The sequence below is a fragment of the Bubalus kerabau genome, chromosome 7, assembly GCF_029407905.1.
Source record: "Bubalus kerabau isolate K-KA32 ecotype Philippines breed swamp buffalo chromosome 7, PCC_UOA_SB_1v2, whole genome shotgun sequence".
Lineage (NCBI taxonomy): Eukaryota > Metazoa > Chordata > Mammalia > Artiodactyla > Bovidae > Bubalus > Bubalus kerabau.
In genome coordinates, this window is record NC_073630.1 from 48,981,599 (window position 1) to 49,053,687 (window position 72,089).

Consider the following 72,089-nt stretch of genomic DNA (forward strand, 5'->3'; position numbering starts at 1 on the left):
TTTATTTTTGCTTTTATTTCCATTACTCTGGGAGATGGGTCATAGAGGATCTTGCTGTGATTTACATCAGAGAGTGTTTTGCCTAGGTTTTCCTCTAGGAGTTCTATAGTTTCTGGTCTTATATTTAGATCTTTAATCCATTTTGAGTTTATTTTTGTGTATGGTGTTAGAAAGTGCTCTAGTTTCATTCTTTTACAGGTGGTTGACCAGTTTTCCCAGCACCACTTGTTAAAGAGATTGTCTTTTCTCCATTGTATATTTTTGCCTCCTTTGTCAAAGATAAGGTGACCATGCTGCTGCTGCTGCTAAGTCGCTTCAGTCGCGTCCAACTCTGTGCGACCCCATAGACGGCAGCCCACCAGGCTCTGCCATCCCTGGGATTCTCCAGGAAAGAACACTGGAGTGGGTTGCCATTTCCTTCTCCAAGGTGATCATAGGTGCATGGATTTATCTCTGGGCTTTCTACTTTGTTCCATTGATCATTATTTCTGTCTTTGTGCCAGTACCATACTGTCTTGATGACTGTAGCTTTGTAGTATAGTCTGAAGTCAAGCAGGTTGATTCCTCCAGTTCCATTTTTCTTTCTCAAGATTGCTTTGGCTATTCGAGGTTTTTTGTATTTCCATACAAATTGTGAAATTATTTGTTCTAGTTCTGTGGAAAATACTGTTGGTAACTTGATAGGGATTGCATTGAATCTATAGATTGCTTTGGGTAGTATACTCATTTTCACTATATTGATTCTGCTGATCCATGAACATGGTATATTTCTCCAACTATTTTTATCAACAAATTCATCATGGTAGGGAGAAAATCCCAAAAAAGCCAGAGAGCCATGGCAGCAAGAACTCTTTTCACAAATCAAAATATATTCTTGTCTATGGAGCATGGCTAGATCTCCTTCCACTCCCATTTATTTGAAAACTTAATTCTTGTCCCATCTTTTTTTTTTTATCAATGAGATTTACTTATTTAGCTCTCTTTTTTGATGATAATGATGATGAGTTGATTTCCATCAAACAAATGTTCTAATCTGTCATGATATCAAAAGTATTTTCATGAATGGTAGTAATTAAGCATAAAATCTCAGGAACAAAATACATAACTTGGAACAAAGTCGTGTTTAACTTTTGCTTCATTTATCCATTGCTGGGAGCTATTTTGCTTTTCTCAGTGCTTCTTATATGAAGATCCCTAAATGTTAAGTGTGCTCATGGATTGAACTGTGAAAGTATATAACACAAATAAATGTATCTAAGCAAAAGTGAAAGTGAAGTCGCTTAGTCGTGTCCGACTCTTTGTGACCCTGTGGACTGTAGCCCGCTAGGCTCCTCTGTCCATGGGATTCTCCAGGCAAGAATACTGGAGTGGGGTGCCATTTCCTTCTCCAGGGGATCTTCCCAACTCAGGAATCGAACCCAGGTCTCCTGCATTGCAGGCAGATGTTTTATCCTCTGAGCCACCAGTGCATTATTCATCAGCATCACTTTGTTTTCAGTAAGTTTTGACCTGCTTCAGCTGAAGCTGAAGCTCCAATATTTTGGTCACCTGATGCAAAGAGCCGACTTATTAGAAAATACCCTGATGCTGGGTAAGATTGTAGTCAGGAGGAGAAGGCGATGACAAAGGATGAGATAGTTGGATGGCATCACCGACTTGATGGACATGAGTTTGAGCAAGCTCTGGAAGATGATGGACAGGGAAGCCTGGCCTGCTGCAGTCCATGTGGTCACAAAGAGTTGGATACAACTGAGTGACTGAACAACAAAACTGCTTCAGAACACATGTAAAAAGTTTTTTGATGAGAAATAAATCCTTAGGCTTGAAGTTTTTATTCTAATACTAACTAATACAACAGATGTAACTTTTGTCATTTTGAAATACACTAAACTTATGTTCTAATATTGCTTATCTTCAATAATTAAAAGGCAGGCCACAGTTCTCTTTGGACTGAGAGTCTTGAGATTGAGAAAGACCTGTATTTAAGTCCCGGTTCCATCTTTCATTAGCTCTGTGCCCCTGGACAGATCGGGCAATCTCTCAGAACAACTTTCTCTCCACATGTAAATTACAAGAGCTAATGCTAACTTCAGAGTTTGCAACGAGGATGAAACATAACATATATGTATTTTGTGAAAAGTGCAGCACAAATTCTGTTATAGATTTGGTTTCTATCCGAGCAGCTGTCTGTGTGTATTAATGGCACTTTTGGATTTTAGGTTTCAGATGATAAAGCACACATCTGTGTTTATGGATTTGGATTATCGCATACATTTCTGGATTGAATATCATGTTTCCTGGAGCATGGTGACAGATTGGGAATCGAAGCCTATTTTAAAGTTTTCTGTCGTGTGACACCTGGGGTTGATCTGGGGTTGAGAGGAAAAGGCACCTGAGGTCACTGGGTAACACTGAGAGCTTTATGCAAACCTGACTCCCTAGAAATTAAATGGCATTTCAAAAGGTATTTGCTCAGAATCCTGATACTCCTTTCCAGCCAGTGAAATGCTAACCTGGCAGTTGGTGGCTGGTACTTCTGCAGGTCACCTTGTGGGGTTTTTTAAGATCTGAAAATTGAAAGCACATGATATCAAAAAGGAGCCGCAAATCTACTCTTATGCAAAAAGATGTGTTTATTTTTCCTTTGACTTCAGGAACCCTGGCTGCTCCTCAGCTCTGGACACACAACCCCCACCCAACTGTTAAGGCTTCTGAAACTACTGAAGCTTTCAGAAACAGTAGAAAAACCAGGTAGCTTTGCCTTCTGCAAGAGTCAGAAAGTTGTGTAAACATTTAGGGCTGATCCCCTGGCAGCTGGAACTGGTTTAACCAGATTCAGTGAGGCTTGTGCAGAAATGCCTGTCTGGAGTGGGGTGCCATTGCCTTCTCCGCTGGGTGAAGAAGCCTGCCTTTAATTTCAGTGGGGCTTTGGGAACTATCCAGAAAGCTGCTCTACCCTTCGAGTGTTTGTTTTAAGTTGTGGCACTTACAGGTAATCAGGAACTGCCTTTCAACCAAGGCACTGGTTTAAACCAAGGTCGCCACCACCCTGGCACAGTGTTTAAGCAGTTTAACATTCAGCTACACTGGCTCTCCTGCTGCAGGTGAGGAATTGCAAACGCACAATTTCATCAATCTCTAGCCTAAACGCTGCTCATTTACTGGGACAACATCCACCCTATGTTTTGAGGGCAAATATTACTATTTATTATTTTAAAAGTTCAAAAGTCTGTGGTTCAAAGAGGGCAAGTTGTCATTGCTGGTGTGGAAATTTGATATATAGAGGAATGCAGTAGGAAAAAGTCTTTGACTCTGAATAAATAGATGGAAAGGTAACAGAATATGCCACTTTGGCTTAAGCATGATTTGGAGCTTAAGGCAATTGAGAATCAGCAGATATAAGAAAAGCTCACTGTCCTCTTATTTACCTAAAAGGGGGACATACTCTGTACAGATAACTTGTAAAGATGCCCCCTTCACTCCCTCGTTCCCCACCACCTCCCTTCTCTATAAAGAACAGAAATAAACCACTAGAGATAATTCTAGATCCTTGTTTACCATTAGTTTCACCGTCTCCTTGCCTTCCTGAAATTTGCCATCCACAGGAGCTCAAAGTACTTCTCATATCTTATGTCTCTAAACATATACTGTTCTTTTGTCAAGAGATTGAATATAAGCCTAGGTTCTAACTACCTCTGTGAAAGACTCACTTCTAATGTTCCCATGTGTATGGTTGACAAAAAATGTTCATAAATGTCTGCTTGTTTTATCTTATTAACCTAGTTTTTTTTTGTTTGTTTGTTTGTTTTTTTAGTTTAATTTGTAGGGCCTCAGCCAGAGAACACAAGGTGAGTAGAGGAAAAGATTTTTTTCTTTTTCTTTCCCTACAAGATGAACTAGATTCTAGTGGAGTTTCTATTCATACTTTGGGGAGGTTGAGTTTCTCATGTATGTAATATGTATATAATATATATACACTATACGTGGATATGTGTGTGTGTTTGTTCACTTATTTAGTTAATGTGCTACCACTTAGGAAATTTCTTACTCAGCCGTGTACTATGTTGCATGTATTTTGTGCTGTGTAAACATCTGTTTGCTCCTCTGTATCTACTCTCCACCTTCCCCCCTCTGCTCTATGTTCTGGGAGGCTGACCTTCATGGATACCATCAGCATGCATCTCCACATCTCACTTCTGTGTTTTTTGTTTGTTATCTTTCTTTTTTTTTTTTTTTTTTGCCCATAGGGGATGAAAAGATGAAAGATCTGAGAGCCAAAGGAAGAAAGTGAGGTTGGATATTTATTCCCCCAGCTTCTTCCCTGTGGGCCTGTCATGGCTGGCTGAGGCCCTCTGCTGAAGGCCATCACTCTGCAGGGCTGTTCCTTCCACATAATTATTCTCTTTGGGTTTCCAGTAACTTCCTTGGCCCTGTAGACCTGGGGTGGAAATAACTTCCAGCTATTAATAGACCTAAGGGAACACACTTTCCCTGGGTAGTTCACCTTAACTCTGCCCGCAACCTGGTAAACAGTCCCCTTACAAGACGTCCTTCAGTTACCCCACATGATTGTGCTATCTGTTTCCAGCCAGGATCCGAATGTTGCACATGTGCTTTCATTTCATTCTTGCCACGATTCAGAAGCCACATGTATTATTACATATAGTAAACCTGAAGAAGACTCAAGATGCTGAGCACCTTGCCTGAAGTGGGTGGCGTAATTAATTTGTGAACGGTGGAGCAGGATTCGAAGGGGGCTCTGTGTGGTTCAGTGACCCACCCTCACCAGGCTGAGCTGTATGCGTTGGATTACCTCTATGGTCCCAACCTTTCCCCTTTGTCCTCTTTTCATAAAAAATACTTTTCCGACCCCCTTGACTCCCTCAAAATGAAATTTATAGATGAGGCAATCTAACTAAACACCTAATTTTTAATAAAATAAAGTGTACAAAATATTTTAAAAGGACAGTTACTTACAATAGAGTCTATATTTCACATGTACGTACTTGGCATGACCACACTGTTACATGATAATGTAGCTGTCAGGTGTACATGCTTGCTTTATTTTTTTATAAAATAATTTTATTTCTTTCTTTATTTTTGCTTGTGCTAGGTCTTCATTGCTGCTCATGCTTTCTCCAGTTGCAGTTGAGTGGGGGCTATTCTGTAGTTATGGAGCTTAGGTTTTTCACTGTGGCGGCTTCTCTTGTTGTGGAGCGCCAGCCACTAGCGCCACCTGGGAGTGGTTGCAAACAGTACCACCAGACACTTGGTTGCCCCAGCGAAGCGTGCTTTTGTGGTAGACTGTGTCGCTGCCTCCAGTTCTTCAGCCCTTTGTGACCTATTCCCTTTGCCTTGTAACTTATTAATGTTTGACCACATGACCTGCTTGAGCCGAAAGAATGAGGTAAAGTGACAGTGCAGCTGGAAGCCTAGGCCTTGAGAAGCTTGTCTGTTTCTCCTAGCTCTACTGTGTTTCTGTCATTCTCACGAGAAAAATGTGCCCGAGCTGGCCACTTGGTTACAGCAGGAGGCTGAGGCACACGTGGAGAAGAGCTGAGTCATTCTTGTCAAGGTGGATGCAGATCACCTAGACAATGACTTAGCTTAGGTAAGATTAGAGAGCTGAACCCCTCCGCTATAAGAAATCTCTGAGATGACCAAATGGACCTGTAACAGCTTCTTTTGCAGGCATTCCAAGTCATCTGCCCAAACCCAAGCCAGTCTATATGGTTCTTTGTACTCTCAAACTACAATGGACTAAGGACTTCCCTGGTAAAAGTGGTTAAGAATCTGCCTTCCAATGCAGGGGATGCAGGTTTGGTCCCTGGTTGGGGAACTAAGCTCCCACATGCTACGGGGCAACTAAGCCCAGACGCTTCAACTAGAGAAACCTGCATGCTGCAACAAAGAACCTGAACACTGCTTCGAAGACTTAGCACAACCAAAAAAAAAAAAAAAACCCAAAACTACAATGGGCCAAAACTGAGGATGGTTGTTTTCCCAAAGGAAAACTGGAAATCTGTTAGAGAAGGTAGAGAAGACAGTCAGAGAACCACTACCAAATGCTTCACCCATGTTCTATGCAGGAAATTTAGGGACTGAGGGCTTTTTATCATGGCTTCATCCATGTTCTCTGCAGGAAATTTGGGGACTGAGGGCTTTTATCCAGAAAGTCAAGGAGTAAGACTTCCTCATCTCCATAGGAAGATCACCAGTTTGTCCTCTGTTCAGGGTGGAGTACCAAAATCGAGTGTCTCTTAGCAGCATTAAAGATCATGCTCTGAGATGGAAATGTGACAAGGGTCTGTCTCAGAGTCCTGCTAAGACTCGAGCTTTTCTCTGCTCAAGGATTTTTGTGTACAAACTAAAAATATTATGAAACAATACAATGAAACATTAAATTAATGCTCATATGCATGGCCTCTCTAGCAAAGAACCAACATATGCTATTTAACATTTTGTTGTTCAGTTGCTCAGTCATGTCCGACTCTTTGTGACCCCATGGGCTGCAGCATGCGAGGCTTCCCTGTCTTTCAACCACCTCCTGGAGCTTGCTCAAACTTATGTTCATTGAGTCTGTATGTCACTCAACCACCTCGTCCTCTGTCAGCCCCTTCTCCTCAGGGAGCAGGTTCAACCCCTGGCTGGGGAACTAAGATCCCATGTGCTACAGCTAAGACCTGGTGCAGACAAAGGTGTAGTCTCCAAAGGAGAGTAGAAGCAAACCTGGAAGACATTTAAAGAGGCAGAGGCCGGCATTTGAGAACATAGTTATTAACCTCCCCCCAAAAAATTGGTAATTATTTCTAGTGATATGAATTCAATTGCAAATTTTGCAAACAAGCCTTTAAAACATTACAGATATGTTCCTATAAGCCAAAACTTAAAAAAATAGAGATGTTACTGCTAATGTGAATGAATAATTAGGACTTGAGATATACTCAAAAGTACCATCAACAGCAGGTCCTGAAAGTTTCCTAACTGGAGATGTAGAAGTGCAGATAATGCACTCCAGAAATCCATGCTAGAGAACTTGAAAAGGGGCATTGTTATGTCAAAGACCAGATGCTACAGGTGCAGGTGAAGATCTGAGTGAAACTATTGCATAAAAAGTGCAGGAAAAGAGCAGTATTTCTAAATTAATATATGTTAGTATTAAATGAGTGAGTCTAAATATGTATGAGTAGCATCATTTTTTTTTTTACATACTATCAGTTTAGTTCAGTCGCTCAGTTGTGTCCGACTCTCTGTGACTCCATGGACTGCAGCACACCGGGCCTCACTTTCCATCACAAACTCCTGGAGTTTACTCAAACTCATGTCCATTGAGTCGGTGATGCCATCCAACAATCTCATCCTCTGTTGTCCCCTTCTCCTCCCGCCTTCAGTCTTTCCCAGCATCAGGGTCTTTTCCAATGAGTCAGTTCTTCCCATCAGGTGGCCAAAGGATTGGAGTATCAGCTTCAACATCAGTCCTTCCAATGAATATTCAGGACAGATTTCCTTTAGGATGGACTGGTTGGATCTCCTTGCAGTCCAAGGACTCAAGAGTCTTCTCCAACACCACAGTTCAAAAGCATCAATTCTTTGGCACGTAGCTTTCTTTATAGTCCAACTCTCACATACATACATGACTGCTGGAAAAAACATAGCTTTGACTAGATGGACATTTTTTGGCAAAGTAATGTCTCTGCTTTTTAATATGCTGTCTACGTTGGTCATAACTTTTCTTCCAAGGAGTAAGCATCTTTTAACTTCATGGCTGCAGTCACTATCTGCAGTGATTTTGGAGCCCCCCCAAATAAAGTCTGTCACTGTTTCCACTGTTTCCCCATCTACTTGCCATGAAGTGAAGGGACTGGATGCCATGATCTTTGTTTTCTGAATATTGAGCTTTAAGCCAACTTTTTCACTCTCCTCTTTCACTTTCATCAAGAGGCTCTTTAGTTCTTCGCTTTCTACCATAAGGGTGGTGTCATCTGCATATCTGAGGTTATTGATATTTCTCCCGGCAATCTTGATTCCAGCTTGTGCTTCTTCCAGCCCAGCGTTTCTCATGATGTACTCTGCATATAAGATAAATAAGCAGGGTGACAATATATAGCCTTGATGTACTCCTTTTCCTATTTGGAACCAGTCTGTTGTTCCATGTCCAGTTCTATCTGTTGCTTCCTGACCTGCATACAGATTTCTCAAGAGGCAGATCAGGTGGTCTGGTATTCCCATCTCTTGAAGAACTTTCCACAGTTTGTTGTGATCCACACAGTCAAAGGCTTTGGCATAGTCAATAAAGGAGAAAGCAGAAATAGATGTATTTCTGGACCTCTCTTGCTTTTCTGATGATCCAATGGATGTTGGCAATTTTATCTCTGGTTCCTCTGCCTTCTCTAAAACCAGCTGGAACATCCGGAAGTTCACCGTTCATGTATTGTTGATGCCTGGCTTGGAGAATTTTGAGCATTTCTTTACTAGCATGTGAGATGACTGCAACTGTGCAGTAGTTTGAGCATTCTTTGGCATTGCCTTTCTTTGGGATTGGAATGAAAACTGACCTTTTCCAATCCTGTGACCACTGCTGAGTTTTCCACATTTGCTGGCATATTGAGTGCAGCACTCACAGCATCATCTTTTAGGATTTAAAATAGCTCCATTGGAATTCCATCACCTCCATTAGCTTTGTTCATAGTGATGCTTTCTAAGGCCCACTTGACTTCACATTCCAGGATGTTTGGCTCTAGGTGAGTGATCACACCATCGTGATTATCTGGGTCATGAAGATCTTTTTTGTATAGTTCTTCTGTGTATTCTTGCCACCTCTTCTTAATATCTTCTTCTTCTGTTAGGTCCATACCATTCCTGTCCTTTATTGAGCCCATCTTTGAATGAAATGTTCCCTTGGTATCTTGAATTTTCTTGAAGAGATCTCTAGTCTTTCGCATTTTATTGTTTTCTATTTCTTTGCACTGATCACTGAGGAAGGCTTTCTTATCTTTCCTTGCTATTCTTTGGAACTCTGCATTCAAATGGGTATATCTTTCCTTCTCTCCTTTGCTTTTTGCTTCTCGTCTTTTCACAGATATTTGTAAAGCCTCCTCAGACAGCCATTTTGCTTTTTTGCATTTCTTTTTTTTGGAGGGATGGTCTTGGTCCCTGTCTCCTGTACAATGTCATGAATCTCCATCCATAGTTCATCAGGCACTCTGTCTATCAGATCTAGTCCCTTAAATCTATTTCTCACTCCCCTGTATAATCATAAGGGATTTGATTTAGGTCATACCTGAATGGCCTAGTGGTTTTCCCTACTCTCTTCAACTTAAGTCTGAATTTGGCAATACGGAGTTCATGATCTGAGTCACAGTCAGCTCCCTGTCTTGTTTTTGCTGACTGGATAGAGCTTCTCCATCTTTGGCTGCAAAGAATATAATCAATCTGATTTCAGCATTGACCATCTGGTGATGTCCATGTTTAGAGTCTTCTCTTGTGTTGTTGGAAGAGGGTATTTGCTATGACAAGTGCGTTTTCTTGGCAAAACTCTACTAGTCTTTGCCCTGCTTTATTCTGTACTCCAAGGCCAAATTTGCCTGTTACTCTAGGTGATTCTTGACTTCCTACTTTTGCATTCCAGTCCCTTATAATGAAAAGAACATCTTTTTTGGGTGTTAGTTCTAGAAGGTTTTGTAGGTCTTCATAGAACTGTTCAACTTCAGCTTCTTCAGCATTACTGGTTGGGGCATAGACTTGGATTACTGTGATATTGATTGGTTTGCCTTGGAAATGAATAGAGATCATTCTGTCATTTTTGAGATTGCATCCAACTACTGAATTACAGACTCTTTTGTTGACTATGATGGTAACTCCATTTCTTCTAAGGGATTCTTGCCCACAGTAGTAGACATAATGGTCATCTGAGTGAAATTCACCCATTCCAGCCCACTTCAGTTCACTGATTTCTAAAATATCAATGTTCATTCTTGCCATCTCCTGTTTGACCACTTCCAGTTTTCCTTGATTCATGGACCTAACATTCCAGGTTCCTATGCAATATTCTCTTTACAGCATTGGGCCTTACTTCCATTACCAGTCACCTCCACAACTGGGTGTTGTTTTTGCTTTGCCTCTGTCTCTTCATTCTTTCTGGAGTTATTTCTCCACTCTTCTCCAGTAGCATATTGGGCACCTACTGACCTGGGGCATTCATCTTTCAGTGTCCTATCTTTCTGCCTTTTCATACTGTTCATGGGGTTCTCAAGGCAAGAATACTGAAGTGGTTTGCCTTTCCCTTCTCCAGTGGACCACATTTTTTCAGAACTCTCTACCATGATCCATCCATCTTGGTTGGCCCTACATGGCAAGAATCATAGTTTCATTGAGTTATACAAGGCTGTGGTGAATGTGATCAATTTGATTAGTTTTCTGTGATTGTGGTTTTCAGTCTGTCTGCCCTTTGATAGAGAAGGATAAGAGGCTTATGGAAGCTTCCTGATGGGATAGACTGACTGAGGGGGAAACTGGGTTTTGTTCTGATGGGTGGGCCATGCTCAGTAAATCTTTAATTCAATTTTCTGTTGATGGGTGGAGCTCTGTATATATATAGTATATATTACATACTATAGATATTAACTATTTCATCACAACCATTCATGTGTTTACTGCAGTTACATAATAAGTCTTGAAAGTGGGTAAACTAATTTCTCCTACTTTATTTAATTTTTCAAAACTGTTTAGGCTATTGTAGTTTTCTCACCTATCCTTATGAATTTCAGAATAATATTGTCCAAATCTACAAACATCTGACAAAGATATGCTGTAAATATGGGTATAACTGGCATCTTTACTAAGTTGAGCCTTCAGCTATTTTTATCAGTGCTGGCTGGTGGTGGTAGTTATGTTGCCTTTTGGATTTTTAACCAGACCAAATCTTTGCTGCACTGCTAAGAGTCATCTGTGGTCATAACCTTCACAGAGTGTAAGAGGGAAAGTCATTCAGTCGTGTCTGACTCTTTGTGACCCCATGGACTATACAGTCTGTGGAATTCTCTAGGCCAGAATACTGGAGTGGGTAGCCTTTCCCTTCTCCAGGGGTTTTTTGCAATCCAGGGATAGAACCCAAGTCTCCCCCATTTCAGGCGATTCTTTACAAGCTGAGCCTCAAGGGAAGCCCAAGAGTCATTTCATCTCCTGGCTATATTCTTACGCAAGGAGGGTACTCACGGATCCTAAGGTACTAAGGCTGAGGCAGAAAATAGGTGAGCTTACTGCACAGGTCCAACAAGTTGCCTGTCAACCCATCCCGTCTCCCACTCACTCCCAGGAGAGGGACCTCTTAGCCTCCAGCTAGCAAGGGACAGGGTTTAGGGGCATGACCTCCGCTCCAGTGGCCGAAGTTCCTCCTAGGCGCGTGGGGGCGCTCTAAAGTGGCTGCAGGTCCAAGCGGCGCTCTTTCTCAGCCTCTTTGGTCCGGACTGAGGCTTTCGGGACGGCGGTGGGAAGATGGCGACCTCCAGGGACCAGCTTGGAACCTTGGAGGCAGAGGGGAGCTCGGGTCGCCAGGGATACTCCGGAGTCGAGGTGGTGCTTTCTTCTGATCCCGCCACCCCAGCCCCGCTGTGCCCTCACGGTGGGTCCGCGTCTGGGCTCTGCCTGGCTGTTGAGCGCCAAGGGGCGTGGTTAGCCTGAGGGCGCCTGGGGCATTTAGGGCTCCCGAATTTTTATCTGTCTCTCTCTCCCACTGAGTATGGTTCTAGAAGACGCTCCTTCCTCGGGAAGTTGAGCTTTTCCACTTACTTAAGAAACCTTCAAAGAAGCCTTCCTGTTGTGATTTTGGCTCCATCGCGGTGACATCTTTTTTAAAGGGACGAGGCACAGGCTAGGCACAAAGGATGTATGTTATTGAGTAATTCCCAGTGCCAAGTACTTGGATATTTCATTTGTTGATTTGCTTTTAGTTAAAAAAAAGTTAGGGAGGCGCGAAATCATGAATTCTTGCTTAGAAACCAGACCCAGGTTTTCTCTAACTCGCGGAGAGAGAGTGTGTCCAAATCTAAAACCTCAGAGTTTCACTGAAAAAATAACTGAGCGGAGGTAACAAAGTTGCTCAGTTGTTCGAACTCTGTTGTGTCAGAACCTAGACGGTTCACCATGTGGACTGCAACTGTACTGACACTAGCATTTTCTTTCTGGAGAGACTGGTTTTCAAAATATATTTCCTAAATAGTCGGTGCCTGAATGTTGTGACTTTCGGTAAAAAAAAAAAAAATTATCGAAGTATTGCATTTAAGCTCAGACGGTAAAGCGTCTGCCTGCAATGCGGGAGACCCGGGTTCGTTTCCTGGGTCTGGAAGATCCCTTGGAGAAGGAAATGGCAATCCACTCCAGCACTCTTGCCTGGAAAATCCCATGGACGAAGGAGCCTGATAGGCTACAGTCCATGGGATCGCAAAGAGTCGAACACGACTTCACTTTCACTTTCATGCATAAAACTAAAACATTTTATTTAAGGTCGGTGAAAACTAGAAATTTGATTGATATCGACTGTTTGACATGTTTTTTCTTATGGAACTAGGACCTACTCTTCTGTTTGTAAAGGTGAACCAAGGGAAAGAAGAAACACGGAGGTTTTATGCCTGCTCAGCTTGTAGAGATAGAAAAGATTGTAATTTTTTTCAATGGGAAGATGAAAAGGTATATCAGCTTTTTGGATATATTTATTTATTTTTGATGTGTGTGACATTTTGTTGAGAATGTATGAGATAAACCTCTTAAGAGATGAAGATACCATGTTTTTTGGTCCACAGATTGGAATTTATATTTACTTTGAACTTACTCTGACTATTGATGTCTTAAACTACCGTCTCAAAGAATGAATTTCCTTTAAAACTTTCTGAGTATTAATATTGAGTTTGCAAATACAGATTTCTTCGTGAAGAATGCAAGTCATGATCATTCCAGGAAATGTTTTAGAAAAACCCTTTTTGGGAAGTGTTTGCATCAAAGATCCTTTTTTCAGCTACTGGCTGGCTGAGGAAGGCACTCAGAGATATATTTATGAGCTTGGTATCCTCTTGGCTCGGTGCCAATTCAAGTTTCTGAAAGTTTTGACTAGAAAACTTTCAGCTTTGTTAGGTTTATTGGCAAACAGTCTGTGTGCCACTCTTTTGTAGACTTGTTAAGATCACCATGTGTGAATTAATCTCTCAGTTGTTTACTGTTGTTTACTGTTTGAAATTGCTCTAGAGTTTCCCCAGGTTAATGTCTTTTGTTTTCCCCTGAAATGAATGCTTGTTTACCGCTTTGAGCTGCCTGAGTTTCTGGCTTCTTGGTGTTTGAATATGATACCACTTTTTCTAGGATATTAGCCAGTTTGATGATTTACTGAGTGGGTTTTGTACTTTCTTTCAGTTGTCAGGAGCCAGACTTGCTGCCCGGGAAGCCCATAACCGAAGCTGTCAGCCTCCTTTATCCAGATCTCAGTGTGTGGAAAGGTACTGATGGGGTGTCACTTTTAATTTTTTATCCCATTGTTGATTTTTTTCTCTGTGCCTTTAAGTTTACTTTAAGTAATTAGTGTATTTTTGTTGTGGTAAAATGTATATTTAACATTTGCCAGTTCAGTCGCTCAGTCATGTCAGACTTTGCGACCCCATGAACCGCAGCACCCCAGCCCTCCCTGTCCATCACCAACTCCCAGAGTCCACCCAAACCCATGTCTATTGAGTTGGTGATGCCATCCAACCATCTCATCCTCTGTCGTCCCCTTCTCCTCCGGCCCTCAATCTTTCCCAGCATCAGGGTCTTTTCAAATGAGTCAACCCTACGCATGAGGTGGCCAAAGTATTGGACTTTAAGCTTCAACATGGGTCCTTCCAATGAACAACCAGAACTGATCTCTTTTAGGGTCTTCTCCATCACCACAGTTCAAAAGCATCAATTCTTTGGCACTCAGCTTTCTTTATAGTCCAACTCTCACATCCATACATGACCACTGGAAAAACCATAGCCTTGACTAGACAGACCTTTGTTGGCAAAGTAATGTCTCTGCTTTTTAATATGCTGTCTAGGTTGGTCATAACTTTTCTTCCAAGGAGTCAGCCTCTTTTAATTTCATGGCTGCAGTCACCATCTGCAGTGATTTTGGAGCCCAGAAAAATAAAGTCAGCCACTGTTTCCCCATCTATTTCCCATGAAGTGACGGGACCAGATGCCCTGATCTTAGTTTTCTGAATGTTGAGCTTTAAGCCAGCTTTTTCACTCTCACTTTCACTTTCATCAAGAGGCTCTTTAGTTCCTCTTCACTTTCTGCCATAAGGGTGGTGTCGTCTGCATATCTGAGGTTACTGATATTTCTTCTAGCAGTCTTGATTCCAGCCTGTGCTTCCTCTAGCCCAGCGTTTCTCATGATGTACTCTGCATATAAATTAAATAAGCAGGGTGACTATACAGACTTGATGTACTACTTTTCCTATTTGGAACCAGTCTATTGTTCCATGTCCAGTTCTAACTGTTGCTTCCTGACCTGCATACAGGTTTCTCAAGAGACAGGTCAGGTGGTCTCGTAGTCCCATCTCTTTCAGAATTTTCCACAGTTTATTGTGATCCACACAGTTAAAGGCTTTGATGTAGTCAATAAAGCAGAAATAGATGTATTTCTGGAACTCTCTTGCTTTTTCGATGATCCAGTGGATGTTGACAATTTGATCTCTGGTTCCTCTGCCTTTTCTAAAACCAGCTTGAACATCTGAAATTTCACGGTTCACGTATTGCTGAAGCCTGGCTTGGAGAATTTTGAGCATTACTTTCCTAGCATGTGAGATGAGTGCAATTGTGTGGTAGTTTGAGCATTCTTTGGCATTGCCTTTCTGATCACATGGACCACAGCCTTGTCTAACTCAATGAAACTGAGCCATGCTGTGTGGGGCCGGGTCATGGTGGAGAGGTCTGAATGTGGTCCACTGGAGAAGGGAAATGCAAACCACTTCAGTATTCTTGCCTCAAGAACCCCATGAACAGTGTGGAAAGGCAAAAAGATAGGACACTGAAAGATGAACTCCCCAGGTTGGTAGGTGCCCAATATGCTACTGGAGATCAGTGGAGAAATAACTCCAGAAAGAAAGAAGGGATGAAGCCAAAGCAAAAACAACACCCAGTTGTGAATGGTACTGGTGATGGAAGCAGGGTTTGATACTGTAAAGAGCAACATTGCATAGGAACCTGGAATATTAGGTCCATGAATCAAGGCAAATTGGAAGTGGTCAAACAGGAGATGACAAGAGTGAACATAGACATTCTAGGAATCAATGAACTAAGATGGGCTGGAATGGGTGAATTTAACTCAGATGACCATTATATCTACTACTGTGGGCAGGAATCCTTTAGAAGAAATGGAGTAGCCATCATGGTCAACAAGAGTCCAAAATGCAGTACTTGGATGCAATCTCAAAAACGACAGAATGAAGTGGCGATAATGATATTAACAGTGTTGTGCAACCATCACACCACTATGTTCATCACCCCAAACAGAAATTCTGTCACTGTTAAGTAATAACTCTCCATTGCACCTTCCTCCAGTCTGTGATAACCTCTGATCTACTTTTTGTCTCTATGAATTTGACCATTCTAGGTACTTCAGATAAGTGGAATCATCCGTATTTGTCCTGTTGTGTCTGGCTTATTTCACTTAGAGTAGTGTTTTCAAGGCTCATCCATGTTGTAGCATGTATCAAAACTTCATCCTTTTTGTGGCTGAATGATATTCCTTTGTATATGTGTACCACATCTTGTCTATCCATCAGTGGACACCCAGATGTTTCCACCTTTTGGCCGTTGTATGTAATAGTCAACACATGTTGGTGTATAAATAGTTTGAGTCCCTGTTTTCATTTCTTTATATATATCTCTAGGAGTAGAATTACTGAATCATATGATAATACTGTTTAGTTTTTTGAGAAATTACCAACCTGTTTTCTACAGTAGCTGCACCGTTTTACATCCCCCCAGCAGTGTAGGCAATGGCACCCCACTCCAGTACTCCTGCCTGGAAAATCCCATGGACAGGGGAGCCTGGTAGGCTGCAGTCCATGGGGTCACTATGAGTCGGATACAGCTGAGCTACTTCACTTTCACTTTTCACTTTCATGCCTTGGAGAAGGAAATGGCAACCCACTCCAGTTTTCTTGCCTGGAGAATCCCAGAGACAGAGGAGCTGGGTGGGCTGCCGTCTATGGGGTCACACAGAGTTGGACACGATTGAAGTGACTTAGCAGCAGCAGCAGCAGCAGCAGTGTAGCAGGGTTCCAGTTTCTGCATGTCTTTGCTAACGTGTACTATTATTATTTTTTGCTAGAAGAGCCATCCTAGCCGTTGTGTAGTGGTATGTCATTATGCTTTTGATTTTTCTTTCCTTCTGTATTAATGGTGTTGACCATCTTTTCAAATGCATTTTGGCCATTTATATATCTTCTTGGAGAAATGTCTATTCATGTCCTTTGTCTACTTTAAGAAGGTCATTGCTGTTTTTGTAGTTGAGCTGCAGGAGTTCTTTATATGTTCTAGGTGTGTGTGTGTGCATGCATGCACTCAGTCGAGTCTGACTCTTTGTGACCCATGGACTGTAGCTTGCCAGGCTCCTCTGTCCATGGCATTCTCGGGCAAGAATATTGGACTGTGTTGCCACTCCAGGGGATCTTCGCAACCCAGGGATTGAACCTGAATCCCTTGTGTCTCTTGCATTGGCAGGGGGATTCTTTACCACAAGAGTGTATCAAAGGGTCTCATCTTTCAATTTTTTTTGTTGTTGTTGCATGTGCTTTTGTTATCATAGCTAAGAATCATTGCCAAATCCAGTTTCATGAAGATTTACTGTAATCTTCTTTATTGAAGTAGTATTAATAAAAGAACTAAAAAAATTTTTTAAAGCTATAACATCTGTCTTTAAAAATCTGCATTTTTAAAATGTTTTATTGGAATTGAGTCACAGGTGTAATTTGTTGGTAAACTTGTGAAGAAAATTCATCCTTTCCTTTGTGGCAGGCATTGTGCTCTATGTACTGGGGGATGCTTCTTACGAAGCCTCTAGTCTGGGTTGCTGATGACAGACAGGTTTTCACTCTTGTGACAGCTCTTTCTGGTTACCTGGGCTGCTCTGTTGAGAAGGATTCTGAAGTCTTGTCTAGGTTAAGTGGAAAGGATACTGGGATCTGTTAAAAATGTCTTCCTGAGCTTTTAATAGATTTTAAAGTCCTTTGATGGAGGTGACTTTTTTTAAGATAACTTGATTGCCCCTTAACTACAGTACTTAGTGATATCTACTTAATTTACGGGAATTAACTTGCTGTCTACTTAATTTATGGGAATTAAATCAACAACGAAAAACATTGAAAGGAGAATTAATGAAAATTGGGTATCACTGAGCCAAGCATTATGCGAGGTGTTTTCCATGTGAAGTGAAGTGAAAGTCACTCAATTGTGTCCAACTCTTTGCAACCCCAAGGACTGTAGCCCACCAGGCTCCTCTGTCCATGGGATTCTCCAGGCGAGAATACTGAAGTGGGCTGCTGTTTCCTGCTCCATGAGATACTATTTAATCCTGCCAAGGTGGTTTACTTAGATGAAAATTGAGGCTTGGAGAAGTTAAGTTAACCTCATCAACTTCATACTACTAGAATGACTGAGTAGTGACTCAAACTTATGCCTCTCTGATTCTGAAGTGGTATTTTTAAGCATATAGTTCAGTTCAGTTCAGTTCAGTCACTCAGTCGTGTCCGACTCTTTGCAACCCCATGAATCGCAGCATGCCAGGCCTCCCTGTCCATCACCAACTCCTGGAGTTTACCCAAACCCATGTCCGTCAAGTCAGTGATGCCATCCAGCCATCTCATCCTCTGTCGTCCCCTTCTCCTCCTGCCCCCAATCCCTCCCAGCATCAGGATCTTTTCCAGTGAGTCAACTCTTCACATGAGGTGGCCAAAGTATTGGAGTTTCAGCTTTAGCATCAGTCCTTCCAATGAACACCCAGGACTGATCTCCTTTAGGATGGACTGGTTGGATCTCCTCGCAGTCGAAGGGACTCTCAAGAGTCTTTTCCAACACCACAGTTCAAAAGCATCCATTCTTCAGTGCTCAAACCAGATAGTAATTAATATATGATGTGTAGTAATTTAATTTAAGAAGATTTAAGGATATAAAAGTTATATAGAGATATATTATTATGAGGTTATTGTAACGAGATAGAATAAATGCAGAAAGTAGAAAGTAGGAAAGCATCATCGTGGTTTCTCCTTTTGAAGCCATCACTTTGGTCATTTTCTAGTACTTCCTCCTGGCCTTTTTCCTGTGCAAAGGGATTGTGGTCATAATGTGTACTTAGTTTTGTACTCAACCATGTCACTCTTAGCTAATAAGTATGTATTTCATGTTATTGCATAAAAATATTGGTGATTCAGTTAAACTCCATAAGAAAATTTAGATGATCTTCTTTCCTTACATAATAAGATTTTAGCCTGGAGCTAAACCATTGTGCAAATCTTTGTACTGCCAGAGTATGGTTTTTGATACTGAAGAATTTTTGAAATGCGTATTTCATGATAATTAGAAATAAAAACACTGGCTAGAATATGAAAATATTAAAATTTTTTCAAAAGGTTATTTCCTGGGGGCTGTAATTTCATCTGTTCTAGTGCTGATTATTGAGAGCTTGTTTTAAATCATCTGTGATCCAAAACCTCAGATTTTGTTTCCCAGGCCTCTGTCCATTTATCTATCCTTCCATCCATCCAGTCATTTATTCATTCTTTGTTGAGGACTCAAAAAGAACTTAAAATGCTAGTAATAATGGAGTTGAGATATATTTAAAAATAATACAGTTCAAAGAAGAATGTACTGTGTTGCCAGTATTCTTAGAAAAAACTGGGTACAGTGGAAGGTCAGAAGCTTTACAGATTACTTGTGCCTTCACTAACTGATTCAGTTTAAGGATATGATATTTAAGTAGGTTTTGGAGGATTGGTAAAAGTTTACACTTTTTGAAGTGTAGTGTCATTGATTTTACTGCATCACTTTATAGCTGATGCTCTTATGCTTTCTTATTTGCTTGCTACAGAGTGAAAAGTTTGAAATCAGTCATTCTTCAAAATTAAAAATGTTGCCTTTCTAAAACCAAAGCTTATTAAATTACCTGTTCTATGCTATGAATTGCTTATTCTTTTAGTGTGTCTTCAGTTTGAGACTAGCAAATTATTCTTGTGGTAATGGACCTAAGGATGACATACTATTACTTGAGATTATAATTGTTTTCTAATTTAATTTTATACAACTCAATTGTGTTATCTTATTAAGTAACTATATTTGAAAGTGTTAAAATGCATTTAAACATTATATCTATTCTATAAAGCACACTTTTATCTGTTACTGTGACATAGCATTAGCTTTTCATTGATTTACTTTTGAAATTGTTAGAAAAGAACAATTGTAGTTATTGAGATAAATTGACCTTTGTTACTTGATTTTTATTATGGAACTGGCAGTGCTGCACAGACTTCTAAGTTCTACAATATAGGATTTGATAATCATTTTCCTAATTTTACTCTTTGAACCATGCTTTATATTTCATATGTGTTCAGCTGACTGATTTACATTTTATGCCTGAGACTTGACTTTCCTTACAGTTTTTAGCTGCCTGTTATGTATTCTATTATGTAGTATGTTGGCATCTTTATCATGATCCCTGAAGTCTTAGAGAAGATATATTTTAATGCTAAAATCAGCATTAATTTATGTACATCCAGATAGTTTTGTTTAGTTGATAATTCATTTGGTTATATTTTTTTCAGAGCTCATTTAAACTCTGATTTTCAAGGTCTGCTATTAGGGAAATGCCATAAACATAATTTGTCTACTCCTGGAAAGGCAAATGGAACATCAAATGGAGATCAATAAAAGTGACATTCAGAATGGTAGCCTGCAGTTTGTGAGTCATGCTGAGCCGTGCAGCAGAATGAATTTCTTCTTGCCCCCGGGTGTGTGTAGTAAGTACAAATGAGGAGGGAGCGCTGAGTAATCCTTCGCTCTGGAGAGTCTCATCTTCTTCCTACCAAGCTTAAAAAAACTCTTATGTCTGAATGTTACATAAAGCCATATCATTGAATGATGATGTAATTTTGAATAGAAATATGCCTAAGATCTCAGTTGATCTTGTCAAGAGAAGGTTACTAAACTAGCAATAAAAACTTTCTGAAGGATTGTTTTGACCAGACACAAAATATGTAAGTGGAGGTTCATTTAACATTGTTCTTTTTCTTTTCTTAAAAATAATTATACTTAGTGCCTTAAGATAGTCCCATGTAGTTAGTGAATTGCTACACTAGCCCCTGGCTTTGAACTTTCGTCTCTTCCTGGTGATTTGCTCTTTCTCCTGCCTTCAGTTGGCTTCAATGGGTGTGTGATAGGCAGTTCTTTTGACTGTTTTTAAGTAGCAGAGGCTGACATAGCATCATCTCTTTGGGGAGCTTCCTTTCTCCTTTTTCCTGTAAAGCCTTTGATTGTTTTTGTCATTCATTCAATGATGAGTATTTGCTTCTCTGATATCAAAAGTGTGCTTCAGTTCCCAGGGCTTCTTTAGGCAGTGCTAGTGGTAAAGAACCCGCCTGCCAGTGCAGGAGTTGTAAGAGATGTGGGTTTGACCCCTGGATTGAGGAGATCTCCTGGAGAAGGGCATGGCAACCCACTCTACTACTAATGCCTGGAGAATCCCATGGACAGAGGAGCCTAGCAGGCTACAGTCCATAGGGTCGCAAAGAGTCAGACACAACTGAAGCAACTTACGTGCCTCGGCTCTGTTGCTCTGGTTTGGCCCTTGACTGCAGTACAATAACTTTGTGTTTCGGGACTGAGTCATAGGATGAGGGCAGTGACACTCCACCTACAGGCTGGCTGGTGGCAGTTTTAAATCATGTCTCAATATCCTCCACGCTAAAATATGAAAATATATGCATCTTAGAAGTGATGAAATAGGCTGATTGGATTTTGCTTTTGTGATCCAGTCTTTCTTCTAATGGGTGGGTTTATTTAGCCTGTTTTAATGGTAGGTACAATAGATACGCTTGGTCCTGGTTTTGTTGTATGATTTTTATTGCTTCTTTTTATTCTCTTTCACTCTATGGTCTGTGTTTGCTTTTATTTTTTTAATGTGCTTTCCTTCTGTATTTGTGTTTTCATGGTTGCCTTTGTGGTTTTTTAAACCAGATTTAATTTTTTTTTTTATATTGCCTTCCTTCATCTAAAAATGAGAAATGGTGACTTTATATATTTCTTCTTCCTCTGTCTTTCCTTCTCTATAGTTACTATCTGATTTCAGTTGATTATTTCTTTTTAGGGTTAACCTCATACCTTTGATTATTGCTTATAGCACTTTTACTTGATTTTTCAGTTTTAAATTGTATCTTTTGGCCTATGGCTCTAAAACATGAGAAAATCACTATACTTCTGCTAACTCCCACTTTCTCTTCCCCTTCCTCTGCTGGTTTTATTTGGATTTTTATTGTTTCCATTTTATACTCTGATACTCATATTTTTTCCTCATATTAGGCTGTGGTCAAATGGATTTAGTGCTGACTGACAGTCTACTGTTGTTTCTTTGGCTGAAATTTATCCTCCAGCAGTTTTAATTCTTTCATAAAAAAGGCTTTTATTAATTAAAAAATAATTTACATCAAAATATCCATGTGGCTATTGTGTGATTCCATTTATATTAAAACATGTATTAATCATAATAACTTCTTTTCTGCACAACTTTTGTTTTCCAACTAGCTAATAACAGTTTTGGGTTTATTTGTTTTGTAATGACTGTCTGTTTAATTATTTATGTGCTTCAGAAATGATTCAACTGCAAACTCTCTGCCTGTTGTCTGAACTCCCTCAAAACATTTAGATGTAGCATAATCTCTCAGCTTCACCTTCTTGAAGAAATCTGTCCTCAAACTTTCTGAACTGCTCCTGACTGGAAAAGTTGCCCTTTCTCTGTGACATCCAACTGTCCAGCAGTTTCTGCATGAAGTACCCAGATTATAAAACCGTGTAACCCGTATTCTTCCAAGTCCAAAAATATTTAATGCCTTTATTCTTTGTTGTTGTTTTTTTTACAATTAGAAATTTAATCTCTATTTTTTTCTTTTTAGTCAGTTCAGTTCAGTTCAGTCGCTCAGTCATGTCCGACTTTTTGCGACCTCATGAATCGTAGCACGCCAGGCTTCCCTGTCCATCACCAACTCCTGGAGTTCACGCAAACTCACGTCCATCGAGTCGGTGATGCCATCCAGCCATCTCATCCTCTGTCGTACCCTTCTCCTCCTGCCCCCAATCCCTTCCAGCATCAGAGTCTTTTCCAATGAGTCAACTCTTCACATGAGGTGGCCAAAGTACTGGAGTTTCAGCTTTAGCATCATCCAATAACAAAACTTGCTTTCCTAAGGCACTTTTATCTAAGAAATTGCTGGGAGAAATATTAATAACCTCATATACTCAGATAACACCACCCTTGTGGCAGAAAGTGAAGAAGAACTAAAGAGCCTCTTCATGAAAGTGAAAAAGGAGAGCGAAAAAGTTGGCTTAAAGCTCAGCATGCAGAAAATGAAGATCATGGCGTCTGGTCCCATCACTTCATGGCAAATAGATGGGGAAACAGTGACTGACTTTATTTTTTGGGCTCCAAAATCACTGCAGATGGTGATTGCAGCCATGAAAGTAAAAGACGCTTACTCCTTGGAAGGAAAGTTATAACCAACCTAGACAGCATATTAAAAGGCAGAGACATTACTTTGTCAACAAAGGTCCATTTAGTCAAGGCTATGGTTTTTCCAGTGGTCATGTATGGATGTGAGAGTTGGACTATAAAGAAAGCTGAGTGCCGAAGAATTGATGCTTTTGAACTGCGGTGTTTGAGAAGACTCTTGAGAGTCCCTTGGACTGCAAGGAGATCCAACCAGTCCATCCTAAAGGAGATCAGTCCTGGGTGTTCATTGGAAGGATTGATGTTGAAGCTGAAACTCCATTACTTTGGCCACCTAATGCAAATAGCTGACTCATTAGAAAAGACCCTGGTGCTGGGAAAGATTGAGGGCAGGAGGAGAGGGTGATGACAGAGGATGAGATGGTTGGATGGCGTCACCGACTCAGTGGACATGGGTTTGGGTAGGCTCTGGGAGCTGGTGATGGACAGGGAGGCCTGGTGTGTTGTAGTTCATGGGGTCACAAAGAGTCGAACACGACTGAGCGACTGAACTGAACTGAACTTTGTGTTTAGTCTTTGTTAGTTTGATTAGTATGTGTCTTGGTGTATTTGTCCTTGGGTTTATCCTGTATGGGACTCTCTGTGCCTCTTGAACTTGCTTATTTCCTTTTCCATGTTGGGGAAATTTTCAGCTACAATCTCTTAAAAATTTTCTCATACCCTTTCTTTTTCTCTGCTTTTGGGATCCCTATAATTCGAATGTTAGTGCATTTGATATTTTCCCAGAGGTCCATGACACTCTCCTCAATTCTTTTCACTTTATTCTGCTCTTCAGAAGTTTATTTCCACCATTTTCTCTTCCAGCTCACTGATTTGTTCTTATGTTTCAGATATTCTGCTATTGATTACTTCTAGAGTATTTTTAATTTCAGTAATTGTGTTGTTTGTCTCTGTATGTTTATTCTTTAATTCTTCTAGGTCTTCGTTAATTGATTCTTGCATTTTCTCCATTTTGTTTTCAAGATTTTTTATCACCTTTAATATCATTACTCTGAATTCTTTTTTAGGTAGTTTGCCTCTTTCCTGTTCATTTATTTGGACTTCTGTGTTTCTAGTTTGTTCCTTCATTTGTGTGGTATTTCTCTGCCTTTTCATTATTATTATTTTTTTAACTTACTGTGTTTGAGGTCTCCTTTTCCCAAGTTTCAAGGTTGAATTCTTTTTTCCTTTTGGTTTCTGCCCTCCTACGGTTGATCCATTGGTTTGTGTAAGCTTTGAATAGGGTGAGGTTTGTGCTGAGTGTTTGTTTGTTTGTATGTTTTTCCTCTGATGGGCAAGGCTGAGTGAGGTGGTAATCCTGTTTGCTGATGATGGGGTTTGTATTTTTGTTTTGTTTATTGTTTAGATGAGGCCTCCTGCACAGGGTGATACTGGTAGTTCGATGATGCCAGGTCTTGTATTCAAGAGTTCTCACTATTTGATAGTTCTGTGGTAGTCTAGGGTCTTGGAGTCAGTGCTCCCACTCCAAAGGCTCAGGGCTTGATCTCATGAAATGGGCTGATGTCCACCATAAAATGCCTGTGGTACTGCACACAGTTCCTATTCTCCAGGTTCCAGTAACTCATTGTCAGAAGATTGTTGGCACAGCATCAAAACCAAATTTCTCTGCTTAACTTTAAGTGCTTGAGAGATGAAGGATTCCTCTGAGTCCTCCAAAGTGCTGGCTTGGTGAGTTACTGGTCTCTGTGACTCCAGCTCCAAAACCCTGTGGAGCAGCAGAAAAGCCCCCCAGAAGGGCGTTTCTGCATACCAGCCTGTGGAACCCCAGAGATGAGCAGGACAGAATGTTTTGCTGTTTTGCACGTGAGCTTCTCAAAACTGCCTCCATCAATACTGCTAAGAATAGAGAAACTTTGTGGGAACATTTTTTCTTTTAAGAGGTAATTTTTCTTGCTAAGTATGCCATAAGAAATTGAAGAATGATCTTAATTTCTCATTTTAAAATGACTGTCTTACTGAGCCAGACTGGTTAACACTTCCAAGTTGAAATACATGGATTTGTCAATAAATTTAAAGGTGATAGTAGTCTCCATTACTACTAAGTTGTTTGAGTAATATATTATATTCACATTTTAAATGAATATTGATCTTTATCCAGTGCTAAATTGGAGCATCTCAATTCTTATGAAATCGCTGATCCATTTCTGCTTTAGGTATGCAGCCAGACATAAATTCTAGCCAACATTCCACAGAGTTTTTTGTACCATTACTTCCTCATACAGCACTCTTTGGGCTTCCCAGGTGGTGCTAGTGGTTAAAGAACCAGTCTGCTAATGCAGGAGACATAAGAGACACAGGTTTGATCCCTGGATCGGGAAGAGTCCCTGGAGGAGAGCACAGCAACCCAATCCAGTATTCTTGCCTGGAGAGTCCCATGGACAGAGGAATCTGGTGGGCTACAGTCCGTAGGGCTGCAAAGAGTTGGACACGACTGAAGTGACTTAGCATGCATGCTTGCACGCACAGCACTCTTGAAGAAGTAATACTTTTTGCATATTAAAACTGGCAAAACTCAAATGCCTTTACAGTAACCAACTGAGACTGTATTGCTTTGTGTGTTGTCGCATCTTGAAGGTACTTGAAGTTGATCGAGTTGCCCTTGTCTCAGAGAAAGTTTTGTCAGAGTTGTCAGCAGTTGCTGCTACCGGATGATGCGGAGAAGCATCATGAACATCAGGTAGTGGGTGATGTTTCTATCACCCAGTTAAAAAGGCCCAGTAAACTCCTCTATCCACTGGAAAACAAGAAGACAAATGCCCAGTATTTGTTTGCTGACCGGAGCTGTCTGTTCTTGGTAGACCTGCTCTCGAACCTTGGATTCAGAAGAGTACTGTGTGTTGGGACCCCAAGGTATGTGATAACAGTGTTTTAAAGGCTTCTCCCATCACCACTTTCTAAACTGTAAGAAAATGTAGTGAGTAGTTATTTACTGTATAGAGGGAACAACATGCAACCTTAAGTATACAGTATAGTCCTTTTCTGAAGGAGTTTGTAATTTTTATTCCATTCAAGAGAAATCTTTACAGATTTCTGATGTATGATAGAAGATTCTGGTTTGAATCTTCAGTTATTTACTATTAATTCTAGAGTTTTCTGTTTTAGATGAGATCCAACATTTAAAAATACTTTGAAATTGAAACTTTGCTTATACCTGCCAAATTGTCTTCAGTGTTTCATTGAAATGTTAGAAATATCAGGAGACCACTGATGGGTTTTTTGTTTGTTACATGTGACATTAGTCGTTTCTTACTAAATTTGCTTTCACTAATTGCTTTAGGTTACATGAGCTGATCAGGTTGAAAGAATCAGGTGGCACGAAGTCTAACATTAGAAGCCTTTTGTTGGATATTGATTTTCGGTAGGTTTACAAAGTATAATATTTATTCTCCTTCATTGTGTTCTGTTTCTTTTTAATGTTTTCCTTTTACTAATCCTGTTACAATCCTTTACTTAATATAGAAGTAGTAATTGTTTATAAGGTATTTCTTCAGTTAGATAAACTCAACATGTAAAAGTGAAAGTCACTCAGTTGTGGCCGACTCTTTGCGACCCCATGGACTATATAGTCTGTGGAATTCTCCAGGCCAGAATACTGGAGTGGGTAGCCTTTCCCTTCTCTAAGGGTTCTTCTCAACCCAGGGATCGAACCCCAGTTTCCTGCATTGCAGGAGGATTCTTTACCAGCTGACAGGGAGGCAGTAGGCTTTTTGCTAGTATGCTTCCTAAATTTTTTCTGTGAATGTATCTAGTTGTCTTTGGCTTATAATTTAGACATACATTTCTATTGAGTGAAATTTCTTCTTATATACTTACTTTTCAAGGGTAATTCTGAATTTCCTCTAGGATTTTGTTTTATCATTATGTCTTAAATGGGATAAGATGTGTATTTTAATGTTTTTAATGAAGGATGTGCATACTACCTTTCACTGGGCAAAGCCTGAACTGAAGGGAGTGCTAACTAGGAAATAGGTCCTGAGGCAGAGGCTAATTAATAAGCAAACAGATAAGCTTTGTGGGAGAGAATCAGAATTTAAACAGCACCTGATATGTTGGAACAAACAGATGAGACAGTGGACCACGTTTTGAGTCTTCCCTCTGGTTGTAATTGAGAAGATACAGATTTTTGATTTACGGCACAGGATGGCAGATGTGTCCATCCACAGACTCTCTGATTCTGTAAACTTGAAGCACTCTTCCTATTTTCTGTAATTGTTTGAATTCTAGGAGTTTATGGTAAGTCTGTGAGATACCATGTCCTTAGTATATTTTTCTTGTTCTTGAGTGTATTGAAGGAATCAGTCTTTGAGTTTTTTTTTTTTAAATCTGATAGAACCTACTTGGCCAATAGTCCAGTAGTAGTTGTGTTCTCTCCAGTACTACTCAGATTCTCTGTGAAATTACATATGCTTTTTCTCCCTAAAAACAAGGCAGACAGAATTTTAAAGTGTAGAAGTCACAATAAAAAGTACAGCTTTCATCATTTAATTTTCTTTCGATTTCCAAGTTAGCTTTGGGTTATCTACTGTAAGCCTATATGTGTCTCAGAAATAACCCACATTTTCTGCAACTCTCATTCCTTATTAACAAGACAAGCACACTCTTTACAAATACCTATTTGATGTTAGTAATCTTCGGGAAAATGAAATTCCATGAGTGATAATACAGACTTCTTACAGATAAACTCAATTTCTTTTTTTAAACTGAGATATAACTCATTTAAAATAGACCATTTTAAAGTGTGTATTTTAGCAGTTTTTGGTATATTCACTGTTTTTTATCTGCAATCTATCACCCATAATTCCAGAACATTTTTAATCACGCTAAAGAGAGACTCCTTACTTCTCCTGATAAGCTCCTTACTTCTCCTGATAAGCGTCAGTCTTCTGTCTTTCATCTGGATTTGTCTCTTCTGGATATTTTATATAAATGGAATCATACAGTATATGCCCTTTGTGTCTGACCTTTTTCACTTAGCATAATGTTGTCAAGATTCCTCCATGTCGTAGCATCTAAATGTACTTCCTTTTATGACCGTATACTATTCCATTGAGTGAATATATCAATTTCTTTTTTAACTACCTTGTTTATTTCCTAAAGTATTATTAAATGATTATAAAGGTATTATTTTAAAGGTAGAAATTTAACTTTTGAGTTCTTATAATAACATGAAATATTAACTATAACTGATATTTAGTAAATGCTTGTCACATGTCAAACCCTATTCTAAATTCTTTGGTCCCCACAGTAGCCCTCTAGGATAGATGCTATTAACATTCTCCTTTCCTCAGAATAGAAAACTGAGGTACAAAGAAATTAAATAACTTGACCAAAGTCACAGTCATAATTGTCCTATGGTAATCCTATGTTTAACTTCTTAAAGGACTCCCAAACTGTTTTCCAAGGTAACTGCACAGTTTTTCTTTCCCAACAGCAATATATGAGAGTTCCAGTTTCTTCACATGCTCATGAACACTTGTTACTGTCTGTCTTTCTGAAATAGTGTCTCATTGTGGTAATGATGTTGAGCATCTTTTCATGAACTTATGGCCAATTGTTTATCTTTTTGGAAAAATGTCTATTCAGTCATTTGCTCAATTTTAAAAATTGATTATTTGTCTTATTGTTGAGTTGAAAGAGTACTTAATGTATTCTGGGTACTAGACTCTTATCAGATATATAATTCATAAATATTTTGTCTCATTCTGTGAGTTGTCTTTTCACTTTTATGTAGTCAAAAGTTATTCTCTTTTCTTTGGTTGCTTGTGTTTTAGGTGTCATACCAAGAAACTATTACCTAGTCTAAAAGCGTGAATATTTATACGTCTTTTCTTCTAAGAGTTTTTAATTTTTAGTTCTTACATTTAGTTAATTTTGAGTTAATTTTTTAGTATGATGTGAGGTAGGGGTCCAGTTTCATTCTTTACATGTGGACATCCAGTTGCCTTGGCATCATTGTTTAAATGATTATTCTTTTCCCATGGAATGCTTTTGGAACCTTATTGAAAACCACGTGACCATGTATCTGTGGATTTATCTGTAGACCTTAGATTCTATTCCATTTATCTGTGTCTGTCCTTATGCCAGGCCCATGCAATCTCAATTGTTTTTTTGTAGTGAGTTTTGAACTTGGGAAGTGTGTATCTTTCAACTCAATTCTTTTTCGAGATTATTTTGGCTATTGTGGGTTTATTGCATTTCTGTATGAATTTTAGAACTACCTAGTCAGTTTATGTAAAAAGCTAGCTGAGCTTTTTATAGGAGTCACATTGAATTTGTAGATCAATTTGAGGGGTTGTTGTTTAGTTACTTGGAGAAGGCAGTGGCAACCCACTCCAGTCCTCTTGCCTGGAAAATCCCATGGACAGAGGAGCCTGGTAGGCTGCAGTCCATGTTACTAAGTTGTATCCAACTCTTGTGACCCCATGCACTATATAGTCCACTGGGCTTCTCTGTCCATGGGATTTCCCAGGCAAAAACACTGGAGTGGGTTGCTGTGTCTTTCCCCAGGGGATCTTCCTGACCCAGAGGTCAAACCCACATCTTTCCATCTTAAGTGTTCTGTTTAATGAATATGAGCTATCTTTCCATTTATTTAGCTCTTCTTTAATTTCTTTAAACAATATTTTATAGTTTTCAGTGTGTAGGACTTGCACTTCTTCTGTTAAATTTATTCCTAAACACTTCATTCTTTCTGTTGTTTTTGTAAATTAAATTTTAAAAAAATTTTATTTTGTGTTGTTCATTGCTCATGCCCTGATTTACTTGCTTTTTTTTTTTAAGTTGCAATAAAATATACATAGTATAACATTTACCATGTTAGCCAGTTTTTTAAGTATACCATTCAGTAGTGTGAAGTAAGTGAAGCATATTCGCATCAGTGTGCACTGTTCTCCAAAACTCTTTTTTGCATCTTATCTGATTTACTAGTATTATTTTTTTTAAGTTAATCATTGTCACATTAATTTTTAAAAATTGCTTAAAAATAAATTCTAAGTCTTATTACTGGTTTACTTTTAACTTGAAAGATTTATATTGTGCTTTGACTCTTTTGCCTTAAATGCCATACCTTGCAGTTTCACCTTTCTTGAGCCTATAGTTAAATCCCCTGGTCTAAGTAGGGAGTAGGTAATGTAGATAAAGTTGTTTTGTAACCTATGGAACACACAGATGCTTTTTTCTTTCTGTGTCTGCAAACCTCTGTGTGTGTTGCAAACAAAAGCTGAAGGTATTGAACTATGGTCTCCTGGCTTAGCTTCTTTGAAAGCTACTCTATTTTTGAGTCAGTTCTGTAAAAGGTCCGCACTGAGTGCTAAGAGAAAGCCGGTTTAACTGAAATATGTTACTAGTCAGAATGAACTCTGCCTGTTGCCTGTATTTACATTATGATGGAGTGTGGAGTTGGTTCACATTTTTCACAGAGACCACAATTAAATCAGGGAAACATTCCTGTGTAGTATAGTGTGGCAGTAGATAGTTCCTTTGGCACTTTGAATTTGGCTTGTTGTTGCCCTACAGAAGGTCTTTGCAGAGCTGCAGAGAACCCAACTCTAGGGCTCTGTGTATACGTGCTGTACATGTTCTTTCCTTTCCTTCCCTCTCTCCTTCCATTTATTTTTGCCTGCATTGGGTCTCTGCGTATGGGCTTTCTCCAGTTGCAGCAAATGGGCATCTTATTGCAGTGGGTTTTCTTGTTGCAGAGCACAGGTTCTAGAGTGCAGGCTGAGATGCTGTGGCTCGCAGTCGTAGTTGCCTTGTAGCATGTCAAATCTTCCTGGACCATGGGTAGAATCCATGTCCCCTGCATTGGCAGGTGAATTCTTAACCACTGGACCACCAGGGAAGTCCTAAATGCCCTTTTCTGAACATCTAAGATATGAACTTCATAAAGAGATGGAAATACCAGATCACCTTACCTGTCTCTTGAGAAATCTCTATGCAGGTCAAGAAGCAGCCGTTAGAACCGGACATAGAACAATGGGCTGGTTCAAAATTGGGAAAGACAGCATGTCAAGGCTGTATACTGTCACCTTGGTTATGTAACTTATATGTGGAATACATCATGCGAAATGCCAGACTGGATGAATCACAAGCTAGAATCAAGATTGCCAGGAGAAATATCAACAACCTTAGACGTGCAGTTGATACCACTCTATAACGGCAGAAAGCAAAGAGGAACTAAAGAGCCCCTTGATGAAGGGGAGAGTGAAAAAGCTGGCTTAAAACTCAGCATTCAAAAAAAGAAGATCATGACATATAGTCCCATCACTTCACAGCAAATAGATGGGGGGGGAAAGTGGAAACAGTGACAGATTTTATTTTCTTGGCCTCCAAAATCACTACAAACAGTGACTACATGAAATTAAAGATACTTTCTCCTTGGAAGAAAAGCTATGACAAACCTAGACAGTGTTTTAAAAGGCAGAGACATCAGTTTGCTGACAAAGGTACATATAATCAAAGCTGTGATTTTTCCAGTAGTCATGTATGTATGAAAGTTGGACCATAAAAAAGGCTGAGTGCCACAGAACTGACTCTTTTGAATTGTGGTGCTGGAGAAGACTCTTGAGAGTCCCTTGGACAGCAAGGAGATCCAGCCAGTTAATCCTGAATATTCATTGGAAGGACTGATGCTGATGCTGAAGCTGAAGCTTCAGTACTTTGGCCACCAGATGCAAAGAGCTATCTCACTGGAAAAGACCATGATGCTGGGAAGGATTGAGGGCAGGAGAAGAAAGGGGTGACAGTGGATGAAATGTTTGGATTGCATCACTGACTTGATGGACATGAGTTTGAGCAAAGTCCAGGAGATAGTGAAGGACAGTGAAGCCTGGCATGCCGCAATCCATGGAGTTGCAAAGAATCAGATGCGACTTAGCAAGTGAGCAACAAGAAAAAGAAGATATGAAGTTAACATTTGCTAAGATGGATTTCTGTATGCTCCAATTTTAGCATGAAAGATGTGAAATTCTGTTTGGCAAACTACATCCAAATAAAGTTATATCAAAAAGCTGAATTTCTTAAGTTCATTTCGTGAACTAATTTTGTTCAGCTCTTGATTACATTTCCTGTGTGTAGAACATGTTTCATACTTGGTAACTGGCTCTCATTTAAAGAGAATGAATGGCCAAATTAAATGGATGTCCTTTTGAGCAGTTTTCAAGTGTATGCATTTCTGATTGGTTTTGTTTGCCTTATTCAATGGAGAGAATAATTCTTTGTGGCCAATTTCATTTTAAGAGGGTAATGTTGAGTGCTTTTTTGTAATTTAAAATATGAATAATTATGCTCCCTTATTTGTGTTTGATGGAAGCTTAGAGCTGAAACCTTGGCTTTTTTCTCTCTCTGGCTCTGCCCACTGCTACTGAGAACATTTTGGACAAGTGTGCTGTGCTGAATTTTATGTAAATAACATTTTATTTTTTAATTAAAAAAATATCTATTGCATTGTGAAGCAGTGAAAAAAGTGGAGGGCAGTAGAAATACATTTAAAAAGGGATTGTACACTGGGATGACCCAGAGGGATGGTATGGGGAGGGAGGTGGGAGGGGGGTTCAGGATTGGGAACACGTGTACACCCGTGGCGGATTCATGTTGATGTATGGCAAAACCAATACAATATTGTAAAGTAATTAGCCTCTAATTAAAATAAAAAATTTTAATTAAAAAAAAGGGATTGTATTTTTCCCTTGCTCACACAAAGCAGTGCAAGGGAGAACACCTCAGTGATGGTTGATCTACAGCTGTACTAGTCTTAATATATATGTAAATTAAATAATTGATATGGATATATTATCAGCTATTTGGGATTTGGTTAAAGAGGAAGACATTTGTTAAATAATGGTAATTGACATTGTCCCACAGTTTTTGGAGTGTTCCTTAGGTTACAGTGTATAGTTTAAATATTTTCTGTTATTTAAGCCTTCTGTTTATTTCTTCAGTTTAAATTTATGTCAGCAGATGTACTAACAGTATCTTAAATGATATTAAGGGATATTGTATTGAGAATGGTGAATAGATGTTCTTCTGTCTCCACAGAATAAGAGGAAATGGGTTTAGATTACAGGAGGAGAAATTTTGGTTGGACATAAACCTAATTCCTTAATATTAGAGACATTGAGACATAAATCTTTATAGCTGGTATTTATTAAAATAATGATACCTGAAATCTCAGTATGTGCTTTATAGCTGGCATTGTATTAAGCACTTTACATAATTATCTTATGTATTCTTACCTAGTCCTATGGGGTAGAAATCATTTTCCCATTTTGCAGATGAAGAAACTGGGGCTCAGATAGGTAAAATAAATTACTAAAGTTATACAGCTAGTAACTGAGAGACTTAAGAGTTTTAAACCATGCCCCCTGACTCTCGAGCTGTACTCTTAGTCACGGTGTAATAGAAAGAGGATAAACTAGGCTTGTCCATTGTATTAAATACTCAACATGGTTGGTGATCATGCAGATGGTATTAAATAACTGTGAGTAGAAGTAGAAGCAAAGAAGTGCCTCTATCATGATTCGGTAAGAAGTTGTATAAGTAAGTATCTGTCCATGATTTTTTTCAGTCTTTCCACTAGCTTATGTGTTCTGTAGAAGGATGGTGTGGTCCTGTGTGAATTGTTTTTGACAAAACTATGGAAGTTCAGAATCCTATTGAGATGAAAGAGGTTTCTATATTACACAAAGAAAACCCTCAGAAGTCAGCAAGAAAGACATTAAGACCCATAAACATAAATGGGGAAAACAGAGATAGGCAGTACAAATAAAATTAAGGAAGAAAGAAATTTCAGTTTTGTAAGAAATCAAGCAAATGCAAGTTTAAGCCATAAATGTGGTATGAATTTTGCCTAGTAAATTAGTAGAAATTATAATGTGTTAATACCCAAAGCTGGTGTTCCCATTCATTAGTGATTGCATTTTAAAGTAGTATGTTAGAAGAATAAAATGATTCAATCAGTAAATAAATATCCTCTTTCCTGGCACTAATTCAGTAAATATGAAATGCACATAAATTCTTTTTCTTATGTATTAAGAAGCATATTTTGTTAAGCTAATTTGCAGTAGACAAAAAAACTGTATTAAATACCTTTTTTGTTAGCCACAGAAGAAAATAACAGCTATTGAGCAGAAATGTTGATTCAGTATTTTCCTTAAAGTTATTAGCTATGAGAGACATATTTTAACTGCCAAACCAACTCAAGCTTAAAATGCATAATAATCTATCAGGAACATAATTATTTATTTATAATCTTCTGGTCCACAGGAATATGTGTTTTTTGTATATGAGTTTTCTGTAGTTTTCCCACTGACTTATTAAAACTTGGGACCATAATCTAAGTTTGTTATTCATCCACTATTGTTAGCTTCTTGAGGTTTGGGGAACGTATTCTTTATTTCAGAAACCTGAAGGATGATGAAATTGATTTTATTTAAGGTGTGATTTCATAATTTTAAAATTTAGTTTACATTTATTTGCTATATGTCTGTTACCAGACAAGTAACTACAGTAATAAATTATTTTACAGGTATTCACAGTTTTATATGGAAGATAGTTTTTGCCATTATAATATGTTTAACCATCACTTCTTTGATGGAAAGGTAAGAGTTATGACCATTATCTCTTTCTTCTTTTCTTGTATTTCCTTCATTATTTTTCTACAGTCTCTCAAGAGCAAATGGTGGCTGTTCCTCCATTTATTGATATTTACTTTTGTTTGTTCACTGAGTGTTATCGAGCATCTAGGGGTGATCATGTTATTCACCTTTCATGCATTTCACTGCTTCTTGGGTAAAGACCTACTTTCTCAGCAAGACCCATGTAGCTTTGTGTGATTTGACCCTGCCGCCCTCCAGCCTGTCTTCTTTCCGTTCCTGCTTTGCTGTTTGTATTCAGGGCATATGACATTCGTCTCAGGCTGGGCTTTCCATCACAGGGGCTTTTGCCATGCTGTTCCCTCTTTTTTCCACTCCCTCTTTGCCCTGTTAATTTCACCGCATTCTTCAGAACCCTGTTCCAAGTTCCTTTCTCCAGCTTCTCCTACCTTCAGACAAGGTCAGGTTCTCCTTTGTAGATTTACGATACTGTAATTAAATAATTCTGTGGTTAGTTGTTTGATGTCTTCCCCTCTGATAAATTTCATGTCCTGGTTAAGGGGATTTATGGTTTTATTAAACTAATCCTTAAAAAATAGACAGTGTCAAGAGTTAACCCCAATCTATGAACTCTAGGTGATAATGATGTGTCAGTTTAGGTTCATCACTTTTAACAGATGTCCCACTCTGGTGGGGGATATTGGAATGGGGGAGGGGTAGGAGCAGGGGGTATGTAGGATATCTCTGAACCTTCCTCTCAGTTTCACTGTAAACTTAAAACTGCGCTTAAAAATTAGCCTTAAAAAAAGGAGAGTGGCTTAAAAAAAAAAACCTTCTTTTAGTATGATGTTAATAATGTCCTTGTGAATAAACAACATAGCAAGAACTGATATTTCTAATCTTGTTTTGAACTCTTTGTTAGTCCCATTACAAGATAAAATCTGTAACCAACAAGTAATCATACCTGACAGAAGGCTGGCCTAAAATATTTGAAATTATCAAGACTACCTGAAGCATATCCACACATGTGCTGTGCTGTGCTGTGCTGTGTTTAATTGCTCAGTCGTGTCCAACTCTTTGTGACCCCATGGACTGCAGCTCTCCAGGCTCCTCAGTCCATGGGGGTTCTCCAGGCAAGAATACTGGAGTGGGTTGTCATGTCCTTCTGCAGAGGATCTTCCCAATCCAGGGATCAAACCCAGGTCTCCCACATTGTAGGCAGATTCTTTACTGTCTGAGCCACCAGGGAAGCCCAAGAATACTGCCTGGAGTGGGTAGCCTATCCCTTCTCTAGGGGATCTTCCCAACCCAGGATTGAACCGGACGTCTCCTGCATTGCAGGTGTATTCTTTACCAGCTGAGCAATAAGAGAAGCCCATAGCCATACATATATGCATATATATTTATATTTTTTAAATGGTGAACTATGCTTAAGTATATATTGTGCTTTAAGATATTAACTGACAGACTGAAAATCAAGAAGACCAAAAGACCTATGCATTTAGGAAATGAAAGTAGATTCTAAATTGTTGGTTGGGATTGAAAAGTGAGTCTCCTGATTTAGTAGGTATAGCCAATGAAGTACTCCTTCCATCAGAATCAATTTAGCATTGGGATACACATTCTTCAGCAGTGAAAGCTATGAAAACCAAGTATTGAAGTAAATAGCAGTTACAATTAGATGTATTTCACTGTTTCCTGAAGGGCTTATGTGGTTGATAATCAGCAGAATTTGAGGACTGATTAGATGAGCTTTAAGGAGAACAAGAAATTGAAAAATCACTTGACAGTAGATGAAGAGGGGCTTTTCACCTCAGACAGTGACAGTAGGAAAAGGAGAGGAAAGAAGTGGGTTCTGAAGACATTTCACTGATGGAAACCAGCAGACTTGATGTAATTACTATGTGTACACATGGCAATTACACCTCATTTGGAAAAAAAAGATGACTTGGTGATACCTGTGCTGGGAAAGAGATCAAAGATACCGTGGGGCCATGACCTGGGTTCATCTTTCATTCTTCAAAATGCAGAGTGGGAAGTTTGTAAGTGACGTTTGGAACTGTTGAGTTTGTGGGGCTGGCAGAACATTGACATGCAAGTGTCCAGGGTGGCCTCTTGGAATGTGGGGCCTTGAGCTCAGGGGTGCTGTCGGTGTTAGTGACACAGATGAGGGAGTAACTGAGCTTCTGTTACTGCTTGATGGTAGTAGTGGGTCAGGTATTCATTTATTTGTTCTTAATACTAGACCATGACTTTGCTTTTTATTTTGAACCATAAAGACGAGTAAAATTACATTTAAATATCTAACAGTTGGCCAGCAATTTTGTATATTTCAAGAAAGTAACACATAATTAGCATTTCTCTAGGAAATTCTATGTAAGTTTTATTGAGAGTTTATAGAATTACATTGCAAGTTTCTAGAATAACCGTTGGAATAAGCTGTAAAGACTGAGCTCCATGTTTTCTTTCCTCGAAGAAAACAGTCATCCAACTCAGGCTCTCCTTTCTCTGTGTTTTAGGAGCAGCCTCTAAATAGCACTGCGGCTGTAGAGAATGATCTGTAGAAAACTATTGTTTAATGATTTTATTGTCTGCCCCTTTTCTACCTACTGGGAGTCAAGGTTTTCAGTAGAGATTACCATCTAATAATCAATCACTGAAGTATTTAAGTGTCTACAAGGTGCCTGTCTGTGAAGGCATATAAGCCTTTGAGGCACCAAATACCTTTGAGGATCTAAGCCTCTGCCACTGCACAGAAGCTCTCCACAGTTGACTGGATTAAAAAGCAGAAGTTTACTGTACAAGATTTTTTTCATAACAAATAATATAGTCTCTCGAAAAATAAAAAATGTCATACACCTTAATGGTTAAGTTGGTTAAAGTGTATACAGAGGAACACGTGTGTACCTGTGGTGGATTCATTTGGATATTTGGCAAAACTAATACAATTATGTAAAGTTTAAAAATAAAATAAAATGCCAGCCACAAGTCGCCAGTCCAGGTTCGATGCATGATACTGGATGCTTGGGGGTGCACTGGGACAACCCAGAGGGATGGTACAGGGAGGGAGGAGGGAGGAGGGTTCAGGATGGGGAACACGTGTATACCTGTGGCGGATTCATGTTGATATATGGCAAAACCAATACAATATTGTAAAGTTAAAAAATTAAAAATAAAAAATAAAATGCCAGCCACTGAGATGAAGAAAAGAGTTAAGTTATTGTCAGCTGTGGTGGCATATGCAAGCATCTTATTTCCCGCCTTGTTTCCTAAGGTGATCAACCTTACGACCTTCAGCCACTCAGAACAGTACACCCCACCATTGATTCTTACTGGAAAGATACTCTTTAATGTTTTCTAAAAATTTGATTAAGTGTTCAGGCTTTGTTTACTTTTTTTTTTTCTGCTTAAAACTCTTAGGGATTTGAAGGTTTTTCAATAACATCATCTGTAATTTTAGTCCTTGATCATGTAGGCAGGTTAAGGAAATGTCAGGCAGCACTTGAAAAATGATTAACCTTCTTGACACCATCCTTTGCTGTAGGACTTCCAGAAGGAAGTTAATACTTTCTTAGAGAAAAGAGATTAGGGTGTTGTGATTTTTCCTTTCTTCAATTGGGTCTTCTAAGTTGATTTAATAGTAGAACAAAAGTACATATAGGTTTATTAAAGTTTAAATGCCATTAAACTTTAAAATCTACTGTTTTGTATACTTTAAGTGTTGATTTGGTTTTATAGATGAGTACTTGAAAGCTACTACAAAGTCAGTAGACTGGACCAAGTATTATAGGTCTGTCTCCTGTTGATCTTTCCAGAAGCAAAAAAGGGATAAATATACTGGACAGTTTTTAATGTTAACTTTGCAGTTACTAGTTCAGTTCAGTTTAGTCACTCATTCGTGTCCAACTCTTTGCAACCCCATGGACTGCAGCACACCAGGCCTCCCTGTCCATCACTGGAGTCTACTCAAACTCATGTCCATTGTGTCAGTGATGCCATCCAATCATCTCATCTTCTGTCGTCCCCTTCTCCTCCTGCCTTCAATCTTTCCCAGCATCAGGGTCCCTTCAAATGAGTCAGTTCTCCTCATCCGGTGGCCAAAGTATTGGAGCTGCAGCTTCAGCATCAGTCCTTCCAATGAATATTCAGGACTGATTTCCTTTAGAGTGGACTGCTTGATCTCCTTGTTGTCCAAGGGATTCTCAAGAGTCTTCTCCAACACCACAGTTCAAAAGCATCAATTCTTTGGCGCTCAGCTTTTCTTTATAGTCCAACTCTTATATCCATACATGACTACTGGAAAAACCATAGCCTTGACTAGATGGACCTTTGTTGGCAAAGTAATATCTCTACTTTTTAAAATGCTGTCTAGGTTGGTCATAACTTTTCTTCCAAGGAGTAAGCGTCTTTTAATTTCATGGCTACAGTCACCATCTGCAGTGATTTTGGAGCCCCCCCGCCAAAATGAAGTCTGTCGCTGTTTCCATTGTTTCCCCATCTATTTGCCATGAAGTGATGGGACCAGATACCATGATCTTAGTTTTCTGAATGTTGAGCTTTAAGCCAACTTTTTCACTCTCCTCTTTCACTTTCATTAAGAGGCTCTTTAGTTCTTCTTCACTTTCTACCATAAGGGTGGTGTCATCTAGATATCTGAGGTTATTGATATTTCTCCCAGCAATCTTGATTCCAGCTTGTGCTTCATCCAGCCCAGCATTTCTCATGATATACTCTGCATATAAGTTAAATAAGCAGGGTGACAATATACAGCCTTGACGTACTCCTTTCCTCATTTGGGACCAGTCTGTTGTTCCATGTCCAGTTCTAACTGTTGCTTCCTGATCTGCGTGCAGATTTCTCAGGAGGCAGGTCAGGTGGTCTGGTTTTCCCATCTCTTGAAGAATTTTCCACAGTTTGTTTTGATCCACACAGTCAAAGGCTTTGGCATAGTCAATAAAGCAGAAGTAGATGTTTTTGTGAAACTCTCTTGCTTTTTTGATGATCCAGTGGATGTTGGCAATTACTAAAAACACTTCAGTTAGTTTGTTGGGAAAATATGTTAGTAACACAGTTTCATGGCCTGGATAAGCTTTGTTATTTGTGAACTTGCATTTATTTACTTTTCATTGTTCAAATATGCCTGCCATTTACCTGGCACTCAAAAATACATGCGTGTTTAACTGGTGATTTGTGGCTCATTAAATTGAAATTATGGTGGTGGACAAACCAGATAGGAAAAATATGTCTTATTCATCTTTGTGTCTCCAGTGTTTAGTACAGTCCCTGTTTGTTGTTTGTTGCACAGTTTCTGTTTGTTGAATTGGATTTAGCATTTTAGATAGTCTTCATGGATAGTGAGTTTCTCTCTTTTAGGTTACTAAATTTAGTTTTTTAATTTAACTATTTGAAATGTGTAGTCCTCTGATAGTGATGGTGTTTGAATTTGCAATTTTATAAACCCACTTATCAAGGAACCTGAAGATAAGATCTTATGAGGCCAAATGAGAGAGGCTTCAGGATGTCACTGAGGGACTCTGGGGTGATAGGGTGGGTGAAGTTTAGGATGAAGAGCGAGACTGAGCCAGTGCATTCTCCTTGAAGTACGGCGAAGTTCCTGACTCTAGTCCTGATTTAGAAATGAGTTTCTGTTTGTTCCAGGCTGCCCTTGAAGTGTGCAAGACATTTTTACAGGAAGATAAAGGTGAAGGAGTCATCATGGTGACAGATCCTCCATTTGGTGGCTTGGTTGAACCTCTGGCTGTTACATTCAAGAAGTTAATTGCTATGTGGAAAGAAGGTCACAGCCAAGGTGTGTGATTTATTATTTACTGCAAAATAAACATGTATATGCATCTACTTCCTGTCACATATTAGCAGACCTTAGTGAATCAGAGCACTGAAAAAATACACATGCCTTGAGTTCTCTTCTTTGTTGAAAAATAGGCTTATTTGATGATGACTTTATCATGATACACTTAGTTTTATTCTAATTATGTGTTTGAAAAATGGCTCATAAGTAAAATATTTGATTTTGGTGGGCATAAGGAGGCATTATCCGTGAACATTTAACAGAATATCAGTGAACTGTTGTCACTTATTTACTATTTACTAAATGGCCACTATGTTCCAGGTACTGTTTAGGTACTGGAAATGGAGTGGTAAGTGGACACTTACCTCTGCCCTCATGGACCTTATATTTCATCTTCCAGAAGCCTTACCCAGAACTCTAGAAGGGCACCTAGCCTCTGGGCCAAAGCTCTGAACTATGCACAGATTTGTTGGGGAAGGCTGGCCATCAAGTAGCCTAGCAGTCACGCGTGGACACCTGACTCTAGAAGTGGGTTAATGACTGGGGGATATTCAGCTTAAAGTGGTTTAGGACTTCAAAGTGTTTTATATAATTGCCTAATTAGTCAGTTTAATCATTTTTCAGTTTCCAGCCTGCAAATTGATAAATATAAGAGTGTCAGGAATTAAGTGATCAAGCCTCTCCATTAATTGTGCTATATAAATAGTGTGCTTTGGGGATAGGATGCAAATGAAATCTGAAAAGTGACTCATAGTGCTAAGTATCCTACTTATTTTTGGTTCTGAGGTCTACTTTTCAGAGTGGAAAAGTCATTGTTGTTGGGGAAGCAGTAAAGAACCCTGTGAGCTTGAATTTGGTTCTACTGCTTATTAGCTGCATAAATTTGAACAAAGTGCTTAAATTTTGCAGCTTCGGTTTCCCCATCTATGATATGAGATTACTATATTAATATCTGACGCCAGATGTTGGTAAAGAGATAACATATAAAAAAGTTCCTAGCATTGTGCTCAGCCTGTACGAGGTGTTCTGTAAATAATAGCTGTGTCCACTGTCTCTCATAAAAATAAATTTTGATGGAATTGTTCATAAGAATCTCCCATGATTCAGAAAAGATTTATCCACCCTGAAAGCTGGCGTAGTGAGTTATGGCAGAGAGAAGGATTCAGCTCTAAGGCCTTCTGCCTTCTGGTCTAGGAGTCCTTCCACTGTGTCACAACCACCTTTGTGCTTCATAGTGAAACTCATTTTTTATTTCTCACTTTTTAGGTAATATCTTTGCCTTTACCTAGACCACAGTGATATGCATATAAAGTTAACTTTTATATACATACCCCGTGTTGCTGTGGTTAAATATACGAGAATGTTTCCATTGACTTTGGGGAAAAGTCAAGTTGTAAATGGTACTCCAGTAAATAGTCTCTCCTTTTGTATAATTTAAATGTATTGAAGGATTACAATTTCTCCCGATACCATATTTTTTTCAGTAACAACTCTCTTCTTTATGTTTTCTCTGATATCAGTTTTTTCTTTTCTGTTTTTTTGTGATCCATTAGATAACAGTCAGAAAGAACTACCCATATTCTGGATTTTCCCCTATTTTTTTGAATCCCGAATTTGTCAGTTTTTCCCAAACTTCTGCATGTTGGATTACCAGGTATAGTAAATATTCTGTTTTCTGGCATGGTTGGGAAGTGGATATTCTGCTTCAATAAATATTCTGGTAGGACTATCCATCAGTTTTAGTAAATGCAAACACTATAAGCTATATGAGACACTAAAACTCTATCATATGTAACTTAGTGCAGTGGTTCCTGGTGTCTGTAATCTCTAGGGTGCCTATTAAAAATATAGATTCTTAGGTACCAAAATAAGCCTACTAAATCAAAATCAGAGGGTAAAGCTGTAAGAAAAAATATTTTACCAAGCTTCCCAGGCAATTCTGAACTCAGCCAGGTTTTAAACTAAATGATCTAATGTTTCACATCACCAGGAGAGTGGGCAGCACCCCAGAATCATCATTATGAACATGGAATTTCTCCATTCAGAGGTGGTGGAGAAGTAAATCACTTTTTCTGGTGGGTGGAATGCCGTGTACACTTTACTTTGTTGTCCAGAGGATGCCAGGAGCTCCAAGGAGGGGTTTGCCCAAAGTCGTGTCGAAACAACTAGCGTGTCAGAGAAATGAAGATGCTGAGGTGTGAGTGTGCTGATTCAGGGCACTGACCAGACCTTCTCCTTCACGTCCCTGCCGTTCAGCTCGTCTGCTTCAGTGTCCACTCTCCTGGATTCATTTCCTTGAGTTCTGAGTTTAACCCTGTTGTTGCCATCACAATGTGTGGTCAGCAAGTGGGCACTGTTTCTTCTTCTGTAATGACATTTTTCTGTTTGAGTTTTCTGAGCAGTTGACTAGTCTCTGATCAAGGTTTTTCAGCCCCCAAATTGTAAAAGTCTTCACTAGTCATTTCAAGCCAGCAGTTGATTCTTTTCTTTTATTGATTGCAGCATAGTTCATTTACCATACTGTGTTACTTTCAGGTGTACAGCATAGTGATTATATTATATTATATAATTTATTATATAATATATATTATATTATATGCAGATTATATTATATGCTATTACAAGATAATAGGCATAATTCCTGTAGCACTTGGCTCTAATCTTTGTACATCCTGAAGATGTATACTATTATGAAAATTATTTAGAAATAATGTGAGAAACAGTGTTACTAAAAATGAGGGCATAGATCCTACCTGTAATTCTACTCCAAACAACAAATATATTGTTGAAGTAGAGTTGACCCTTGAATAATCAGGGGGTTAGGGGTGCAGTTGGAAATCAGTGTATAACTTATAATTAGCCCTCTGTATTTGAACTTTCTCCATATCTGTGGTTCCACATCTGTGGATACAGCCAAATTTGTTTTGCTAGTATTTACTATTGAAAAAGATCCATGAATAAGTAGACCCACACAGTTCAAACTTGTCTTGTTCAGGGGTCAACTGTATTCACTTCTAGTCTTCTCAGAAAATACTTTTACATATTTGTAATCATAGCAGATGAATATGAATTCTGTTTCCTCCATGGTGCCTTATATAAATGTATATTTTAAAATGTAGCTATATAATCTTATGCTTTATTATTTCATTAGTGGACTGTATTGTTATTCTCTCTTTTTTCAGACTTAAGAGTTTGTTTCCACCTTTAAACATCTTTTATTCATAGAATTTTTTAATATTGTACATAAGCTAAGCTAAGCTAAGTCACTTTAGTCGTGTCCGACTCTGTGCGACCCCATAGACGGCAGCCCACCAGGCTCCCCCATCCCTGGGATTCTCCAGGCAAGAACACTGGAGTGGGTTGCCATTTCCTTCTCCAATGCATGAAAGTGAAAAGTGAAAGTGAAGTCGCTCAGTCGTGTCCGACTCCTAGCGATCCCATGGACTACAGCCTACCAGGCTCCCCGTCCATGGGATTTTCCAGGCAGGAGTACTGGAGTGGGGTGTCATTGCCTTCTCCGAATATTGTACATAACTCCCTTAAAATAAATTTCTAAAACTGAAATAGAATTACAAAAGTTACATTGTCAAGTTTAATGGACATTTTCATGGCTGTTGAACCACATTAACAGATTCCTTTCCAAAACTGTGTAGCACAAGTCATTTTAACCTTGATTTCTTGAGCTCTGCTTTAGGCAAAATCTGTATCATAATTCTTCTCAAAGCTGGTTTACTTTCCTTTTTAGGGCATCCAGTTTTCTGTTGCTTGTCTGAAGGATGCTTCTACTGTAATATGGACAGTTGCAATGCAGAGATAGCTGACATAGCCTAGAGATGTTAACTGAGCAAGCCATTTCTGGCTTCCAGGTACACCTGCTGCCTTTGACAGTGAATAATCATACAGTACAATGTTTGGCACATAGTAGGTGCCCTATACACATTGAGTGAGTAATTGAATGAAAAAGAGAATGAGCTCTGGAGTTGAAAAGGAACTAGGTTTTAATCCTAGTTCTGGTACTTAATAACTAGGCCTACACATTTTATCTAACTCTCTGAAACTTACCTTGTTAAATGAGCATAGTAACAATATATCGGCCTCATAAGGTTTTAAGAATTACTTGAGATAATATCTTAAAAAGCTTAGCCTTGTCCCTCACCCACAACAAATGTAGAATAAAGGTCATTGCTATCAGCATTGTTGAAACCATCTTGATATTGTCATCATTCAGATGGTCCCAGAGTCAGGGTAAAACTTTTCTTCAGGTCTCGTTTGTACAGCATCTGAGACATTAAAATTGTAAAACACATCAGAAAACTTTCATCCACAGTTTGTTGTTGTTCAGTCACTAGGTCATATCTGACTTTTTGCAACCCCATGGATTGCACCGTGCCAGGCTTCCCTGTCCTTCGCTATCTCCTCGAGTTTGCTCAAACTTATTTCCATTTTTTCACTGTGGGCAAGAGTTTGAAATGGTGAGGAGGCAGAAGAAGGCAAATCCAGGATAAGGCAGATGCGAGCAATTAATGTGGATTAACCAGTTATTGTTTGTTTAGACAGGCTGTGTTACTACAAAAGAACTTTTACAAATGTTGGAGTTTTAGTTTTGATAACTAGTTCCAAGGTCCAAGCTTACTGAAAGTAGTTATATAACTCAGTGCATTGGGGGAAAAGGTTCTAATTAGATCGTGTATATCAAACAGCGTGAAAGTAGTGTTTTCAATTAAAGAGAAAGCCAACTTTTGAGAAGAATTAGAATAAAACTATAAAACAAAACAAATCTTTATTTTTTTGTGATTCCTACTAAAGATAAGAACTACTGCCCCATTACATGCTCACTGGGAGAAGATTTTGCCAGATCTCCTGGGGCGAATGTAACCCTCATTTATTGTACTTCACCTTTGATGCTTTTTCTGTTTTTTGTTTTTGTTTTGAGACTTTCTCTAGACTTATTATCCTTTCCAAACTTTTTGCATTCTTTCTTTTTTTTTCTGTTGTTACTTTAGCTTCATTTTGTGGTAATTTTTTCCCTTTTATATTAAACTGCCTTCATCAATTGAAAAATTTGCAAGTTTCCTCTCCTCCTTCACAGATCTTTTCCCATAGACCTTGATTAGGCTTTCTTTCTGACTTGGTCTTGAGATGAGTATATGCCCCCAAACCACAATACAGTAAAAAAAAAAACAAAAACACACAGACACACAAAATCTCTTTTTTCAGAAATACTTTTTAGGTTAGAGGAAGGCAGAAATGCTGCAAATCTTCATAAAATATAAATCATGTAGAATCTTCATTGATAAAACACTTGATGAATACAGAATAAATAGTTATCTAAGACCTAGAAAGGAAAGATTTGGTAATGAAAAATTCTGATTTAGAGTCAGAAGTTTGAGTCCTAGCACTGCCTTTTAGAAGCTATTTAATCTTGAGGGAAGTCACTTTATCTTTCCAGGTCTCTGTTTCCTTACCTGTAAAATAAAATAATTGAACCAGAAAAGGGATGGCAGATAAGTTTTACTTTTAGACGTAAGCCTGATGAATTGTCAATGACTTACTGGAGAATTTGTTGAGAATACCAGACTCAGTGGCAGAAAGTAGCATGATTGATTAGTGATGTCTGCCACAGGGTCAGGGTCAGAGAGTGGTAGATTCAGGTCTTGTATTTACCATATCTGAGCTGGATCATCTCACTTCCCTTCCACCTGGAACATGCTATGATCTCTTGTTTCTACTTAGTCTGGGACATTTATCTGGATTGTTAAAAGTTGAGATCTTTGCTTTTCTGGTTTTTTTTTTTTAAAGCTATCATTTAAAAAAATCATCCCATTAGAAAACAGTTTTTCGAGGCTGATTTCATGTTAAGAAATGAAGACACTTTGACAGGAATTTCTGAGAAATGATTGTAAATTATAAGGTGACAAGAAATTCTCAAAACTCAATATATAGTAAACATAAAACATTTAATGGATTTGAAGTGATGAATAACACACAAACATGTCTGTGTATGTTTCTGTATGTATCTATATGTATGTATACATATGATATTTAAAATAAGAGGTTACATGGAATAAGGTTTTTAACCTTTTAGAAGTTCTTTAATCTTGAGGGGAAGTCACTTTATCTTTCCAGGTCTCTGTTTCCTTACCTGTAAAATAAAATAATTGAACCAAAAAAGGGATGGCAGATAAGTTTTACTTTTAGACTTAAGCCTGATGAATATATTACATATTATATATGTAATATATATGTAAAAAACCTTATTGCTATGGCAGAAGTTGAGTGATGGAGCTGAAGAGTTCACTTGGGATCTTTTGAATATAATGAAATTAAACAACATACTTTAGGGAGTTCTGAAAATACAAGTATGTACTGTTTTTATTTAATCTTTATTTCCCAGCATGACACTTCAAGCATAGTAGGTGCAGAGTAATTGTCGACTTGAATGTCTTGGTTTCTATAGAACTAGTTTCAGTCTTGTGTTGCAGAAGACATTTGCTTATAGATAAAATTAAAAGTTAGGAATTGCAGATATTTTGTACTTTCCCTCATTTCTATACAGTACTTCATCACATTAATCAGTTCCATGGGAGAAATTTTCTATTTGAAAATGCCTCTCATCATCATTGTGAGTGAAATGTCAGGGATAATGATGGGAAAATGGTGTATCAGCTCTACCACTAGTGATATGCAATTTGCAAAATTGTGTTTGCTTTACAGCACTTCCATAGGAGGTTTATTTGTGTGGATGAAGCTATGAAATATGGATGTATGTTAGAGGTACATTAATTTACCCTAGCAGCATGCATTTTACATACCATATGTTTATAGTTAATTAGCACAACAAACCCACATTTAAAAATAATAATAATCTCAATTAGGTTATGCAAAATCAAGTAATCAACCACCTTCCTGACACACACATTCTCTGACTCCTTGGGTAATCATAAAGAAATTGTTCTTTTCCCCTCTCTCTTCCATCTGCTATCTATTCTATTGCATGGAGTATTCCATTTACTTAAAGTCTTTCTAAGATACTCTTTTCCAGCATTTAAAAATCTTCATAAGATTCTCTTGGAAAGAATTTTTTTTCTTATGACAGTCATAAATGTTCAGAATATCTTTGTTGGATTTAATAAGGTGCCATATATTTACTGAGTACATTGAGGAAGTGCGTTAGGGAAAAATTATGAATTTAAACCATTTTAAAAGAAAACTACTTAAAATACTGTTTTAAGGTGATTGAAGTAAAGTCTACTTTTGTGTCTTAGCCTCTAATAGGTAACATATATTCATAGAATTTTAAAGTTGGAAACAAGCATAGCTTTAGCATAGGCTAACTTCCCAATATAATAATCCTCTCCACTAAATTCATGACAAGCAGCCATCTAGCCTCACTTGAATGCTTTCAGTGAGCAAAGTCCTACAGCCTTACAAGGCAACTCAATTTATTTAATAGCTCTAATCATTAGAAAATTTTCTCATATGGAGATAAAATATGCTCCCTATTAACTTCTAACCATTGGTCCTACTTCTATTTTCCAAAGCAATGAAGGAGAAGTCTAATTTCTATTCCACATGACACCCCTTCAGTTATAAAATAGCCATCAGATCCTCCCAATCTTCTCTTTTCTGAATAAACACCCCCAGTCTGTAAAACTGTAAGTCCTATTTATCCCCATTACTTTCAGTAGAAATGAACTGGCTTTATTAATGTCTCTCTTAAAATGTAGCAACTGAATGCAGAGCTGTGAAAGTGATCTAACCTCTTCTCCTTTCCTTGTTAATGATACTGTAGTTGTTATACTCCTGAGCAATCCAGCTGTAGGCCCACACCTACTCTTACATGGTTACTCTAGACTCTGGACTCACTACGCTGACCTGTGTATGCTCACCATGCAGAACACCCTAGGGCTTTTTTCCTCACTGTCTCTCATTTAGTTGGGTCTCCTCACCTTGTACTTTTCTTTCCCCCCCACTGCTGAAGCTTGTTAATCAGTCTTCCTAGATTTGTTCCCCTGTACATCTAGCCAGCAGTGCTACGGCCATTGGAGAACCTAGGAGTCTCCCATTAAAGGCCTCTCTTTCCATTGTGCTCAGTGCCTCCAGTTCAGTCAGTTCAGTCGCTCAGTTGTGTCTGACTCTGCGACCCCATGGACTGCAGCACGCCAGGCTTCCCTGTCCTTCACTATCTTCCAGAGCTCATGTCCATCGAGTCGGTGATGCCATCCAACCATCTCATCCTCTGTCGTCCCCTTTTCCTCCTGCCTTCAATCTTTCCCAGCATCAGGCCATAAGGTTCTTTTCCAGTGAGTCAGTTCTTCACATCAGGTGGCCAAAGTTTTGGACACTTTGACAGGAATTTCTGAGATGCCTTATGCCTTATATTTTTGCAGTTCTCTCATTAAATAGCTAGCTTGTGAGTTAGTTCTGTTGTAAATTCTTAAGTGTAATCTTATGTAGAATCTACACAATTTATTACTTGAAAGTTGGGATCTATCTTATAAAAATCTCATAATACTCTTATGGGTGATCTAAAGCAGTGTTTCTCAAACTTTAGTGTGTGAAGAGGTCTTGTTAAAAATACAGATTGCTAAGCCCCACCCCCAGAGTTTGTGTTTTTAGGTCCTAGGTGGGACAAGAAATTGCATTTCTAACATGATCCCAGGTGATGCTGATATTGCTGATCCAGACACCACACTTTGAGAGTTAATGATCTGAAGAAAGATGGACTTAGTGACTAGGTGGAATTCACGGCAGTTTTAAAACCAAACTGAGAATGTTTATGGTTGATAGGCTGGAGGAGGAGACGGGAGCCAGAAGCTGATAAGAATCATGCTTGTTGGTTTCAGTTTACTTTCCAGATAATCTGTAGAAATGGAAAGTTGAGTTAGGGATATTAAGGAGAGAGGTGAATGCTTGAAGTAGTCATTGTGGGGAGAACTGTAGTTGATTTCCCTCTGTCTCCATCCTTCTATCACCAACATATGCCAGGTCCTGAATTCAGTGTTTTACATACACTGGCTCATTTAACTTTCACAGCAACTCTAAGGTAAGTGTTAGTAACCTCCTTTTCCAGATGAAAATGATGCAGGCTTGCCTGAGGTCATATAACAAGTGAGCGGCAGAGCCACTGCCTGGTCTCGACCTGGCTCTGTCAGAAGGTGACGGTGGAGGGCCAAACCAAGGTGGCACTGAGCCTCAGGGAGCTGAAAACTGACATGCAGTGAATGCAGACAGGGAAAAACCCTAACCAAGCTGGCACAGATCATCAAAGGTGGAATTTTTTAATCCCCAAAGCTAAATTCTTAATTATGTAATAGCCCTTCTTGCAGAGTCTGTTGCATTGGATACAAGATTAGAGTTCTTCTCTTAATCCCAGGTAACATGGATTTGTCATAACAAATTTTAACTTTTTTATAATAAAATTTTACTCTCATGGAGTCCTCTCTGAATCTGTTAACTAATAAACTCTTGCTTTTAAGAACTTCTTGTTAAATGCTCTGATTTAATTTGTATCTTGGCATCAGTTTGTTCACTTATTGGTTAAAGAGTCTTAACAAATGTTGACACAGTTGAGAAATTTTAATTTTTTTTTTTTTTTTTTTACTTTCTAGGTAGATTATGATAATCATGCACTTTATAAACATGGAAAGACGGGACGGAAACAGTCTCCTGTGCGTATTTTCACGAATATCCCACCTAACAAAGTAATCCTTCCTATTGAAGAAGGGTACAGGTAAGATCATAGAGGGACCTTGAAATACATGAGTCACTGAAAATGAAGTTCCGTATATCTGACACAAAAATGCCTTTCATATTGACTCATGTAGTACTTTTATTATTATTAAATGTCGCCTAAAATGTCGTATTGAATTTAATTTGAATTATACCGAGTTTTTGTAACATGCCTTGTGAACTTTTATCTACCTTGTGAATCTCAATAGGTATAAATATATGCAGCTCATTTCATTGAATCTTTCTTTTCTCCTTAGATTTTGCCCACTGTGTCAACGATATGTTTCTCTAGAGAATCAACACTGTGAACATTGTAATTCTTGTACATCCAAGGTATAGTTTTCTTTAGAATGTGTTTTTACTCAAATATGTTAGTTTTATTTTAGTTCATTAGTTTCATTACATTTGCTTAATGCTATTTTTTTAATATTATAATTCATATTACTGTATTAATGCCAAAGAATGTTCAAACTACTATACAGTTGTGTTCATTTCGCATGCTAGCAAGGTTATGCTCAAAATCCTTCAAGCTAGGCTTCAGCAATACGTGAACCAAGAACTTCCAGATGTGCAAGCTGGGTCGAGAAAAGCCAGAAGAACCAGAGATCAAATTGCCAATATTCATTGGGCCATGGAGAAAGCAAGAGAATTCCAGAGAAACATCTACTTCTGCTTCATTGATTATGCTAAAGCCTTTGACTGTGTGGATCACAACAAACTGTGGGAAATTCTTAAAGAGATGCAAGTACCAGACCACTTTATGTGTCTCCTAAGGAACCTGTATGCGGGTCAAGAAGCAACAGTTAGAACTTAATATGGAACAATGGACTGGTTCAAAATTGGGAAAGGAGTACATCAAGAGTGTATATTGTCATACTGCTTATTTAACTTATATGCAGAGTACATCATGTGAAATGCTAAGCTGGATGACTCACAAGCTGGAATCAAGATTGCCAAGGGAAATATCAACAGCCTCAGATATGCACATGATACTACTCTAATGGCAGAAAGTGAAGAGGAACTAAAGAGCCTCTAAAGAGGAGAGTGAAAAAACTGGCTTGAAACTCAACATTCAAAAATCTAAGATCATGAAATCCAGTCCCATCACTTCATGGCAAATAGATCAGGAAAAAATAGAAGCAGTGACAGATTTTATTTTCTTGGGCTCCAAAATCACTGCAGATGGTGACTGCAGCCATGAAATTAAAAGACATTTGCTCCTTGGAAGGAAAGCTATGATAAACCTAAATAGCATAATAAAAAGCAAAGACATCCCTTTGCTGACAAAGTCCATATAGTCAAAGCTATGGTTTTTTCAGTAGTCATGTACGGGTGTGAATGTTGAATCATAAAGAAAGCTGAGCTTCAAAGACGGATGCTTTTGAATAGTAGTGTTGGAGAAGACTCTTGAGCGGTCCTTGACCAGCAAGGAGATCAAATCAGTCAATCCTAAGGAAATCAACCCTGAATATTCATTGAAAGGTCTGTTGCTGAAGCTCCAATACTTTGGCCACCTGATGCAAAGAGCTGATTCATTGGAAAAGACCCTGATGCTTGGGAAAGATAGAAGGCAAAAGGAGAAGGAGGCAGCAGAGGATGACATGGTTGTATAGCATCACCAACTCAATGGACATGAATTTGAGCAAACTCTGGGAGATAGTGGAGAACAGAGGAGCCTGCAGTCCATGGGATCGCAAAGCACTGGGCACGGCTTAGCAATTGAACAAGAACAACAAGTTAGTGAATTATTGTTTATTAATTATATTTTAATACAGTACCTTTCTCTAATCATAAAGTACTGCAGGCTTTTAAAAATATTTAGTTGCCTTCATTATCATTAATAATTTTTGAGTTATTTTTATATGGTACTGTGTGACTGCCAAAATTATTAGTGTTTCAAATAAGGCACTAAATGAGGACTAAATTTTGTTGAGGGCAAAATTGTTTCAAATAAGGCATTGAATTATTAGATACCAATCACTGTTCTGATGAAGCAGCAGTTAATAACAGGACTTTTTATGTGCCAGGCCCTGTCTTAAGTGCTGTACATGGACTGGGTCATTTACTCCTCATGCAGCACTAGTAGACAGGGCTTTTCACGGGTGGGGAGGGACTGCAGAGGACACGCCTCCTAGTGACATTGTTAGGGAGGCAGGATCACCCTTGGGATATTCTGTTATTTTAACTAAATCCAGTCCAAAAGAACATGTGAAGTTTAGTTGGCTGATAAGCACATATTATTCTCTAAAGGAAAGGCTATATTTTTATAACTATTGGAAAGTACATTTTTTATAACTTTATAATTGTATTACTGGTTATACTGGTTTTTTACTATGGTAACATTGATTATATATATTTCCAATTAGTTTAGAAAGTGTCTGTATTCTTCATTAAAAAAAAATTATGCCCAAATCATACAAATTACAAAATGAGAAAAAAAAGAAACAATTTTTTAAATTTAGATATGCACACATAAGTGGAAAAGATAAAAACAAGGAAGTGAGCATCAGAAAAGCTAGGATAGGTGTTTCTCAGTGGGGAAGGAGGAATGCTGGACTAGAAAGGGGCATATGGGGAAACGTCCAGGGGACTGATGGTATTCTGTCTCTTGACTTACTGGGTTCTTCAGTGTTCACTTTATAATACTCACTAAACTGGATGTATGCATTTCATGTACTTTTTAAGGTATGTTTTATTTCATAGTTTTTAAATTACCCAGATAGTAACCTCCCTCCTTCTAAATTAGATTTTCTCAAATATGAACGTTATTAAGGATTATGTCAGATAGACTATAAAAACTATGAGTCATTAATTCTCTTGAAATTTTCTTTGAGTCCTTCTTCATGCAGTTTGGGTTGATTTATCTCGAGTGGACTTTCAAGATCATTTAAATAAATCCCCCAGTTTTAGTGTTAAGGAATCTGGGGCATTTGAGTTGAGTGGAGAAATGCATAAATTAAAATCAAAGTATTTAATTGTAAAGCTCAGGAAAGTGAGAAATAAGGAATGAATAATTCACACAGCTTTTAATAAGCCATTTTAATTTTTAATTATCGGACTTGATTCTTAATGACAAATTAATCATAATTTAAAAATTGTTTTTGTAGGATGGCAGGAAATGGAACCATTGCTTTCTCTGCAAAAAGTGTGTAAAGCCTTGTAAGTATTTAGACTTAGTGTTTGAGATCCTATGAAAACATTTGGGTTTTTCTTCATCTAAATAGAATTTTTATTGAACTGTATTTACAAAAGAAAAAAATTAATATAGAGACTTACATTAATTTACTTTCTTTTTAATTTTTACACTTATTAAAATGAACTTTCTCTTCTTCAGAGAGAGATGACTTTACCTTGTTTGGTTTGGCTTATTTTAGGAGGATTTTGTATTGTTCAGCCAGTCCCCATTGTATCAGTGGTTTGTGACTCATTGCAGAAGGGTGGAATTTGTTGCCACGTATCAGAAAGAAGTTAGCTGGTTTATGTGGGATTCCAATCTGTTAACCTTGGCCTCTTTAGCCAAACTATAATTAGCTAGGCAAAGCGATCACAATATTTGAAGTAAACACTATTCATACTTCCTCATCATAAAGATTAATCTAATGAAAAATTCTATTAAATGAACCTCTTCTAAAACCTAATTTTTTATTTTACAGCCTGGATCCACTGTAGCATTTGCAATCACTGTGCTCTTCCAGATCATTCTTGCAAGGGCCCTAAAGACGGCTGCTTTATTTGTGGTGAATTAGATCATAAACGGAGTGCTTGTCCTAACATCTCTACATCTAAGAAAGTTAACAAGTTAGTTGAATTCCTTTATTTACTAGAAAAAATTTTTCTTGTGTACAGAACAGTCCACAAAAGTGTGCAATAACTGAAGGATCCATAAGTGCTGAATTAATTGTTGCTGTCAGTGTCAGGCATTGTTTGCATAGATGGGGAGGAAGGGTATCAGGGTGAGTCAGAGAGCCTAAGATTTTACAGGCAAGACCAGTAAATAACCAAAATATAAGGTAGAAAATGACTGACTAACTTTCCTATACGTGTATATAATATAGTTGTTACAATTCAGAGCAACTTTATATACCAATGACAGTAGTTGATTTAGAAATATTGGTATTTCAAATGGGCTACCTTGTGATTACATTTTTTTCTTTTTAAACTAAAGGGATGACATGTATTGATTGAGTCCTCTTGTTTTGCTGATGTGAAAACCAGATAGCTAAGTTTAATATTACATTAAAATTGAGATCAGGATAAAAATTTTGAGCAATCATATAACTTGTGATGAAAAAAACATCTTTTAGTATTAGAAGTGTTAGGTTGGTGCAGAAGTAATTGCGGTCTTGCATTGTTGAATTTTGCCATTTGATACTGGAATACATTCTTAAATAGATGTTACTTTATACATCCTTTTAACGCACATTTCATTTCTTTTTTGCTAATGAGTTATTGTTTATTTTATATTTATTTTAGACTATAGAAATGATATTAGACAAAAAAACAAATTTGAGCAATTCTTTTATTCGAGGTCAAAATGGGTTGTAAAGCAGCAGAGACAACTCACAACATCAACAATGCGTTTGACCCAGGAACTGCTAGCATATGTACAGTGCAGTGGTGGTTCAAGAAGTTCTGTAAAGGAGACAAGAGCCTTGAAGATGAGGAGTGTAATACAGCTGGCCATAGGAGGTTGACAACGACCGATTGAGAGCCATCATTGAAGCTGATCCCCTTACAGAGAAATTGCTGAAGAACTCAACATTGACCATCCTATGGTCGTTTGGCATTTCAAGCAAATTGGAAAAGTGAAAAAGCTCAATAAATGGTTGCCTCATGAGCTGATCAAAAATAAAAAAAGTAATTGTTTTGAAGTGTCATCTCTTATTCTCGGAGAAGGCCATGGCACCCCACTCCAGTACTCTTGCCTGGAAAATCCCATGGCTGGAGGAGCCTGGTAGGCTGCAGTCCATGGGGTCGCTAAGAGTCAGACACGACTGAGCGACTTCACTTTCACTTTTCACTTTCATGCATTGGAGAAGGAAATGGCAACCCACTCCAGTGTTCTTGCCTGGAGAATCCCAGGGACGGGGGAACCTGGTGGGCTGCCGTCTATGGGGTTGCACAGAGTTGGACACAACCAATGCGACTTAGCAGCAGCAGTTTCTCTTATTCTGTGCAACATTTCTTGATTGGATTGTAATGCGTGATGAAAAGTAGATTTTATATGACAGTTGTCAATGACCAGCTCAGTGGTTGGACCAAGGACAAACTCCAGTGCACTTCCCAAGGCCACACTAATACCATAAAAGGTCATGGTCACTGTTTGGTGGTCTGCTAACCTGTCTGATCCACTACAGCTCTCTGAAGCCTGCGGAAACCATTACATCTGATAAGTATGCTCAGCAAATCGATGAGATGCACCAAAAATTGCAATGCCTGCAGTCAGTATTGGTCAACAGAATGGGCCCAATTCTCCACAACATCGCCTGACCGCATGTCACACAGCTGCTTCAAAAGTTGAATGAATTGGACTACAAAGTTTTGCCTCTTCCACCATATTCACCTGACCTCTCGCCAACCACTTATCACATCTTCAAGCATCTCAACAACTTTTTGCAGGGAAAATGCTTCCACAACCAGCAGGCAGCAGAAAACGCTTTCCAAGAGTTCGTCAAATCCTGAAGCACAGATTTTTATGCTACAGGGATAAACAAACTTATTTCTCATGGGCAAATGTGTGTTGATTGTAATGGTTCCTATTTTGATTAATAAAGATGTGTTTGAGTCTAGCTATAATAATTTAAAATTCAGGGTCCTTAACAATTACTTTTGTACCAACCTGAATACTTGATGCTTTACTAACTACTTACGATTGTATTCTTTTCCATCTGTTTTTATTTTTTTGGTCAGTAGAAATTTTTTTCCATTAAAGCCCAGCCATTTGAATTCTGCCTACTACCTTTTCCATTGAAAAGTGGAAATGAGAGTGTCAGTAACTTAGTCGTGTCTGACTCTTTGCAACCCTATGAACTGTAGCCTGCCAGGCTCCTCTGTCCATGGAATTCTCTAGGCAAGAATACTGAAGTGGGTGGCCATTTCTTTCTCCAAGGGATCTTCCCAACCCAGGGGTCAAACCTGAGTCACTTGCATTGCAAGCAGATTCTTTACCATTGGAGCCACCAGGGAAGCCCATATTGAATCTACTTTAAATAATTATTCCCACTAAGTAATAAAGGGTAGAAGTGGTATTATAAAAATTAATTAAAGAGGTATATTGAGTCTTAGAAAATACTTTTCCTTATAAACCTTTAAGAATAGAATACAGTCTCATAAAGTAGGGGTGATCTAGGGGTGTTTTACTATTTACAGTTTAATTCTAGTTGCAAACAGGAGTTGGTATCATGCTCAGCCTTTGATCCTGTGATTTTATGATGCATGGAAACTGAATTTGCATTTTGGTAATACACTGTAGGCTCTTCCTTGGTTCTTAAATAGCTCTGACTAGTCTATTTGTTAGTAATATATTGTTTTCATTGAGGAAAATCATGTAGTGTCTTTCAGTACTAGATTTTATCAATTTTAATTTAAGACCAAATCTTTTAGGACGTGGTATACCTGATAATTCTTGAATAATATCACCTTCTCTTAGAGAAGACACCTAAATTGTTAATGGTTATTTTCAGGTATTGCTTTCAAAAAGTTTTTACAATGAATTGACAAGGCATGAACTTTTTATAATAGTAAAAAATAATTTTTATGCTGTTTTTTTTTAGCCTATATGGCATAAAAGGTCTTTTCATCTTGTGTGTTTCATAGTTGTCTTATGTTACTTTAGTTTCCTTAGTATTAGTTTTCGTTTGGTTATGAACTAGAATGATGCTGGCTCCCTCTTGTGGTTAGCTCGTTTTATCAGTCACATAAATACTTGTAATTTAGAGGACAAATATCAATACCAGGTCAATTTAATTTTAAGGCAAAATAAAACAGCCAGCTGATTTATACTCAGTTTATCACTGTTTAAAGACTCTACCTCTGGAACGTTTTGTTTATTCATATTACAAATGAGTATTTTCTTTCTGTTTTTGTTTACCATATCTTCTAGTGAAATCTGGTTCATGTTCTTATCAGTGGATAAGCCAAAGAAAATTTGTTTGAATTTTGTATACAGGCATGCATAATAACGTCATTGATTTTGCCATCAAGAGATTATACGTCATCACATTTGCTAAATCATCACTTTCCAGGACATTTTCCTACTTTAAAATAAATGGCTAGAAAAAAAGGAAACTTTTATAACATGCACAAAACAGAACGAAGATGACTATTTTGTTTTATTTTGAACTTAAAAGATACCCTAGTGCAAAATCTAAACATGGAAAAATATTAAATTACCAAGCAAAATTCTGAATAGTAGTCATGTGGAGCTACTAATAATAGCTAGTATTTATTTAGGAGTTACTATATGCTGAGCATTTTATATACCTGAATAATTTATAGTAGTGTATGTAGTATCAAGGTAAAATTAAGAGCACAGTTCCCTGAATCATGCTGGTTCTGCCAACTCCTCATAGATGATTTCTTAGCCTCAGTTTCTTTCCCTAAAAAAGAAAAAGTGAGGAGAAGGAAAGGGAAGGGTGATGTCTGTCTGTCTTGTCTGTCTCCCAGCTCCTTGAAGTCAGATGTGCCCATTCATGTTCGTATTCCCAACACTTAACACGTATACTGATGGAACCAAAAGAGAGGCTGGGTTTGTCCACTAGGAGATTATATACTGTATATGAAGCTGCTTTCCCAGATTTTGGTCCTGGGAAGATCAAGAAGAAGCTTTCCCCTAGGACTTGTGGTGGTTTATAAGAAGGAGTCTAACAGTTGATATTGCTGGGCAGCCTTGGAAGTTTCCAGGTTTGCCAGTGCTGGCAGCCCCAGCCCACCCCTTTGTTCATGATATGATAAATGGCATGATTCTGCTAGCTTGGAGAAAGTGAATGAACAGACCAGTAATCTTTCTCAGCTATAGATTGCCTGTAACTTAGTTCAGAGAGCACCTGAAACAAAGGATCTGTTTTTGTTTTCTGGTATGATTTAATATTTTTTAGAGATTGACTTTCAGCTTATTCATTTTGAAGCCAGTCTTCAAGAGACCACTAAATGTGGACATCCTGTATGGCACTTGTCAGGCTTTTAGGATACTGAGGAAAGGAAAATTAAGACTATAAGATGAGCTTCTGTAAGCCTTTTCAGAGCTGCAGCATTTTTCTACCATTGCTAACTGTCAATGTATCGGTCTTTTTCTGAAATATGTAATTCAGGGATTTGGAGATAGAAGTGCTGAGTTGAGCAGTACAGATGTACAAGGGGGAAAAAAAAAACCCTCCCAACTCATTGGCTTGACTATTTACCTCTGTGGTGTATTTGTCCTGAATAGATTGTTCTAAATCTGTAGTAACCATCTTTCAAAGAAATTTCTTCTCTAAAACATTTTGCTTGGTCAGGACTATATCTCCTTGTTACTGTGGTTAGGATTCTGAGGATTTATGCTTATAATACAGTAAATTCTTTCCCTTCTGTTTTCTTATTTAGTTAGCTAGTTAATTAAACTTCAACATAATTACATAATTCACTGTGCTCATTCTCCAAAATAATTTAGCACCTTGTTTTTCAGAGCTGTCAGAAAGCAGAAGCAAAGAAAAAGCAATAAGATGAAAATGGAGACCACTAAAGGACAATCCATGAATCATACATCTGCTACAAGGAAGAAGAAAAGGAGAGAAAGAACCCATCAATATCTTTGCTCTTAAATGTCCAGTGACTTGAGAATAAGAAAGATTTATAGTCCAACCTTTGATGCCATTTTCTGAAAGTGCCATGTTAGACTTAAATTCTGTTGCTTTCAAAGGTATGCACCTTTCTAAGCTTGAAAATAAGGAGGTGGTATTTTGCTGGTTTATAGACACCCCCCCTTAATACCCCCCTCCCCACACACACACACACACACACACACTGCAGCCCCTCTGGAGACCTTCACTGACTTACTAGCTTTTGGTGCCTTTTTTCTCTCTTTACATCTCTTCCAGTCATATTATTTTAGCCTCTTTTATCTGAAAAATGGGCACAGAGCATTCTTTTGCAGAAACAAAGAAAAAAATAAGAATGAAAACCTGAGGTTTTGTTTATATTGAACATAGGAATATGTTGTTAGATATTTTAAATTAAATGTTAAAATACTGTACAGTGGCTTAAATCTCACTTGTAAAGAGAAATACAGTGTACAGTTGTTGTTTTTTTAAGACAGAATCTGAAGATGGAAAGAATTTTGACAAAGGCAGTCTAAAACAATTATGGTTATATTAATATTAAATATTAATTTTTCAACTACTCTTTGCAGTTATCCTTTGATGGTATAGAATCACCTAAATGTTTGTTGAATTATGACTTGCTCTGTCGTCTTATTGTCTTTTAACTTATGCAGGATGTTTCTTTTTTTTTTTTTTTTAAATTTTATTTTATTTTTAAACTTTACATAACTGTATTAGATTTGCCAAATATCAAAATGAATCCGCCACAGGTTTACATGTGTTCCCCATCCTGAACCCTCCTCCCTCCTCCCTCCCCATTCCATCCCTCTGGGTCGTCCCAGTGTACCAGCCCCAAGCATCCAGTATCGTGCATCGAACCTGGCGGCAACTCATTTCATACATGATATTTTACATGTTTCAATGCCATTCTCCCAAATCTTCCCACCCTCTCCCTCTCCCACAGACTCCATAAGACTGTTCTATACATCAGTGTCTCTTTTGCTGTCTCGTACACAGGGTTATTGTTACCATCTTTCTAAATTCCATATATATGCGTTAGTATACTGTATTGGTGTTTTTCTTTCTGGCTTACTTCACTCTGTATAATAGGCTCCAGTTTCATCCACCTCATTAGAACTGATTCAAATGTATTCTTTTTAATGGCTGAATAATACTCCATTGTGTATATGTACCACAGCTTGCTTATCCATTCATCTGCTGATGGACATCTAGGTTGCTTCCATGTCCTGGCTATTATAAACAGTGCTGCGATGAACATTGGGGTACTCGTGTCTCTTTCCCTTCTGGTTTTCTCAGTGTGTATGCCCAGCAGTGGGATTGCTGGATCATAAGGCATGTCTATTTCCAGTTTTTTAAGGAATCTCCACACTGTTCTCCATAGTGGCTGTACTAGTTTGCATTCCCACCAACAGTGTAAGAGGGTTCCCTTTTCTCCACACCCTCTCCAGCATTTATTACTTGTAGACTTTTGGATCGCAGCCATTCTGACTGGTGTGAAATGGTACCTCATAGTGGTTTTGATTTGCATTTCTCTGATAATGAGTGATGTTGAGCATCTTTTCATGTGTTTGTTAGCCATCTGTATGTTTTCTTTGGAGAAATGTCTATTTAGTTCTTTGGCCCATTTTTTGATTGGGTCATTTATTTTTCTGGAGTTGAGCTGTAGGAGTTGCTTGTATATCCTCGAGATTAGTTGTTTGTCAGTTGCTTCATTTGCTATTATCTTCTCCCATTCTGAAGGCTGTCTTTTCACCTTGCTAATAGTTTCCTTTGATGTGCAGAAGCTTTTAAGGTTAATGAGGTCCCATTTGTTTATTTTTGCTTTTATTTCCAATATTCTGGGAGGTGGGTCATAGAGGATCCTGCTGTGATGTATGTCAGAGAGTGTTTTGCCTATGTTCTCCTCTAGGAGTTTTATAGTTTCTGGTCTTACGTTTAGATCTTTAATCCATTTTGAGTTTATTTTTGTGTATGGTGTTAGAAAGTGTTCTAGTTTCATTCTTTTACAAGTGGTTGACCAGAGTTCCCAGCACCACTTGTTAAAGAGATTGTCTTTAATCCATTATATATTCTTGCCTCCTTTGTCGAAGATAAGGTGTCCATATGTGCGTGGATTTATCTCTGGGCTTTCTATTTTGTTCCATTGATCTATATTTCTGTCTTTGTGCCAGTACCATACTGTCTTGATAACTGTGGCTTTGTAGTAGAGCCTGAAGTCAGGTAGGTTGATTCCTCCAGTTCCATTCTTCTTTCTCAAGATCGCTTTGGCTATTCGAGGTTTTTTGTTTTTCCATACAAATTGTGAAATTATTTGTTCTAGCTCTGTGAAGAATGCTGTTGGTAGCTTGATAGGGATTGCATTGAATCTATAGATTGCTTTGGGTAGTATACTCATTTTCACTACATTGATTCTTCCAATCCATGAACATGGTATATTTCTCCATCTGTTAGTGTCCTCTTTGATTTCTTTCACCAGTGTTTTATAGTTTTCTATATATAGGTCTTTAGACTCTTTAGGTAGATATATTCCTAAGTATTTTATTCTTTCCGTTGCAATGGTGAATGGAATTGTTTCCTTAATTTCTCTTTCTGTTTTCTCATTATTAGTGTATAGGAATGCAAGGGATTTCTGTGTGTTGATTTTATATCCTGCAACTTTACTATAGTCATTGATTAGTTCTAGTAATTTTCTGGTGGAGTCTTTAGGGTTTTCTATGTAGAGGATCATGTCATCTGCAAACAGTGAGAGCTTTACTTCTTCTTTTCCAATTTGGATTCCTTTTATTTCTTTTTCTGCTCTGATTGCTGTGGCCAAAACTTCCAAAACTATGTTGAATAGTAATGGTGAAAGTGGGCACCCTTGTCTTGTTCCTGACTTTAGAGGAAATGCTTTCAATTTTTCACCATTGAGGATAATGTTTGCTGTGGGTTTGTCATATATAGCTTTGATTATGTTGAGGTATGTTCCTTCTATTCCTGCTTTCTGGAGAGTTTTGATCATAAATGGATGTTGAATTTTGTCAAAGGCTTTCTCTGCATCTATTGAGATAATCATATGGTTTTTATTTTTCAATTTGTTAATGTGGTGTATTACATTGATTGATTTGCGGATATTGAAGAATCCTTGCATCCCTGGGATAAAGCCCACTTGGTCATGGTGTATGATCTTTTTAATATGTTGTTGGATTCTGATTGCTAGAATTTTGTTAAGGATTTTTGCATCTATGTTCATCAGTGATATTGGCCTGTAGTTTTCTTTTTTGTGGGGTCTTTGTCAGGTTTTGGTATTAGGGTGATGGTGGCCTCATAGAATGAGTTTGGAAGTTTACCATCCTCTGCAATTTTCTGGAAGAGTTTGAGCAGCATAGGTGTTAGCTCTTCTCTAAATTTTTGGTAGAATTCAGCTGTGAAGCCGTCTGGACCTGGGCTTTTGTTTGCTGGAAGATTTTTTATTACAGTTTCAATTTCCGTGCTTGTGATGGGTCTGTTAAGATTTTCTATTTCTTCCTGATCGAGTTTTGGAAAGTTGTACTTTTCTAAGAATTTGTCCATTTCTTCCTCGTTGTCTATTTTATTGGCATATAATTGTTGATAGTAGTCTCTTATGATCCTTTGTATTTCTGTGTTGTCTGTTGTGATCTCTCCATTTTCATTTCTAATTTTATTGATTTGATTTTTCTCCCTTTGTTTCTTGATGAGTCTGGCTAATGGTTTGTCAATTTTATTTATCCTTTCAAAGAACTAGCTTTTGGTTTTGTTGATTTTTGCTATGGTCTCTTTTGTTTCTTTTGCATTTATTTCTGCTCTAATTTTTAAGATTTCTTTCCTTCTACTAACCCTGGGGTTCTTCATTTCTTCCTTTTCTAGTTGCTTTAGGTGTAGAGTTAGGTTATTTATTTGACTTTTTTCTTGTTTCTTGAGGTGTGCCTGTATTGCTATGAACTTTCCCCTTAGGACTGCTTTTACCGTGTCCCACAGGTTTTGGGTTGTTGTGTTTTCATTTTCATTCGTTTCTATGCAAATTTTGATTTCTTTTTTGATTTCTTCTGTGATTTGTTGGTTATTCAGCAGCATGTTGTTCAGCCTCCATATGTTGGATTTTTTAATAGTTTTTCTCCTGTAATTGAGATCTAATCTTACTGCATTGTGGTCAGAAAAGATGCTTGGAATGATTTCTATTTTTTTGAATTTACCAAGGCTAGCTTTATGGCCCAGGATGTGATCTATCCTGGAGAAGGGTCCATGTGCGCTTGAGAAGAAGGTGAAATTCATTGTTTTGGGATGAAATGTCCTATAGATATCAATTAGGTCTAACTGGTCTATTGTATCATTTAAAGTTTGTGTTTCCTTGTTAATTTTCTGTTTAGTTGATCTATCCATAGGTGTGAGTGGGGTATTAAAGTCTCCCACTATTATTGTGTTATTGTTAATTTCTTCTTTCATACTTGTTAGCATTTGTCTTACATACTGCGGTGCTCCCGTGTTGGGTGCATATATATTTATAATTGTTATATCTTCTTCTTGGATTGATCCTTTGATCATTATGTAGTGACCATCTTTGTCTCTTTTCACAGTCTTTGTTTTAAAGTCTATTTTATCTGATATGAGTATTGCTACTCCTGCTTTCTTTTGGTCCCTATTCGCATGGAAAATCTTTTTCCAGCCCTTCACTTTCAGTCTGTATGTGTCCCCTGTTTTGAGGTGGGTCTCTTGTAGACAACATATGCAGGGGTCTTGTTTTTGTATCCATTCAGCCAGTCTTTGTCTTTTGGTTGGGGCATTCAACCCATTTACGTTTAAGGTAATTACTGATAAGTATGACCCCATTGCCATTTACTTTATTGTTTTGGGTTCGAATTTATACACAATTTTTGTGTTTCCTGTCTAGAGAATATCCTTTAGTATTTGTTGGAGAGCTGGTTTGGTGGTGCAGAATTCTCTCAGCTTTTGCTTGTCTGAAAAGCTTTTGATTTCTCCTTCATACTTGAATGAGATCCTTGCTGGGTACAATAATCTGGGCTGTAGGTTATTTTCTTTCATCATTTTAAGTATGTCTTGCCATTCCCTCCTGGCTTGAAGAGTTTCTATTGAAAGATCAGCTGTTATCCTTATGGGAATTCCCTTGTGTGTTATTTGTTGTTTTTCCCTTGCTGCTTTTAATATTTGTTCTTTGTGTTTGATCTTTGTTAATTTGATTACTATGTGTCTTGGGGTGTTTCACCTTGGGTTTATCCTGTTTGGGACTCTCTGGGTTTCTTGGACTTGGGTGATTATTTCCTTCCCCATTTTAGGGAAGTTTTCAACTATTATCTCCTCAAGTATTTTCTCATGGTCTTTCTTTTTGTCTTCTTCTTCTGGGACCCCTATGATTCGAATGTTGTAGCGTTTAATATTGTCCTGGAGGTCTCTGAGATTGTCCTCATTTCTTTTAATTCGTTTTTCTTTTATCCTCTCTGATTCATTTATTTCTACCATTCTATCTTCTAATTCACTAATCCTATCTTCTGCCTCTGTTATTCTACTATTTGTTGCCTCCAGAGTGTTTTTAATTTCACTTATTGCATTATTCATTATATATTGACTCTTTTTTATTTCTTCTAAGTCCTTGTTAAACCTTTCTTGCATCTTCTCAATCCTTGCCTCCAGGCTATTTATCTGTGATTCCATTTTAATTTCAAGATTTTGGATCAATTTCACTATCATTATTCGGAATTCTTTATCAGGTAGATTCCCTATCTCTTCCTCTTTTGTTTGGTTTGGTGGGCATTTATCCTGTTCCTTTATCTGCTGGGTATTCCTCTGTCTCTTCATCTTGTTTAAATTGCTGAGTTTGGGGTGTCCTTTCTGTATTCTGGCAGTTTGTGGAGTTCTCTTTATTGTGGCGTTTCCTCGCTGTGTGTGGGTTTGTACAGGTGGCTTGTCAAGGTTTCCTGGTTAGGGAAGCTTGTGTTGATGTTCTGGTGGATGGAGCTGTATTTCTTCTCTCTGGAGTGTAATGAAATGTCCAGTAATGCATTATGAGATGTCTATGGTTTTGGGGTGACTTTGGGCAGCCTGTATCTTGAAGCTCAGGGCTGTGTTCCTTTGTTGCTGGAGAATTTGCTTGTTATGTCTTTCCCTGGAACTTGTTGGCCCTTGTGTGGTGCTTGGTTTCAGTGTCGGTATGGAGGCGTTTGATGAGCTCCTGTCAATTAATGTTCCTTGGAGTCAGGAGTTCCCTGGAGTCAGGGATTGGACTTAAGCCTCCTACTTCCAGTTATCGGTCTTAATTTTACAGTAGTTTCAAAACTTCTCCTTCTATACAGCACCACTGATAAAACATCTACGTTAAAGATGAAAAGTTTCTCTACTGTGAGGGTCACTCAGAGAGGTTCACAGCGTTACATGGAGAAGAGAAGAGGGAGGAGGGAGTTAGAGGTGACCCAAATGAGATGAGGTGGAATCAATAGTGGAGAGAGTGGGCTAGCCAGTAGTCACTTCCTTATGTGCACTCCACAACTGGACCACTCAGAGATGTTCATGGAGTTATACAGGGAAGAGAAGAAGGAGGCAGGAGACAGAGGTGGCCAGAAGGATAAAAGGGGGAAATGAAAAGGCGGGAGACAGATCCAGCCAGTAATCAGTTCCTTAAGTGTTCTCCACCGTCTGGAACACACAGAAATTCACAGAGTTGGGTAGAGTAGAGAGGGGTTAGGGAGGAGATACAGGTGACCTGGTGGAGAAAATGGAGAGTCCAAAGGGAGAGAGAGCAGTCAAGCCAGTAATCTCGTACACTAGTGAAAAATGGGTCCTGAAGATGGGGTTCTTAAAGGTACAAAATTGGTAACAAATACATAAAAGCAAAAATTAGAAATCTAGAGTAGAGTTTGGAATTTCAAAAATGCGATGTTAATGAAAAGGAGAAGGAAAAGAAAGAGAGAAAAAACGAACAAAGAAAAACAAACAAGGTCGTGAAAGTAATAAAGAAACTACAGGTACAAAATTGATAACTAATACCAAAAAGCAAAAATTAAAAATCTAGAGTAGAGTTTGGAATTTCAAAAATACAACGTTAAAAAAAAAAAAAAAAAAAAAAAGAAGAAGAAGAGAAATAAAGAGAGAAAACAAACAAACCAACAAAAACAATGTCGCAAAAATTATAAAGAAAATACAGGTACAAAATTGATATCAAATACCAAAAAGCATAAATTAAAAATCTTGAGTAGAGTTTGGAATTGCAGATATACGATGTTATATAAAAGAAGAAGAGAAAGAAACAGAGGAAAAAAAAAGTCACAGCAATTATGAAAAAAACTATAGGTACAAAATTGATAACATATATCAAAAGGCTAAAATTAAAAATCTAGAGTAGAGTTTGGAATTTCAAAAATGCAATGTTAAAGAAAAGAAGAAAAAGAAAAAAAAAAAAAAAAACCACGGTCAAAAAATTATAAAATATATATATGAAGTTTGCTGAAGAAGAAAAAAAAAAAAATAGGGTCTTTTTTTTTTTTTTGCAAAGTAATAGTTATAAAAGTGAAAATTAAAGGACAATAGAGGACTTAAAAAAATTTTTTTTTTAATTAAAAAAAAAAAAGAAAGAAAGATTGATCGTAAAAATAGTAAAAATATATCTAGGTCTTTCTCTGGTTTTGTTGTGAGTATTGTGGGTTCAGTTCATTTTTGGCAGTTCCTTAGTCCGACTTATATTTCTCAAGATCTATAGGCCCCTTCCTATGTAATCCGTAGTAACCACAGGGTTTTAATCTATGGCCTGTAGCTTCCAAGGCGTTTCCCTCTGTTATAGCTTCTTCTGTTTGCTGGTCTCTTCAGTGTCTGGTTCCCGCCCTGACACAAAGGGGGACGGTGGAGGACCCTATTTTTTTTTTTTTTTTTAATTTAGGCTCACTTGTTCAGCCGCGCTGTGGGGAGGGAGGGAGGGATGCTGCAAACAGATAACACTGGCGTGCGCTCGCAGTGCCTCGGCCACACTGGGTCTGCCCCCGCTCACGGCGCGTGTAACCTCCCTGCCCACACTGCTTGGGCTCTAGGTTGTTCTGACGGGAACAATCAGAGGCCGGCCCTGGACTGAGCTCCCAGGTCCAAGCCGCTCAGGTTCAGGCACTCGGGTAGTCCTCAGAGGCGCAGACTCGATTGGGCCTGCGTTTTGTGTTCTTCCCAGGTCGAGCAGCTCAGGTGATGAGGTGTTTGGCGGGCGCCAATGCTGCGACTTATCGCCTCCCCGCCACTCGGTTATCTGGGTGTAAAACCGGCGCACCTTCTCAGGCAGATGTTGACCGTCCAGACCCCCAAGAAGTTTTAGTTAGCAAAGAAGCCTGCTTACAGTTTTATAGATAGTGTCTCTCTGGGGCTGCGATTGCCCCCTTCCGGCTCTGGCTGCCTGTCACTGGAGGGGGAAGGTCTGCAGCCGGCTATCTCTGTTCAGTCCTTTGTTCTGTGCGCGGGCCTGGCGGTGTCTTTGGTTAGGGCTGGATTTTCGCGTGGTAGATATTCCACAGTCTGGTTTGCTAGCCCAAATTATTTCGCTCAGATAGCGCTCAGGACATTCGGCCCGATTCTTACTCTAAGGGACACAGCCCGCGCCGCACTTCCCTGCCCAGCCCCCGCTTGCTAATGCCGTGTGCAGGCGTCTGCGCTGCTTCTCCGCTGGGGGAGTTACCGTAGGGCTCACAATCCGCGATTTTTAATTGTTTATTTTTTTTTTCCCCTCCCTTTTATGTTGCCCTCTGTGCTTCCAAAGCTCGGCACAGATTCGGCAGTGAGAGAGTTTTCCTGGTGTTTGGAAACTTCTCTCTTTTTAAGACTCCCTTCCCGGGACGGAACTCCGTCCCTCCCTCTTTTGTCTCTTTTTTTGTCTTTTATATTTTTTCCTACCTCCTTTCGAAGAGTTGGGCTGCTTTTCTGGGTGCCTGATGTCCTCTGCCGGCATTCAGAAGTTGTTTTGTGGAATTTACTCGACGTTTAAATGCTCTTTTGATGAATTTGTGGGGGAGAAAGTGTTCTCCCCGTCCTACTCCTCCGCCATCTTGGCTCCTCCTGCAGGATGTTTCTTTATAAAAGTTGTAGCAGAGGCAGTCTATTTTGGTGATTCAAACTCTTTCCTATTCTAACACTTCCTGGTTGTATGTCTTTGGCCAAGTCATTCACTCTCTAGAAGCCACTGTTTCTTATCATTATAACGGGACAACACATCTCAGGTTTGTTTGTGGTTAAATTAAATGAGGCACATGCACCTGGCTCTCAGTTCGCTTGTTAGCCTGGAGAAATGTTAACAGGTGAAGATGGTAATTATCTGGTGGTCCAGGGTTGCAGCGCTAAAGAGGAGTTTGAACAAAGAATTCCTCTCCCCATTTCTCTGCTAGGTATCTGACATTATCTTCTTCAGACTTAGTAGTTTTGAATGGCTTGTATTTGCATAATGACTCTCCTCTCTTTCCCACATGACTAATTTAGAGCACGTTTGGAGGCATCTCTGCTTAGGCTTAGCTGGAGCCCTCTAAGTAAAAGTAGAAGAACTGTACTTCATCTTTTATTTAAATTCCACCTGGTATTTTACGTTTGGATGGTTTGGTACCTGCTGTGGAATCCTCACACATGGCCCTGACAGTGTGGTCCTGATAGATCAGGTGACATCAAAAGATGAGCCAAGCTCCTGGACTTAACAAGCATCAGAAAATTCTTCTCTTGCCCCATTTTTGTGGGTTGCTGTAATGATAGGAGGGGCAGGTTTTGAGGTGATTGGATGAGATATGAACCTTGTAGAGTCATTGTAAGAGTCTCTCTGATTCAGGCATAAGTGTGGACATTGCCTGACTTTCATGGTGTCCATGATACTGTGGTTAAAATCTATTGAAATCTGCCCAGAAACTCAGACACCTGAGGGACCGTGACTGCTGAAGAATTGGGTCCTGATGGCCAGTGGTTATCATCACCATGTTTTCTTAGTTTTAAGATACCATCAATTGTAAAGTGTGCTGTTGATGGAATCATCTTTTCAGGGGGAAAACACCCTTATCTTTTTAATTATATATATTAAGTTTTAGATGTGTCTTATTTCAGAAATACTGAAATGTGAAAAAAAGCCCATATTAGTATTGAGCAAATAGGTGTTACTTATAATCAGGAATTCTGTACTTGAAAACTTCGTTACCTTCTCAGAGAGTTAAAAATAGGAAGTTTGATGGTTGTGTTCTTGTGTTCAGTTAATGGTAATTTTAAGGACTTAACCTCTTTCTTTTCTCAGAGGATAAACTCAAAGAATGTGAAAATGTCTGTGGGAGGTATAAAGTGTGATGGGAGATGAGGTCATTTGTTCTAATTAGGAATCTGCATAGCTGAACGTTAAGATACTTACTTAAAACAGCAGTAAAAGAAAATCCCTGAAATTTGACAGACAAACCTTTTTAAGCTTTTTAAAAGGAAATTTTTTTTTTTGGCCATGCCTTGTGGCATGTGGAATCTTAGTTCTCCCACCAGGGATTGAACCTGTGCTCCCTGCAGTGAAAATGTGGAGTCTTAACCACTGGACCACTAGGGAAGTTCCTGAAAAGAACATTTTTCTTAAATAATTCCAGCTAAATTTCATTCTGTTTCTTGTTTATATTACATAATGTAATGAAATATGACGTTACTTTGTCGTATTTTTGTACTTTGTCACTTTTTGTCACTTTGTAGGCCCTGAATGAGATTAGATGTTTTCCCCCTACATTTAGTGTGACATTTGGACTAATTTATTTCTCTGGTATGCCTCAATCTTTTCATCCCATTCTCTTTTTTTTGTTTGGAATATTTCCCTCCATACAGCCATCTTTTAAAGTCTTATGGAGCCTTTAGGCCCTGGTCCCAATCCCACTCTCTCCTGGTAAGTTTCACATTTGAGACTGATACCAGCTAAGACCTTCCTCTCCAAGCTGCTTACTATTCTGCACCACACTTGAGTCACTTTTTATGTATTATTCCGTGATTGTATTGACAGCTTCTGTTTCCCCGAAAGGTTTCAGTTTCTTAATGTCAGTACCTACTTCTTACAGTCTCATGTCTCCTAAGTGTTGTAGGTACTCAATAGAAACTTGAAAGTATGGAATTTTCTACAGGTTTTCAGGTGGTAGGTATATTCATTTGCTAGGGCTACTATAACAAATGTATTGGATGGCTTAAACAACAGTAATTAACTTTGTCACAGTTCTAGAGCCTGGAAGTTCAGGATAAACGTGTTGACGGGCTTGGTTCTTCTGTGGCCTCTCTCCTTGGCTTGCAGGTGGTTGCCTTCTCTCTCTGTCCTCACATGGTCTTTCTTGGGTGTCTCTTTGTATCCACATTTCCTCCTGTAAGGATGGTCAGATTGCATTAGTGCCCACCTTAATGGCTTAATTTTACCTTTATCTCCTTTTTAAAGATGGTGTCTCTAAATCCAGCCCCTGTCTGAAGTACTGGGAGTTAGGTCTTCAGCATATAGATTTGGAGAGATACAGTTCAGTCCCTAACATTAGGCTTGCCTAAGATATGGAGACAAATTGCTCTTTTTCTTAGAAGGATTGAAAAAAAAGAGAAAACCTGGAGGCTGAGATGGTAAGGAATCTGCCTGCAGTGCAGGAGACCTGGGTCTGATCCCTGTGTCAGCAAAGTCCCCTGGAGAGAAGGAATACTGGTCCCACTCCAGTATTCTTGCCTGGAGAGTTCCATGGATGTAGGAGCCTGATGGGCCACAGTCCATGGGGTCACAAAGAGTTGGACACGACTTAGCAACTAACACACAACACTTTATTACTAAAAAATGCTAACCATCATCTTATAACAAAGGGATGCCACAAATCTTCAATTGTAAAGAAACAATATCTGTGAAATACAATAAAACATGGTGTGCCTTTGACTTAAATATAAAATCACAGCCTATGAAAGGTTGTGGTCTGATGGCACCTCCTTCATGATGTCCTCATTGGTGTCTCCAGTGAAACAGTCTTGTCTTGCCATTGAAAAATAGGTGTGTGTTTGTGTGTCTTTGACTTGTTTTCAGGCACTTAAATCATGCCCTGCGTTAGAACAACTTTCTGTGCTTGTTTCCCCTCTAGCTTAGAAGCTTGTTGGGGCCGGGGCCTGTGGACTTCATGGTGCACCTTCACTGGCTCCCAGAGCTGTGTCTTGCACACGGTGATATCAGAGACAACCAGCTGCAGGTCCCATGGCTGCCTTCCTTCTTCCACAAGCCTGGGAAGCTAACACGGTTAACTGTTAGTTAGCACCCAGGCTATCACTGTTCTTCAGTCACCCAGTAGAAGCTCCTCATAAATCAGGGTTGGGTCAGGTGAATGGAAATGGTCATTCATGCCTCCAAACCCAACTGTGCTGCTTAATAGTAAGACGCTAATACACTTAGAGCTGCCAAGAAAGAAAAGCTTTAAAAAAATGCAAAGGAAAAATCTAATTTGACTTATTTGATGTGGTTTTAATTGGAAATTAGGACATGGATTAAATTACTTGAGGGTCAGCTAGAAGGTCATTGATAAAGCGACAATAAGATCTCTACAATTTGATTTCAAGAGACTTAGTATAAATGTTAACTCTGCAAGATTGAGGGGGAGGGAAAGCATCAAAACTGAGCAAGCAGATCTCAGAGATTCAAGGGTTAAATTTTATCCCTTTAGCTGGACAGTCACAAGATTCTCACACTATTGCACAGCTTAGTACCCCCGCAGACTGTAACTGTGACATCCGTTCGTCTTTAAGAAACTAACCCGAATTAGATGGGCCAGTTTGTTCACTTGCAAATGTGGAGGTGAGGAGTGGGAAAAAAGGAGATAGCCTAAACATTCTACATGTTTAAAGACAAAAGGAAATAAAAGTTGCTGCCTGTTAACTTTACACTTAATACATGAGCCACCTGAGTCAAAGAAAATGAAAAGTAACTCATTCTACTACCCACAGATAACTGTCACAGCTTATGTGTATTTTCTTCCAAAAATAAGATTCCTGTATAAATAGCTACAGACACTAAATTTTAAAAAAATAGAATTGTAAAATTGTTTTGTAATCCTCTCATAAAGATGTGAACATCAGTTTATACACATAATGACAGTATTATTCTTAAGTATGGGTATATTGTATTTAATCAGTCTCCTGTGGTTGGGCAGCTAAGTTGTTTCCATTTTTCACTATTGTAAACAATTTAATGAATGTACTTACAACCAAATTTTTCCTTATTTCCAGATGGCCACATCTGGAACTTCACACCTATGATATTTCCTATGTTGTTATACATATCTTGGGGGAAATTCATACTTTTCTGTGAAGGTTTCATAATATGTAGGTAGTTACTCTCCTCTGTCTTGTAACACTGAGGGTATAGCTTTGTTCACAGTCCTTTT

The 72,089-nt window shown here is 38.5% G+C and overlaps 1 protein-coding gene across 6 annotated transcripts; it reads left to right on the plus strand.

Moving 5' to 3' along the window:
- The first annotated feature begins 11,446 nt into the window (after positions 1 to 11,446).
- On the plus strand, positions 11,447 to 59,287 carry ZCCHC4 (zinc finger CCHC-type containing 4). 6 transcript variants are annotated; one of them, XM_055588174.1, is made up of 13 exons: positions 11,447 to 11,620; positions 12,566 to 12,684; positions 13,402 to 13,484; positions 25,355 to 25,630; positions 26,058 to 26,138; positions 34,305 to 34,377; positions 40,030 to 40,180; positions 41,734 to 41,834; positions 49,792 to 49,913; positions 50,170 to 50,245; positions 53,020 to 53,071; positions 53,566 to 53,710; positions 54,441 to 58,510. In XM_055588174.1, the coding sequence occupies exons 1-13, from the start codon at positions 11,494 to 11,496 to the stop codon at positions 54,604 to 54,606; spliced, it is 1,572 nt and encodes a 523-aa protein (XP_055444149.1). In that variant the 5' UTR covers positions 11,447 to 11,493; the 3' UTR covers positions 54,607 to 58,510. The 6 variants fall into 6 exon arrangements, with proteins under 6 accessions (XP_055444149.1, XP_055444152.1, XP_055444151.1 ...); XM_055588177.1 differs by having other exon boundaries at positions 54,386 to 54,520; XM_055588175.1 differs by lacking the exon at positions 54,441 to 58,510 and adding an exon at positions 58,575 to 59,287 and having other exon boundaries at positions 11,450 to 11,620.
- Positions 59,288 to 72,089: the final 12,802 nt, after the last annotated feature.

Bases quoted from the DNA above. Each gene is read 5' to 3' on its own strand.
- ZCCHC4 (XM_055588174.1), top strand. From the start codon at position 11,494: ATGGCGACCTCCAGGGACCAGCTTGGAACCTTGGAGGCAGAGGGGAGC. The intron at 34,378-40,029 runs GTAAGAGTTATG...TGTTTGTTCCAG, and splicing joins ATCACTTCTTTGATGGAAAG to GCTGCCCTTGAAGTGTGCAA. The intron at 40,181-41,733 runs GTGTGTGATTTA...GTGATCCATTAG, and splicing joins GAAAGAAGGTCACAGCCAAG to ATAACAGTCAGAAAGAACTA.